Here is a 72,089-nt window from a genome sequence, read left to right as displayed (position 1 = left end):
CTAATCTATAAAAATTTCAAATTACGAAAGAAATACAAACCAAACAACAGGAATTCTGCAGGTGCTGGAAATTCAAGCAACACACATCAAAGTTGCTGGTGAACGCAGCAGGCCAGGCAGCATCTGTAGGAAGAGGTGCAGTCGACGTTTCAGGCCGAGACCCTTCGTCAGGACTAACTGAAGGAAGATAAATACAAACCACAAAGCATTTCCAACACAGGTACAATTCTTATGAAGTGGTAAAAGGACCAACGTGCTGCAAAAGCTGAAGACTGAGGAATGAATTCTAGTTTTTCTTTCTGTAACCCCAATTTTCTGTCATCCTCTTTGACATTCCTAACAATCCCCTATACTTCTGATATTTATGCTATTTTCTATAGAAGACACCATCCACATGTGACGTTTTCCAGTCCTTTGCTGGGACAAATTAACTCACACAGATGGCCTTAAAAGCTTTGGCAACAGAAATCGCAAATATCCACAATTAGTGCTGTGAGGGCTGACCCTATGAGTACATGGATATCCCAATTTGTAACCATGTTTGAGGACCTGTGTGACATATCCCCATTGTCTTGCATTTTGCTAATGGACACAAGTCTCCTGATCACTTTGCAAAGCTGTGCCTCTAACTTCAAACTGATTGCTGCTTACAATTTACATTAAGAACTGGAGACTGGTTCTCATTTACAACTAAAGACAGAGCAAAGAATATTTGTTAAAAATTTAGCCTTATCACCAATAACCCTTTGGAAAGGTCATGCCACCAAGCTATAAAGCTGAGTTCAGCAATAAACCTTTCGGGCCCTGAAAATCCATCACATGAAATTTCCTAGATTCTGGGAAGGTTCCAGTTTAAAAACAGCCACCATATTGACCCTACTCGAGAAAGGAGTGAAACAGCAAGCAGGAAAACATACACCAATTAACTTGTCATATCTGATTTGAAAACTACTAGAATCCACTATTAAGTAGATAGCAGTAGCACATTTAAAATTTTGCAATGTAATCATAAAGAATCAATATGGTTTTCCAAAAGGGAAATTTTGTTTGACAAATTTATAATGAAGAAGTAATGAGGAGGAAGGATAAAGAGGAACTTCCAGACCTCGGGCTTATGGATTTCCGGAAGGCATTTAATACGTTGAAAGGTTACTACACCTTGAGAGTTCATGTTACAGTGGTTAATATGTACCATGAAAGAAGTCTCAAATGCTTACAATCTATATTAATGGCTCAGATGAAGGGACTAAGTATATGGAAGCCAAATTTTCTGATGATACAAAGACTAAGTGAGGAAGATGAATAGTCTGCAAGGACAAGTTGTGTGAATGGCAAATATTTGTCATTAGGGTTATGATGGGGTGAAACAAGCGGGTGTTCAGTGCCGTCTAGCAGCCTCTCACTAACTGCTACTGGAAGAAGGTGCCTGCGTGTGACAGTCTTTCTGTCGCTCTTCCACTTGCTGATCCTGGAGGAAGGTCCCTGCGTTCACATGGTCTCTCTGTTCTGCAATGCTCTCAGAAGATAGTGCCGGAGACCTGGCTCTTGAGCAAGGTTTAATTGACGCGGTTTGTGGATGGGACTCTAGTTCACACTATGATGTGTTTCTGGTTTCTGGTCGCTCCTTTCCTTTAATTTTGTTGCTATTTTGGGCGATTTTGATTGGGATGGCCTGCAGATAATGAACAACTCAGCATGAGATTGAACAAGAACTGAGCAGAACTGAATATACCTGGACTCTTTCAATGTTGTGTTTTATATTCTGTTGTGGTTTTCTGCTGTTTGCATAATTCGTTTTATTTTGCTTGTTGGGTGTGGGGGAGTTGATGTTGTTTCTTTGAACGGTTTCCATGGTTTTCTTTGATTCATGGCTATCTGTGAGAAGACAAATCTCAGGGTTGTATACCGCAAACATACTTTGATAATAAATGCACTTTGACTTTGAGATATGAAGTTATCCATTTTGGTGGGAAAAGTAGAATAGTAAAATATTGTTTAAACGGAGAGAGACAACCGAGGGATTTGTATATCCGTATTTAGAACATAGAAATCTACAGCATGTTACAGGCCCTTCAGCCCACAACATTGTGCCGACCATGTAACCTACTTTAGAAACTGCCTAGAATTTCCCTAGTGCATGGCCCTCTATTTTTCTAAGCTTCATGTATTTATCTAAGAGGCTCTTAAAAGACCCTATTGTATCCGCTCCAACACCACCACCGGCAGTGCATTCCATGCACCCACCACTCTCTGTGTGAAAAACTTAACCCTGACATCCCCTTGGACTATTTCCAAGCACCTTAAAACTATGTCCCCTCACGTTAGCCATCTCAGCCCTGGGAAAAAGCCTCCGGCTATCCACACGATCAATGCCACTCGACGTCTTATACACCTCTATCAGGTCACCTCTCATCCTCCGTCACTCCAAGGAGAAAATGCCAAGTTCACTCAACCTATTCTCATAAGGTACGCCCTCCAATCCAGGCAAGATCCATGTAAATCTCCTCTGCACTCTCTCTGCAGTATCCACATCCTTCCTGTAGTGAGGTGACCAGAACTGAACACAGTACTCCAAGTGAGGTCTGACCAAAGCCTTATATAGCTTTAACATTACCTCACAGCTCTTGAACTCAGTCCCATGGTTGATGAATACCAACACACCATATGCCTTCTTAACAGCACTCTCAACCTGTGCAGCAGCTTTGAATGTCCTATGGACGTGGGCCCCAAGATCTCTCAGATCCTCCACACTACTAAGAGTCTTACCATTAATGCCATATTCTGTCTTCAAATTTGACTGACCAAAATGAACCATTTCACACTTATCTGGGTTGAAGTCCATCTGCCACTTCTCAGCCCAGTTCTGCATCCTATCGATGTTCCACTATAACCTCTGACAACCCTCCAGACTATCTACAACACCCCCAACCTTTGTATCATCAGCAAACTTACTAACCCACCCTTCTACTTCTCCACCCAGGTCATTTATAGAACTCACAAAGAGAGGGGTCCCAGAACAGATTCCTGCAGAACACCACTGGTCACCAACCTCCACGCTGAATACGAACCATTTACAACCACTCTTTGCCTTCTGTGGGCAAGCCAATTCTGGATCCACAAAGCAAGGTCTCCTTGGATTCCATGCCTCATTACTTTCTGAAGGAGCCTTGCATCGGGAGGCTTATCAAATGTCTTACTGAAATCCATATACACTACATCCACTGCTCTACTGTCATCAATATGTTTTAAGTTCTCAAAGAATTCAATCAGGCTCGTAAGGCACAACCTGCCCTTGACAAAGCCATGCTGACTATCCCTAACCAGATTATGTTTCTCCAAATGCTCATAAATTCTGCCTCTCAGGATCTTCAACAACTTGCCCATCACTGAAGTCAGACTCACTGGTCTGTAATTTCCCAGGTTATCTCTACTCCCTTTCTTGAACAACCTTTAACATGTGCAACCCTCCAATACTTCTCCCGTCCCTATTGATGACGCAAAGATCATCGCAAGAGGCTCAGCAATCTCCTTCCTCGCTTCCCACAGTAGCCTGGGGTATATCTCATCTGGTCCCGGTGACTTATCTGACAATGGATTTCAAAAGCTGCAGCACTTCCTCTTTCTTAATGTCTATATGCTCAAGCATTTCAGTCCGCTGTAAGTCATCCCCACAACTACCAAAGTCTTTTTCCCTGGTGAATACTGAAGCAAAATATTCATTAAGTACCTCCACTACCTCCTCCAACTTCATGGATACATTTCCACTATCACACCTGTTTGGTCCTATATATGTGAAACTCTATGCGTTGAGAGGGTTTGATGAGGTGGACACTGAGAAGGTGTTTCCTTTCAGGGGTGAACCAGAATTAGTTTCATTACATAAGGAGCCCCAATTATGAAAGAGATTTTTTTTCCTTTAGAGTGCTTTGAATATTTGGGATCCCCTTTCCCTATGAACTTGCTGAGGAGAGTGAATTGTCAAGCACACTGAAGGCTGAAATAGATTTTTATTAGTGGTATACAAGGATGCGAGGAATTGCACGAAACAGGCAGGATAGTGAAGATGAAGATCAGATAAGCAGGCTTCCTCCTACTCCCACCTTTTAATGTTAGTGTGCTTTAACAGTTATTTCCTCATTGAGTGAATTGTAAAGTTCAGAATTTAGCAATTTACCCTAACTAGTGAGTCCAGGTGTGTATGCGACTCCACATGTTCCCTCGGCTCCTCTTCTCCTCCTATTCAACACAAATTTCTAAATGTGAAAATATCTTCTAGATTCTTACCCCATCAAAACTCTTCATCAATTTAAAGATCATGACACCCTTTAATCTGTGAAGCATATCCGCCTACCCAATTCACTTGCTGCTCTACCACAGATGCATTTTGTGTTAAAATGAACAGATTTTCTGTTTTTAAATAGGCTGGCAAACTGCTCTGCTCTTTTCAGTGAAATCTCAGCCTTCATTTCAAAAAGACGGTAAATGACGGCTTGGCTGGATGTTTGTGCTTTACGTCCTCATGCTTCATTATTAGGTTTGACGCCCAGTCACTCGCATGGTTGTTGCGCAGCCCCTACCAAGTCTGTCTGTGCTGCTCTGAATGAGCTGTTGGTGGCGCCGGTGTCCACAGAGTTGCGACTGAAGGTGAGGCAGTGCAGCGTAGCTCCTCTCTCCCGGCTGTCAGTCTTCCTCTCCCCGCTGTTTGTGGAGTTCTGTCACCCTCACCCCGGCCCCGCGACCGGCCAGGTTAGTGCTGCGCGTCCACTTTACCTGATGTAACCAGTAACCCTTCCCCGGGCCCTGTATGTGCAGACCGGCTCTCCCAGGGACGCAAGTCACTTTTGTTACGTTGTTCCATTACAAATCTACCTTTTCCCACCCAGGATCAGACGCCAGGGCTGAATGATAGCACTGTGACCGTGTTAGTATTTTCGCTTCCTATTCTGCCACGCCACAAATGTAATATGTCGCGAAACGCAAATACTTCCCGGTTGTGACCCAATGACTGTATCCTGTGCATTTATCAACTAGCTTACCCTTATCGGGCAAAGTGTATCTCACAAACTGCTTTATTGGTACGCCCTTCCCCTAACAATGTCGCATGATCATTCCGATAGCGAGTTGGAGGTACAGAATATATCGGAGGCCTTTAAGAAACAAACACTGATATTTAACCAAAACATACTGCTATTTGCATGTTTGCTTGGTTTTGTTCTGTTTCATTGTGCTTCCTATCCTTAGGAAGGTGAAAATCCGTACCAATGAATAGTTTTCATTTCTATGGAAATGCTTGACCGGAATGAGGAAGTCTCATTAAATGTGTTGTCTAAACAGTAGATTCCACGGGGGAGGGGAACAGCAAAATGCGGACGGCGGGCTTCCGAGAACCAAAGGAACAGAAGATTTTGTAGAAACTAGAGGGCGTGAACGTAGACAAAATGGTCAGGAGAGTGGTGGTGGGTCACTCCATGCTCGCAAACGATTGAAAGGTAATAGGGTGCCTGTGGAGGCAAGATCACTAAGGTGTGGCAGATCTCTGGAAAAATGTCAAGTCAGTTTGAGGTCAGGGAGCCATTGGTAACGAGGAGGAATCTTGAAAACTATGAAAGCAAAGAACGGACAATCGCAGATAATGATGCAAAAGACTCGGTATCTTTGAAGAAAGAAAATAAAGTTGATGAACTTCCAATTCTATTACAGCTAGAGAATGTGGTTTTCTCGTTGTTACTGTAATTATTTCATTTAATCAGCCCATTTTGTAACAAAACTGACTGAGTTGGAAAGTTGGCCCTTGTAATTTTTCCACATGTGATTCTCCTATTGTATTCCAGTGAACTTGTTTTAAGATTTGCAGCATCTATGGTGACTTATTTTCCCCTAAAGTCTTGTATCTCAGTTCCAACACCTTATCACCTTTGCTTTCATCCACCCCTAAAGATTAGCTTTATTTGTCACATGTACATCAAAACATCAGGCGACATGCGTCATTTTTGTCAAATCAAGTCAGCAAGGTTTGTGCTGGGGGCAGCCTGCAAGGGTCGCCACTCCTCTGGTGCCAGCATAGCATGTCTACAATTTACCCATCCTCACCCGAACCGTGTGTCTTTGGAATGTGGGAGGAACCCACACCATCACAGGGAGAATATACGAAACCCTAACAGACAAATGGCAGAAATCAAAGGACAATCTGTGATCACTGTGCTACTGTGTCTTCTCTCTCCTCCAGACTGAACTTCTGCAATTAACCAGCCTTCATCACCTACTATTGGGCAGCGCCATCTTGATTCACTGTGTCAGTCAGTCTCTCTTGTCTTCATCCTCTCATAGGTGTTCCTTTGTTATCTCCATTCCTACCCCTTCACTGCTATTTAAATCATGTTTGATTTATTTGGAGACACAGGAGAGTGGAGATACTGGAATCTGGAGGAAAAGGAAAATAAACTGCTGGGTGAACTCACTGGGCCAGATCATTGGAGGGAAACTGAGAGTTGACATTTTGGGTTGAGACCTTTCAACTGACTGATTAATGATCCAGTGCTGATGCAGGGTTCAACCTGAAACATCGTCAGTTCCTTTTGCCTCACTGATGCTGCTCGACCCCCTGAGTTCAAGTTCCACATTCCAACAACTGCAGTCTCCTGATTTATTTGATTAATGATTTTTCTCAGTTCTAATGGAAGATGCTTGACCTGAAATGTTAATGAAAGTTGCAAAATGCTTTGCATAAGCTATACATCACTGAAAAACCAGTCATTGGGCCTGAATAGCCAATGCTAGCATTTATGCTCCATTCGGGTCTTCACTTAATGCCATCAAACAGCATGGAAGCAACCCTTCCAGTACTTTATCCATTTTCTGGCCATTATAATTATCTATACTGATACCATTTTCCAGCATTTGGCCTGGTACTTTCTTTGCTAATTCTTTCTAAGTATTTAACTTTGTGAGAGTACTTGCCTCCACCACCACCGATAGGCAATGTCTTCCAAATTTCAGCTGCACAAGATGAAAAATTCTTCCTTAAAATGCTTCTACAACTTCTGCTCCTTACTTTAAACTCATGCTCTCCAGTTATAGACTGCTAAAAGGGGAAAAAAAATCACAACCTCATTAATGTGTGCACCTCCATCAAATTTCCCCTCTTTTTAACCACTTAATGGAAAATAATCCAATCTGTTGATCTCTCCTCATAACTGAAAATATTCCAGACATGATCTTGCATGTAGTCTTCTCAGTTCTGCATACAGAGCTCCATTTGTGGTCTAAGAAATGCTTTATTTAGTACTACACTGATCTTGCTATTCTTAATTTTATTTTTGTCCTGGCTAATGAAGGTAAGTATCCCATAATCCTTCTTAATCATTCGATCTACCCCTGAGCATGATCATGGCATTTGATTTCATAGATGATCAGGTGAGTTTAGAAGGAAGTAACCCTGGTATGGAGCTGTTGTGAGGGAGCATAAACCTGGGGGTCTGCCAGTAATCAGAGCCTCACAAGGTAACATGAGGTAAATGAAACGCTGAACACGAGTGAAATTTAAGCTGGTCACAAAAAATTCAAAGAGGAAATGAAAAGTGAAACAAGAGGGTGAGAGGAGAGCATAATAAATGACTGCTAGCAAACACAGATAATCCAAATATCTTCATGCTTTTAGATGGAAATAATTTTGTCATCATGAACTGGTGAGAACTAAACTTTTATTTCTACTATTACCATTTTAAAACCACTTCAAAAAGTTTTGCGTTGTTGATTGGAATGCAAGTGACATACCAGATCATAATTACTATGCAAAACCACAAAACTCCTTTTATTAATGACGTACCAAATCAATATGACTTTGTAAAAACCGCCAAACCCCTTTTTGCCTCAGAAACTCTTTTATATTTGGAAATTCTTGATTTTATGATAGAAATTTCATATTGTTTCTTTTATTAAGTTAGTTTGGATTTATTTTTTTAAACACATTTTTTTGCACTCAGGACTTTATCTAACTTTCTGTTAGAAAACTGTTGCTCATTTCTTGGTATGCTGGCTGCCAGAATTCCTTGGTGTTTGGTTGTTTAGCCTGCTTGGTGACATCATACTGGATTTACATCAAGGTCAGACTTTAAACAACATGGAGATTACTGGCTATAGCTGAGGCCAATGGAGATTAAAAGAGATTCCTTCTGGGGTAGGGGACTAACCTAACTAAGCCTACTTATACCCTTAGAAAACTATCATACCTTATGAATCATAGAAGGTGATAATTATCTGAAACAGAATAACTATATTGCTCACGCAGTGTCTAGACAGTTGTTGCAATGTTTGGAACTATTGTTTTTAAAAACTGGCCATGTGAATAGCAATTTGAAAATCCAGACAGATTTACTTATTTGCTTTAGCAAAGCAATACTAAAACACCCACGGTGTTAGTAGATTGGAACTAACCTTCCATTTTCAGAACATTGCAATGTATATTAGAACAGCTTTTTATCAGACCATTTTGTAAGCTTATCTGTTAATACTAATAAAAAGGAGAAGCAAAGACCTTAGACAAAGTATTGGAGTATCTGAGCCCTCTGCAGGTATTTAGGAAGCATAGGAAAACATAATGCAAGGTTTGAATATGTACCCGTGAACATCAGTTCTAGAGTTCCTATAAATAATTTGATAGTGTAATTTTTCCACAAGATATTAGCAGGTGAAGGAGACCACCATTATCACTAATTGCAATGTGTTCACATACAGTATACTAAGTAATGTGAAAACAACTCTTTTGACTTGTTTCTCTTTCCTTTTAGCATTTTATAATGGAGGCAGACTCTAGTAAGTTAGCAAAAGCAGAAGAGAATGCCTCCTGCAACGGGGATGCCACTACATTGCCAACAGACCTTGAATTACAAGCCTCCCCCAAACCACAGGCATATGTGTGCACATTGAGTCCACAGTTGATTGCTAAAGCACAAGAAGAGCTTCAAGAGAAACCTGAATGGAGACTTCGTGATGCACAAGCCCTGAGAGATATGATTTTGAAGGAAGCTCCAAACCTAAATACCCGTTTGGATGATGCCTTCTTGCTACGATTTCTCAGAGCACGCAAGTTTGATTATGACAGGGCATTGAAGCTTTTATTGAATTATCATGCAAACCAAAGGACATGGCCTGAAGTGTTTGCCAACTTGAGGCCATCTGCAATAAAGCATGTGTTGGATTCTGGATTTCTTACTGTTCTGCCTTATCCTGATCCACTTGGACGGCGTATTTTGGTAATTCGACCAGGTAAATGAGCAAAACTCAGAACTTTTGAAAAATGTGAGGGAGGTTTCAATGTTAAATTGCCAACATCTTCATCATAATTTTAAATTTGAGTAGAAATCTAAGATGTACACTGGCAAAATTGTATAAATCTTTCCGAACTGGAAAGGGTAGCAGGATTCTAGTCATAGATATAAAGGGAGAATCTTTGTGATGAATCAGAGGAGCACCTTAGTGACATTACTGCAAACTGAAGAAACCTTTTCATAATTAAAAACATAAGATTGTTAATTGCAGATCAGAGTATATCTTAGCCAACATTGATTGATGAAAATGTTTAGCAGCAGACTGGTAAATTGCAGAATCCTACAAGGCTGAAGGAGGCCAGCTGGCCTAGCAAAATTCTTCTGGTTCTGTCTACGTATGTATCAGTTCCATTTCAAATGCTACGGTTGAATTGGCTTTCAATACAAATCCAGGCCGTGGATCCAGACCCTAACCACTCCCTCATTCCATAAAATATTTCCTTTTCCTCATATTACTTTTGATTCTTCTTTCAAACACATTCATGTTATATTCTGTGGTTCATGAAGGTTCCATGAACGGAACCTGGTGTTCTCTATCTGTTTATCCTTCATGATTTGAACTACTTTAGCTATATTCTTTTACAACTTAATTTTTTTCAAGCAGAACAATAGCTAAAGATCCTTGAAATCTCTTCTGGACTCTCTCCAACATTGTTATATCTAAAGTGTGACACCCAGAACTAGTCATAATAAACTTTGTTACTATACCATTGTGTTATAAAGGTTCATGGTGATTTTTTGCCCTTATACTTAAACCTTTTGCATAAAGCGGATAATTCTGTATGGGTTTCTTAAACTACTTTTTCTATTTGCCTCCTAGTTGTCAACAAATTCTGCAAATATCCTCCAAGATATTTCCATTCTTGTACCCTTTTATGATCTCTGCACTCTAGTCCATATCATCTCTTGTTCTTTCTAACAAAACGTGATCTCCACATTTCTCTGTATTAAAATTAATCTTCCATTCTATATGTCCAGCTTATCTATATGTCCTCAGTCTATTATTATCCTCCTTTCAGTTCACTGTATCTCCATATTTTGTATCATTAACACACTTATAAATTGCACTGTGTGTGCCCAAATTTAAGGGATTAACATATGTTAAGCAAAGTAGTGATCTTAGAATCACTGAAGTGCATTTTCCTCCAGCCTAAAAAATATACACTCAATGCTCCATGCTAGTGGCCTTAAAGAGAAAAAGAGTGTCTTTGCCCTGGATATTGTACCCTTTACCCCAGATGGTTTTCTTAGGAATTCTCTAATACACTTTAAGAGTTGATTGCTTTCTTCAGTATTTCCTCAAATTTTTTCAGAATTTCAAAGGACTTGGTCAATGCATAATGCTGTTAATTTCAGAAAGTACTTGCAAATCAAAATATATTAAATATGTGAACTTACAAAATGGTTGTAAGTGAAATTAGAACTCTACTTGTCTGATTTGTAGGAATTTTTTTATGCCTGGAGAAATGTCCACTGTTTATGTCATGTATCCAATTTTTTACCACATTACCAAACCACGCCTCAAAACCCACCTTTTATTTATGTGGTTTTCAATTGTCGTGACAAGCTAAATATATGGCACTCTATCTAAAACCTTTTGAGAGTCTATATATATTAGATCAAGCACATTTCCCTCAGCAATCTTCTCTACTACATTGTCAAAACCTGTACCAAATTAAGACAGAATTAGTTTTTAAAAGATTCATGCAGATTCTCTCTAATTAAATCATAATGTAAATAACTTCTAATTTGGACTCTGATCATTCTTTTCAGTTTTTCCCCCACTGATGAGTTTAAATTGCCAGATCTACATTGATCTTAATTATCCTTATATCTTTGTTCAAAACAGCACTTAAGTATTTGCAATTTTAGAGTCCCAATTTAGAGACAACTCACTGAAATTAACTTTTCTGTTTACTTTTCACTTAGAAACAGAAGTTTATCCAGAGGAGAACTTTACCATGATTACTGCCAGTACGCTATGTACTGTTTAGTTTGCAGGTTGACTTGACTTATAGTGTGGTATTTATCAACACATGTTGAGATGCACAAGAGTATGACAATGATAGATAAGGTGCAGTGGGAGATGTTTCTCTAGTATAGATATATATAGCCAGAGGGCAGAGGCTTAATGTATGAAATACGAGGTCACTAAAGTGATTTTCTGGGGAATATTTTCCAACCCCAAGGGTTGTTCAGATCTGAAAAACAGTGCCTGAGAGCTTGATGAAGGTAATTATTCTGATAACATTTAAAAATTTTTCAGATGAGCACTTAAAACACCATGGCACAGAAGGCCACGGATGGCACTGGACAACCGGATTCTGGTACTTGATGGTAGATATGGACATGGTTGAAGTGTCTTCTTCCATGGCACACTACTTTAGAACTCTATAATGTCATCTATAACTCATATCAATTACTTTAAACCTCGGTCCTCAAATTATAGACATCTGTGCTGAGGAGAAAGATTTCTCATTATTAATCCCACAGTCACTTGTGGAATAATTAAGAGAGTTCTCCCATAAACACGCCAGATTAAAATAACTAATTGAAGCCATCACCTGAATGAAGATTTTTTCCCTAAAACTAAAACAAATAGAAACTAGCAACACACATCAAAGTTGCTGGTGCATGCAGCAGGCCAGGCAGCATCTGTAGGAAGAGGCTGCACCTCTTCCTACAGATGCTGCCTGGCCTGCTGCGTTCACCAGCAACTTTGATGTGTGTTGCTTGAATTTCCAGCATCTGCAGAATTCCTGTTGTTTACAAATAGAAACTATTTGTTTTTTGCTGTAGAAATGTTTATTTCTCTGTTATTTGCTGAAAATTATACCATTCCATTTCTATCCTTTCTTCAGCATAGTATTTTTTCAATCTCTGTTTATCATTTTTAATGATACACTGTTGCTAAATTATAATAAAAGAATATATTGAATAGGCAGACCACAAGACATAGGAGAAGAATTAGGCTATTTGGCTCATCGAGTCTCCTCCACCATTCAATCATGACTGATGCTTTTTTCCCCTCCTTCGTCCCAGCCTTCTCCCCATAACGTTTGATGCCGTGTCCAATCAAGAACCTATTAATCTGTCCCTTAAATACACCTAACAGCCTGGCCTTCACAGCTGCCTGCAGTAACAAATTTTACAAATTCACCATCTTCTGTCTAAAGAAATTACTCTGCATTTCTGTTTTAAATGGACGCCCTTCAGCAGCCTACCCATTTCCTCAACACCAGCTGCCCCTCCACCAATCTTCATATTATTTGCAAATGTGGCAACAAAGCCATATATTCCATCATCTGAATCATTGATATACAGCATAAAAAGAAATGGTCCCAACACTGACCTTTGCAGAACACCATTAGTCACTGGCAGCCAACCAGAAAGGGATCGTTTTATTCCCACTTGCTGCTTCCTACCAATTGGTCAATGCTGTAACCATGCCAGTAACTTTCCTGTAATATCATGAGCTCTTAAATTGGTAAGCAGCCTCATGTGTGGCACGTTGTCAAAGGCCTTCTGAAAGTCCAATTATAAAACCTCCACTGCATCCCCTTTATCAATCCTACTTGTAATCTCCTCAAAGAATTCTACCAGGTTCATCAGGCAAAGATTTTTCCTTAACCAAACTATGCTGACTTTGTCCTATCTTGGCCTGTGTCGCCAAGTACTCCATCGCCTCGTCCTTAACAATTGATTCTAACATCTTCCCAACCACTGAGATCAGGCTAACTGGTCAATAATTTCCTTTCTGCTGCCTTCCTCTTTTCTTAAAGAGTGGAATGGCATTTGTAATTTTCCAGTCCTCTGGCACCATATCAGAGTCCCATGATTTTTGAAAGATCATTACTAATGTCTACATCATCTCTACCGCTACCTCTTTTAGAACCATCGGGTACAGTTCATCTGGTTCGGGTGACTTATGTACTCTTAGGTCTTTCAGATTTTTGAGTACCTCTTCCTTGTAATAGTAACTGCACTCACTTCTCTTCCTTCCCATATTACAACATCTGGCACACTGCTAGTGCTCCACAGTGAAGACTGATACAAAATACTCATTTAGTTCATCTGCCATCTCCTCGTCCTCCATTATTATTTCTCTAGCTCTCATTTTCTAGCGGTCCTATATCCACTCTCATCTCTATTTTTACATACTTGAAAAAGATTTTACTATCCACTTTGATAATGTTTGCTAGCTTGCTTTCATATTTCATCTTTTCCCTTCTAATGATTCTTTTAGTTGTTCTTTGTAGGTTTTCAATAGCTTCCCAATCCTCTATCCTCCCACTAATTTTTGCTTTGTTGTATGCCCTCTCTTTTGCTTTTACAATTAACTTTGACTTCCCTTGTCAACCAAGGTTGTACTATCTAGCCATTTGAGCATCTCTTCATTTTTGGAATACGTCTATCCTGTACCTTCCTCGTTTGTCCTAGAAACTCACAGCATTGCTGCTCTGCTGTTATCCTTGCCAGTATTTCCTTTCAATTTACTTTGGTGAACTCCTCCCTCATATCACCATAACTTCCTTTAGTCCACTGAAATACTGCTACATCAGACTTTACTTTCTTCTATCAAATTTCAAGTTGAACTCAATCATATTGTGATCACTGTCTCTTCAGGGTTTTTTTTTACTTTAAGCTCCCTGATCACCTCTGGTTCATTACATAACACCAATCCAGTACAGCTGATCCCCTAGTAGACTCAACAACAAACTGTTCTAAAAATCCATCTGGTAGGCATTCAACAAACTCACTCACTTGAGATCCATTACCAACCTTTTCCCAATGGACCTGCATGTTAAAATCTCCCATGATAATTATAACATTGCTCTTTTGACACACCTTTTCTATTTCCCATTGTAATCTGTGGTCCACATCCCAGCTACTGGTGAGAGGTCTGTATATAATTGCCATCAGGGTGCTTTTACCCTTGCAGTTTCTTAACTCAACCCACGAGGATTCAACACCTTCCGATCCTATGTCACATCTTTCTACCAATTTGATGCTATTCTTTACCAGCAGAGCCATGCCACCTCCTCTGCCTGCCTTCCTATCCCTCCAGTAAAACGTGCAACCTTGGTTATTCAGCACCCAACTACAGCCATGACTCATTGATGGCCACAATGTCATACCTGGCAATTTGTAATAGTGCAACAAGATCATCCACCTTATTTCTTACACTCCGTATATTGGGACATAACACTTTGAGTACTGTATTTGCTACTGTTTTTGATTCTGTGTCCCTAATACACTGAGACTTACCCTGCTGGCTGCAATTTTGTCCTATCATCAACTTTCCCCTCCTGACAATCAGACTGCACGCTATCTTTGCTCTTTTTACCATCCGTCAGGCTATTTGGTCCACCGGGCTTTTGGGTATTTATGCACAAATCAACTTAGTGTGAAAAAATAAAGTTTTTTTTGTCTGTACTGTAGATTGGCTACACATATTCCACACTATATATCTTAAGATCTTCTCAGAAATTCTATAACACATTTTAACAGCTGATAATTTGGCCAAATTTTCTGCTTTTAGGTGTCCAGTGAACAGCGAAAGATTTGGTCTCAAAAAAAAACATCTGTATACCTATTTTTTTTCAATTACCTGAAATATTAATACAAATATGAATATACTAAATAATTGCAATTCATCTCATATAGCTAATAATTCCAGATTTGGAAAGTTTTTTTTCCCATTTTATGTTTTCAGATGAACAATGGAAAAATTGTTTATGAACTTGTGTTTCTGAAATTATGTGCTTATAAACCATGGGTTGTCAGTTCCATCAAGTTTGCCTCCAACTTCCACTCTGCCTTCAAATTTACTTGACCCATCTTTGACACCTTTCTCCCCTTTTGCGATCTTTCTGTCTCCCTCTTCGGAGACAGGCAATCTACTTATATTTTAAAAACCTACTGACTCTTGAATTTATCTTGATCTGTCCACCCTATCACTTATAAAAATCAGGACTAGAACTGCCAGACTGGGTAACAGCTTCTTCCCTTGGGCTGTGAGACTAATGAATACCCTGTCATCACCAAGGTCTTGTCACCGGGACAGCGAGCTGTTTTCTCTACTGTTTACTGTTTACTTGTGTTGCTCTTTACTATGTGCCTTTTGAATTATATTTCATTAACTTATTGATAGTATAACATTTTGGTTTATGTGCTGTGTGTGACACATGTTGTATGGGTCCAGAGGAACATTGTTCTTTTTGGTTGTCTGTACAGCATGTACAACCAGATGACAATAAACTTGAACTTAAAAATGCAATTCCCTTTTCTAAGTTCCCGTAACTCCGTGGCATCTGTTCTCACATGAGCTTTCCGTTCTTGAGTATCTGAGAAGTCCTCCTTTTTCAACGAACATGGTTTCCCTTCCACCACCATCAATGCTGTTCTGACTTGCACTTCCTCCATTTAAGTGTGTTAATGAGATGAAAATTATCACCTGCCCTCATCCCATCTCCTGTCACCATAACAGGGATAGGGTTCACCTTGTCCTTGTCACCACCCCACAAACCTCTATATCCATCACGTCATTCTCAATAACTTTTGCCATCTACAACGGGTTCTTACCACTAAGCAAATTTTTCTCTTCCCCCACCTCCCATAGGGATTTCCATAGAGATTACTCTCTCTGTAACCTTCTTATCCACTCAGCCCTCCCTGCTGATCTCCCTCCTGGCACTTAACCCTGAAAGCATGGCAAGTGCTAAGCCTGCTCCTGCATCATCTCCCTCGCCTTTATTCAGGGCTCTAAGCAGTCCTTCCAGCAGAGGCGACACTTCACCTGCAAGTCTGTCAGGGCCGTTTATTGTATCCTGTACTTCTGGTGCAGCCTCTTCTGCATCGGTGAGACCCATTGTAGATTGGGGAACTGTTTCATCAAGCACTTTTGTTCCAAACACCTCAAAAAGTGGGCTTGCCTGATGGCCACCCATTTCAGTTCAGCTTCCCATTCCTTTTCTGACATGCCTGTCCATAGTCTCCTCTACTGCCGCAATGAGGCCATACTCAGGTTGGAGGAGCAATACCTCATATTCTGCCTAAGTAACCTCCAATCCAATAGTGTAAGCATCAACTTCTGGTCATTTCTACCCCCTCCCCTTCTTTTGTTTTGCATTTTTCATTCTGGTTCCTCTTTCAGCCCTTCTCGTCACCTGCCCATCACCTCCCTCTGGTGCTCCTCCTTCCCTTTCTCCCATGGTCCACTATCCTCTCCTATTAGATTTCTTCTTCAGCCTCCTACCTCTTCCACCGAACACTTCCCAGCTTCTTACTTCATCCCCCCCCCCTCACTCATCCACCTTTCCCCTCAAGTAGTTTCATCTATCACCAGCCATCCTGTACTCCTTCTGCTTCACCCACCTTCTTATTCTGGATTCTTTCCCCTTCTTTTCGGGCAGGAGACGATGATGCATAAAAACGAGAATGAGAAACATTTTCTTCCCCCAGGCCATTAGGCTTCTGAACTCCTGGCCGCATCGTATTCGAAGTGTCACTGGTTAATCTGTTCCATATCTTACAAAGTTTAATATTAATACTCGTTTGTTATATATGTGTGATGCATCTGTAGAGTTTATCCTTGCTTTCATAAGTTATCATGTGTTATGTGTGCTACTGTGCTTTACACCCTGGTTCAGAGAAATGTCTTGTTTCTATATACATTATATGGTTATATACCTTATATACATGTATGTAGTTACATGACAATAAACTTCACTTGACTAGGCTTGATTTTTCCAGCTCTGGTGAAGAGTCTCTGCCAGAAACATTGACTGTTAACTCTCCTCCATAGATGCTACCTAACTTGCTGAATTCCTCCAGCATTTTGTGCATGTTGCTCAAGGGTTCCAGCAACAGCAGAATATCTTGTGTATATGGGAAACTGCATTAATGTGATCTAAATTATCACTAAATCTTGTGTTCTGATGTTCTAGGAAGGTGGAAAATTTCTGATTATCCCATCACAGAAAACATTCGTGCCATTTATATAACGTTGGAGAAGCTTGTTCAGGCAGAAGAGAATCAAGTGAATGGAATTGTCATTCTTGCTGACTACAGTGGAGTTACATTGTCTCAGGCTGCTCAACTTGGTCCATTCATGGCCAAAAAGGTCATTGGAATTCTTCAGGTAAACATAGATCTTTTCAGGGGTATGATGTTTTTCCAGCATTAGGCAAATCTACCAAAGTTCCTAATGCACTGCATCTATTAAATTTCTCTTTCCATATAATTGTGACATATAAAAATGTAGTCCTTGAGATATTCATGGTGATGTATTAACCATCATTCTGTTTGGAGGTAATTAAGGTCTCGAACTTATTTTGTAATAAAAGTTCCATACCTATTTCTTTAAAATCAGAGACCAAGTCTTTCAAATTAATACAAAGTTTAATAAGGTTCCCAAGGACTATTTCCATGCTATAAGACTTTGTGATTCTGTGACTAGAATATGTAATTGCAGTCAAATTGCTTTTGATAATTCATTAAGAATCAGTTTTATCATACTACTTTGAATAAGAATTCTGTGTTACCGTTGTGCTAATACGAACTTTCTGTATATTCTTAATCTAAACTTAATTCTTATGTTAGTCCTTTCTGAAATTTTCTACAGTTCCAGAAAACAATTCCCTTTTCTTCCATCCCTGGATGTTAAACCACTTGGTGTTAGTACATGTAGGAAAATGAGGTGGAGAGGGCCTTCACAAATCAACCTGTCACAATTTCCAACTTAAAGAGATAGAAAGCTGGGCAGTATTCTCTGTGGCACATGATCATATGTGTTTGATTTTAATCTATTTATTTCATATCAAACAATGCAATTTGTTTGGGCGTAAGAACTGAAGATTTGTTAGAAGATGTCTTTACTGTTGTATACTGATTGGAACTATTAACAGTACTTTAAATCAGATCAACACGAGGTATATAGAGCTGCTACAAAGAAGAGAAAATCTGCAAATGCTGGAAATCCAAGCAACACAAAATGCTGGAGGAACTCAGAAGGCCAGGCAGCATCTATGGAAAAACGTACAGTCCATGTTTCGGCCCAAAACGTTGACTGCTTTTTTCCACAGATGCTGCCTCGCCTGCTGAGTTCCTCCAGCATTTTGTGTGTATAGTTGATGCAGCTTATTTTCACCCCTTATCAAATAGAGTATTGAACATGAGTCTTGTCATATGATTTGATGTTTTTTTTTAAATTTGTCCACTGGGTCCAGGCATTACTGGCAAGACCAAAATTTAAAGCCATCTTAGATTATGCGAACCATTTTCTTGAATCTCCAGAGTCCATGTAATGAAGGTATTCCCTCAGTTCAGTTGGGTAGAGACTGTCAGTGTTTACACCAGAGATGATGAAGGAATGTATTTTCAAATCAAAAAACTGTGAGACTTGCAGTGGAACGTGCACATGGTGGCATTCCTATGCAGCTGTTGGCCTTGTCCTCTGGATGGTAAAGGGTTATGAGCTGCTGTTAAAAATTAGTAGTTGAGTTGCTGCTAAAATGCATTTTGTAGATGTGTTACTCTTTAGCTTTGGTTTATCAGTAGAGGAGGGAGTCGATGCTCAAGATGGAATACCAACTAACTTGGGTTGTTACACCAATTTTTCTAAGTAAGTTTTTTTTTAATCACACTCCTGCATTGTACTTTTAGATTCAGGAACAGTTTCTTCCCCTCCACCATCAGATTTCTGAATGGACAATGAATCCATGAACACTTCAGTAATTTTTTTCCCTCTCTTTTTGCACTACTTGTTTTTTTTTATCTTTACTTCTTACTGCACTTTATAGTTTTCATTACTATGTATTGTATTGTACTGCTGCTGTAAAGCAACAAATTTCACAACATCTGCCGGTTAATATTAAACCTGATTCTGAAAATGAGTCAGGAGGTAGCCACTTGTCACAGATAATCCAGGCTCTAAATTCTCGCATTCACCGTTTTTTACCCATTTAAGATTGGGGTTGACCCCAGGCCATCAGTAATTTGGAATCCACAACAGTTGTGCCATTGAATGTTAATGGAGATGCTGATAGGCTCTCACATGCTGCCGGTAGAGCAGTAGTGATTTATTGGCCCTTATACACTGTGAATATTAATTGCCACTTCATTATCTCAGGAGTTCCAAGTGAAACTGAACTTTGACAAGCCATAAGGGAACATTCCCCTCAGATCTAATCACACAATATAGGTCATTGGTGGCACAGCTAAAAAAATAGTGGGTAAAGGTTACAGTCCTGAAGAGATTCTGTGGTGATGGCCTGTGGCTGAAATAATAGGTTTCAAGTAAACTTACTCTGAGCTGGGTATAACCAGCCATTGGAGAGTGTTGCTCTGATTCCCTGTGATCTGATGTTGAAGTCATTTGGTGCCTTGCCGTTCCAATGCAGCAATCTCTCATCTCCCCTTCGGGAATAGCTTTGTCCATATTTGGACCATAGCTAGCTGTCATAAGATTCTGGGAGAGTCCAATTAGATTGCAGATGAATACATGATGATCTGTAATTATAATTTGGTGGCATTGTTGATTTCAACATTGCCATTTTGGCACATCCTGAAGGAGAGACCAATGGGAGGTATTTGGTTGAATTAGTCCTGCTTTTTGAACATGATATACCAAGGCACGTTTTTAGGGTTATTATTTTCAGTTATCTTATTTAGAGATTCAGCATGGTAACATGTCTCTTCTGGTCCAGCGAGCCTATGCCACCTAATTACACCCATTTGACCAATTAACCTGCTAACCCATGTGTCTTTGGAATGTGGGAGGAAGCCCATGTGGTCATGTGGAGAACGTACAGACTCCTTACAGACAGCAGTGGGACTGAACCCAGGTCATTGATGCTGAAATAGCATTATACAATCCACTACACTACCATGCTGCCCAAATTGTTATTGTTATACTTAAACAATTCAAATCTCATATGACAGAAAATAAAATCAATAATCTGGAATTTTAAAAAATCTAGATATTGGTAGTGATAGCAACACAGCTGCTGGATTGTTACATAAGGTTATCTGGCTCACGAATGTCAAGGAAGGAAATCTCCCATCCTTATGTGGTCAGGCCCATTTATGATTCCAGACCAACTTATGTGGTTGATTCATAAACAGCATCTGAAATAGCTCAGCTAGATACCTATTTTAAGGGCAGTTAATGATGAGCAATAACATTTGCCTTGCCAGTTGTCCCGGAACTCAAAAACAAACAAATTTAAAAAATTAAGCTGAGATACTGTGAGGTGCCACAGCCTTAACTACATGCAGAGCAGCCAAATGTTTCTTAATATCCACTGGATCTAGGTCTGACTAACAGGACTCTTCAACAATAAAAATAAAAGCAGACTATAAAGAGGAAGAAATTTAATAGGTTTGAATTTATGGATTTTTTAAAGTTCTTAGTAGTTACTCAGCAACCGTTCCCAAGGAAACCACATTTCATTAGCTTTGAATGCTGCATTTGATCCATGTTGAATGAAATGTTGCTGTTGACCCAAAGTATCTGCTGCTCAATGAAACCTAATAATTACAAAGCTAGCCAGTGTATAACATAATCATCACAAATTACCATTAATTCAACCAATTTTCCTCTTGCTACAAAATACTTCAATTATGTCTGTGTTATTAAGTATAGAATGTAAATTAGTGCCTAAAGTGGTATTGTATTCATTATAAATGAAGAGGTATGTGACACGGCAGGTGAGAAAAGAATGAAAAAAATCTGGAAATGTGGATAACAAGCCATATATTGTCATAATGTATACTGAATGTGTCTGTAATCTCCTTCAAATGTCCATTGGTAGAACATGTAATATTATTGAAATTATAAATATCACAGCTTTTATCTAGCACTCACATCAAACAGCCAGCTCTGAATGTGATGTATGGATCAGTATAAGAAAATGTTTGCTTAGAGTTGCTGCTTCTATTGTCCATTACTAGGGTGTAATGTTTTCTTAAATAAGTACAGTGTTAGCTTATTCCATGAATTAATTCCTTTTACAGGATGGATTTCCAATGAGAATAAAAACTGTCAATATCATCAATGAGCCCATTATCTTTAAGGGTATTTTTGCCATCATAAAGCCTTTTCTGAAGGAGAAAATGACTGAAAGGGTATGTAGCTTGGATTAATTTCATGTTTCACTAGAACATAGAACATTGATCAGTACAGCACAGGAATAATCGACAACGTTGTGCCAATTTAATTAAGCTAATGACTCCTAATGTTAAGTTAATAACACTGTAATCGAATGTAAAATGTGCCATCAATATGTTGGTATAGAGCATTTTGAAGCACATAGTCATGTAGAGAATGGACACATTTCTCACAGCACCAGAGATCAGGATTGAACCCAGATTACTGGAGCTGGTGAGGTACTGGTTTTAGCAATTGCACCACTATGCTGAAAAGGCTGTCATTGTACAATGTTATTGTGCATGTTATATGTGCAATGATTACATACGTTTAACATCGAGGGCTTGTGTGAGAATACCATTCTAGCTAGCACTGAATTTCATTCAATCAAATGCAAGGTTACAATATAGGACCAACATTGAGTTACACACTGAGAGACAGAATGCAGCCCATTAAAACTTTCTATCAACTAGTGCTTTACAGAGGGTGCATTTGTCATCCGGTAAGTTTGGATGTGAGAGCGTCCATCTCATTTTTTTTTTGCTTGAGGACATTTCGGTCATTTCTACTTCCCCCACTCACACACCTCCTCATCCACTATTCTGCTCTTTATCTCTCTTACATGCAATCTCTCTCTCACTCCCAGGCACATGCACAATCCCTCTCGTTTCACAAGCTATTATCCTCCCTAGCTTTGGCTATTCATATAATCTATGCATTGGACTGGTGAATCCTTGGTCATTTAATTTGAGTTGTCCAATTACAGGGGAACATAAAGCACCAAGACATCTGCCTTCCAAAAGCATTTTTTCTCCTACCTCATCATATATGTTCTGTTAGCTTCTCAGACGTTTGACTACAGAGTTTGGAAGTTCGAATTGTTTATCAGAATTAGCTAGTTAGTTTCTGTGTGAACTCAGCAATGTCCTTGGCAGTTATCAGTCTGTGTGAAAAGACTTTGTTCTGGCAACATTGCTGTTATGTTTTCAAATTTCAAAAAATTAAACTTGTCTGATTTAATGTTTAGTGCAAGCAAAATATGGGAGCATATATTGTCTTAATTAAATCCCACTTTTTCATTACACAGTGTCTGTCTCACCCTTATCTCAGTGTGTTTTATATACATGCCCTGTGTGACTCCACAATTGAGAAGATGAAGATAATTAAATAAGAGGATTCACAAGCCCCAAAATTATGTTTTATCTTTTAAATTATGAAGGGCTTACCAACTTTTCCATGATTAAAAGACTCCATAATCAGAAATACTGATATAATGTTAATAAAAGGAGTTAAAGCATTCTGCAGAAAATATGATTAACTGCCACAATACATAACTTTTGTAAGAGCTGGGATAACTACTTGAGCAGAATAGAATTTTGGGGGGAACTGAGGAAAGCTAGGAGAGAGCCACGTCCTTTGGAAGACCTGGGTCCGATATAATTCTCAAAATGCATACACTGATCTGCTCTTTGATTCTTTCACATGCACTTGTTAGTTGGTAAGCATGAGCCAAATACTCTTATTTCATTGGTAAATATCTCTCTCACTGGCTTGATCTTGGTTTGCTGGAAATAGGAAGCATAAAATGCTCAGAATAAACACATGTATGCAATTTCTCAGTGGGAGTTCTATTTGTGAGGTAAGTTTGGTTCTCACAACAATAAGCCATTTCTTGGTTGGCAAGATCATATTGGAATGTCTCCAAAAGTTCTTGAATAAGACAAACAGACTGTGAATAGGGGGCTGATGTACTAATGAAAATCATTCATGTATTTGGGCAATTCCATCATGAAATGAATCTTACCAAATTTAAAAATTGTTTAGCATGCAGTTTTTATTCCTTATAAAGATTTGTGTGTATTCCTTCCATTTTAGTTTGTTCTTCATGGTTCAGATCTGAGCTCTCTTCACAAGGATATTCCACTGAACATCCTTCCTCAAGAGTATGGAGGTACAATGGGAAAACTCAACACAACTGCCTGGACTGAGTCATTGCTGGCATTTGAGGAAGAATTTGTTGCAGAATTTGGTCAGGCACAGTCACCAACGGATAATTCACATGCTCAGTTTGCAGATGGGCCAAATGAGCAGTCAGGTCAACAGTGTGATGATTCCTTTAGAGGAGTGAGGTCACAGTTGTATTACTGTTATTAATAAGACACATTGTTTGACACCTTCCCTAAAAGATTGTCTTTATATTTGGTGGTGGAGTGTTTATACAAGATTAATTGTGTGATCACTTAAAATATGTAAATATTTTGGGCTTTGGAGAGACTATCATTTAGGTTTCTCACCTACATTACTGTTACAGAAACTCAGCACGTTAAATTGGTGCTGATAGACAATAATAAGATAATTATAAAGAACCCAATCCTTCGCAGTTTCTAAAATGTTTTTGACAATTTTTATTAATAACTATAGAAAGCCTTAGCTGCTATAATGTCAGAATTTCATAAATTTCAGCAGTCCTTGTCCATCTTTTACCTTTGATAATGAAAAACCAAAATTCACTACCTGGGAGGCAGTTCTTTGACCAGGGTGCCTTCCCAGATCTGATTCTGTATCATCATCAGACACCGAACACCAAGTACATGCTCTCCATAGGGATTTTTTGAGGGTTAGTAGCTAGATAACTCAGCTGTAGAAAGTCTAAGGACTGATTTTTTTAAATCAAATCATAAGTTAAACAATTCTACAAATTAATACAATGCTCAGATGGTTCCATCATTGAGTTTCATCAACAACCAGGAACAGGTAAGTGTTGCAAGAAAGTGAATAGAGTCAGAGAAATTATTAATATCCATAGCATTCATTCAGTAACTATAAATGATTCTAAAGTTTTGCTCTGGACAGTGCTATTATAGAAAGTACTGTATTTATTAATAGGCGTTCACTTGAAGAATACATTGAATATATAAAGTTTAACAGAAGAAAAGTTGCTATATTCAATCTGTAATAAAGCAAGAAATTATTTCCAAAGGCACTATTTTCTATTAGCAAAATGCAATGAATGAATGAAATCCATTTCCTTGTCTTACCACACTTACACCCCATTTCAAGAAAAGGAAAAAAACCTCAGTAGTATTCAATCTTCTTTTATTTGCATTACTGTCAGTTGCACACCAGATAGATGAATAAAATATACTAGCTTGTGGATTTCTCAAAAATTGATTAAGTATTACTAAATATAAAACGTAAAATTTGCAATATTTCTTCCATTTTGACCTGGCTGCGCTGTATAGATGGTTCAGGCAGGCCTGGAGTGTGACATTGTCAACGATAATAATGTATATAGTATCAGCAGTATAATTACAAAAACTTCAGATTGATTTGGCATTATTTTTAAGTTCTATATTTTATAATTTATCATATAGTAATTTACCAAAAGAATTAATTTATCCCAGAGTATTCAGAAGTATAATTAACTTTATTTTACCCTAAAAACTTACCTAATGTTACAGATTATGTAAGAAGCAACAATGCAGTGCTCTTGTCATTGCATTTGTACTGTAGGCACTAAAGTACAAAGTATAAACCGGATCAAACTGTTACATTTATGAACCTAAATAGCCTACATAGCAAAACCTGCTGAAGGAAAACGAATAGAATCAAAGATCGACATCTGTAATCCCTTTGCTGCTCATCGAATGCATACAAGTTATAGAAAGGTGCAAAATTATCATCATTTCTACTAATATTGTCAAATTCACAGACGTATTGAAAAAGAGCAGAAGTATTCAATACTGACTGGGACTCAGCTAATCCTGGTTCATTTATTTTTTTTATATTTTATGTGTTAAATTGTAAAACCCAATGATTGGAGAGTTTCAACTCTCAATATTTTATGTTTCTTAATTGCTGAAAGTCATTACTCAATGTGTTGTACTCAAAGAGCTGTTGTATTTATCAATGTAGAAATGATTTATGTGTACAAAATTGAAAATTATTTTAACAATTATTTTTACAATGTAATTAGACTTAATAGTAACTACTGACATTTTTGGTGTACTTCTTATGGCTCAGCATTAGATGGTACAGTATGCGGAGGATCAGCACTGAATTTATCCATTTTGAAATATGATTATAGGGATGGGTGGAACAAGAATCTTCAGTAAGGCAGTACACCAGTGCTAATCAGCCTGAAAGTCATAGCCTACTTCATTCTACAGGTTCACGATGTTAGTCCCTTCCTCTAGTGTGAAGAGCTAACTTCTATTACTGATTGTCAGTTTAAGAAAATATCTGGGCCAACGTCATCGGCACTTGTCAGCAGGTTAGCACCATATTAATATGAACATTTGTAGATGGGAATACGGAAAGGTTCAGTAAGTGTAAAACTGACTTAATGATTTTGTTTATTGCTTGAAATAGGCAGATGTCTTTTTTTAGTAGTGTAACTTCTGTGCTGGTACTCTAACTAGTAAACCTCCTCAAAAGTCAAACTTCCTTTTCTCAAGAGAGAGTACAATCTGATGGATTTACCAGGTGTTTTTGAGGATCTTGATTTCCACTCAAGGTTTTATCCATGTCATTTGGAAGAGGAACAACTTGAAAGTTAAATTAATATTCTCAAATCTGAATCACTTTTTTGTCTGCTGCTGGCAAGATTCCTGACTACACTGCCCTGCATGTTAGTGTTTGCATTAACTCAGCTGGAGTTTGCCCTGGAGTTTGCAGTGGCTAACGGGAAATTTGCTGTTTTTTTTTTAATGTTCCAATAACAATATTTGGTTCACAATTCCTTTATCAGTTTACCAGTTAATTTTACCATAGTCTAATTTTGATCGAAGTGAAATATGGGACGTTCCTTTGAAAAGGGAAGGCAGCCATGTAAGCAGCTTGTAGCTTAATTTGGCTTTGGAGAATTTCATGTTTAGCCTGTGGTATCTATTGAATAATTAAATATTTTTTTAATATTTTACAAATAAATTCAGAGCTAAGCAGAGTTTAACAAAGATAGAAACTGACATAATGTTCAAATTGTCAGTAAAATTTGTTTTGTTCAATGCTCATGTAATCAAATTATTTTTAATGACTTTTAGACAGCAGAACATGCATTAAAGAAGGCTGCCAAGAAGGCTGCCAGAAACTAGGTAAACCATAGAAGTATGGAGCGTGGGAGATCATGAACTTCCTATAAGGCTCAAAGGAGCACTTTTTTTATCCTCTGTAATAATTAGCAAACCACTCTTAACTGGCAGAAACACCATGACAGTATCCCTATCAAATTTGGTTAGAAATATACAATAATTGAGATCCCTTGGAGTATTAGGGCAAAGTCTCCTTACTTGACGACTTAAAGCAAAGAAGCATCTCATAAATTTAAGAGGACAAACCATTTGTTTATCCATCTGTGAAGAACTTTGCACAATAACATTGGAAATCGAGAAGTGCCTAGTTGCAATATGGTAGGAACCTGTTTTGGGGGTTTTCTGGTGAGCACAAGGATTAAAATGGATTCTTGAGGAACAGTGAAAGACTTTCAAAGAGATTTTTCACAATGCTTAACAAAAGTATATTCCAGTTAAAAGCATGGATGGTAAGGATGGAGAGAGAAAGCCTTGGATACCCAAGGAAATAAAGAAAGTCTTCAAACTAAAGGGCCATGCATCCAAAATCACCAATGGCACTGGGAAACTTGAAGACTGGGAAAACAAAAAGCTGCAAAGAACTGCTAAACAAGCAATAAAGAAGGAGAAGATAAAATATAAAGATAAATGAGCACAAAATGTAAAAACAGATAGTAAAACTTCCTATAACTACACAAAGCAAAATAAAGGGTGGCTAAAGTGAATGTAGGTCCCGTGGAAGACAAAAAGAGGGAATTATTGGGTTATGCTGAAGTGGCCGAAACTTTTAAATTCTATTTTGTATTGGTTTTCCCAATGGAGGACATGTCTAGCATGTCAAAGGGAGATGTTATAGATGCAAAGGGAGGTGAAATCATTATCATTAAAGAGGTAGTGCTGAGTAAACTAGTGGGTTGATAAGTTCCCTGGTCCTGATGGAGTGTATCCCAAGATACTGAAAGAACTGACGGAAGATACAGGTACATGTATGATCATTTCCCAAAATTCTCTGAATTCTGGATATGTCCCAGCAGATTGGAAGACGGTGAATATCATACCATTATTTAAAAAAGAATGTAGGCGAAAGGCAGGTAACTGTAGGCTAGTTAGCTTAACATCTGTAGTCAGAAAAATGCTTGGAGTTATCATTAATAAGAAATTGCTCTATAGATAGAACTGGTTTCAGCAGGTGAACACAGCAAGCATTCAAGAAGCACAGGTCCTGTTTGACAATCTTGCTGGAGTTCTTCGAAGATATAATGAGCACAGTGAGTAAAGGTGAACAGGTGGCTGTTCTATACTTAGGTTTCCAGAAGACATTTGATAAGGTGCCACATAAAAGACTTGTCCATAAGGATGCATGGAGCTTAGCAAGGACAAGAGGATTGGTTAACCAATAGTAGGCAGAGTTGGGATAAATAATTGTTTCTCTAGTGGGCATTCAGTGCGAAGATGAATGATGGCGGTGCTACAACTGATCACAATATACGTTAACAGTTTGGAAGAGGGGACTACAGTGCCTATAAAAAGAACTCATCCCCCTTGTAAGTTTTCATGTTTTATTGTTTTACAACATTGAATCACAGTGGATTTAATTTGGCTTTTTTTGACACTGATCAACAGAAAAAGACTTTCGTGTCAAAGTAAAAACAGATCTTACAAAGTGATCTAAATAATTGCAAATATAAAACACAAAATAACTGATTGTGTAAGTATTCACCCTCTTTAATATGACATTCCAAATCATCACTGCTGCAGCCAATTGGTTTTAGAAGTCATGTAATTAGTTAAATGGAGATCGTCTGTGTGCAGTCAAGGTGTTTCAATTGATTGTAGTTAAAATACACCTGTATCTGGAAGGTCCAACTGCTGGTGAGTCAGTATCCTGGCAAAAAAACTACACCGTAAAGACAAAAGAACACACCAAGCAGCTCTGCAAAAAGGTTATTGATAAACTCAAGTCAGGAGATGGATACAAGAATATTTCCAAGTTACTGACTATCCCTTGTAGTACAATTAAGTCAATCATCAAGAAGTGGAAAGAATATGGCACAGCTGTAAATATGCCTAGAGCAAGCTGTCCTCAAAAACTGAGTGACCTTGCAAGAAGGGGACTAATGAGGGAGGCTACCAAGAGACCTATGACAAATCTGAAGGAGTTACAAGCTTCGGTGGCTGAGATGAGAGAGACTATGCTTACAACAACTGTTGTATGGGTGCTTCACTAGTGGCAGATTTGTGGGAGAGTAGCAAAAGGAAAGTCACAGTGGGGGGAAAAAACTGACATGTAATCTTGGCTAGAATTTGCCAGAAGGGATATGGAGACTCTGAAGTCAGCTGGAAGAAGGTTCTATGGTCTCATGAAACCAAAATTGAGCATCTCAGCCATCAGACTAAACACTATGTTTGGCATAAGCCAAACACCACACATCATCAAAAACACACCATCCCCACTGTGAAGCATAGTGGTGGGTGGCTACATCATGCTGTGGGGATGCTTCACTGCAGCAGGCTCTGGAAGGCTTGTGAAGGTAGAGGGTAAAATAAATGAAGCAAAATACAGGGAAATCCTGGAGGAAAACCTGATGCAGTCTGCAAGAACACTGCAACTTGGGAGAAGATTTGTTTTCCAGCAAAACAATGACCCCAAGTATAAAGCCAAAGCTACACAGGAATAGCTTAAAAACAACAAAGTGAATGTGGCAGGACTTGAAAAGGGCTGTTCACTCATTATCTCCATACAGTCTGACAGCTTGAGCAGTTTTGTAAAGAAGAATAGGTAAAAACCGCAGTATCCAGATGTGCAAAGCTGATAAAGACCTATCCACACAGAATCAAGGCTATAATTGCTGCCAAAAGTGCATCTACTAAATACTGACTTGAGGGTGTGAATACTTGTGCAAGCAATTATTGTGTGTTTTATATTTGTAATAAATTTAGATCATTTTGTAGAGATCTGATTTCACTTTGACACAAAAGAGGCTTTTCCTGTTGATCAGTGTCAAAAAATTCCAAATTAAATCCACTGTGATTTCGTGTTGTAAAACAATAAAACATGAAACTTTCAAGGGTGTGAATACCTTTTATACGCACTGTAAGTGTAGGGTATCTAAGTTTGCTGGTGACAGTACATTTAGTGGAAATGCAAAATGCAGAGGATGTGGAGAATCTACTGATAAATATAGATAGGTTAGCTGAGTGGGTAAGGGCCTGGCAGATGGAGTACAACGTTGGTAGTTGTGAAGTTATCCTTTTAGAAGGTAAAACATCCGATTTTTTTTTTTTTTAATAATGAAAGATTCAGTATGCTGTTGTGCAGAGGGACTTGGGAGTGTTAGTGCATGAATCATACAGGTGCAGTGGGTTATGAAGAAGGCAAATGGAATCATTGGTAGAGGGATTGAATTTAAGAGCAGAGAAGTTATGCTGCAACTGTGTACGGTACTCATAAGGCTGCACCTGAAGTGCTGTGTGCTGTTCTGGTCACCTTACTTGAGGAAAGATAGACTGGGTTTGGAAGCAGTGCTGAAGAGGTTCACCACATTGATTCTGGAGATGAATGGGTTAGCCTCTAAGGAGAAATTGAGTCATTGGAATGCAGAAGGATGAAAGGATATCTGACAGAAACTTACAAAATAAAGATAGGAAAGTTGTTTCACTGGTGGGTGAGACTAAATGTAGGGAACATAGCCTCAAGATTTGGGGAGTAGATTTAGGTCAGAGATGAACAGGAACTGTTTTTCCATAGAGTGGTGAATCTGTAGAATTCAGTGCCCAAGGAGGCAGTAGACTACTTATGAAATACATATTAGACACAGTTATAGAATTTTGTATAGTAGGGGATTTAAGGTTTATGGAGTAAAGGAAGGATTGTGAAGCTCAGTCTTCAGCCAGATTACCCATAATCTTACAGAACGGCAGAGCGGGCTGGACAGGCCAGTTGGCCACCTCTGCTCCTATTTATGTTTGTTTATTCTTAAGTCTTTGAAGCCATAAATATTTATTGGACCATCCTATGTAAAAGTGCCAAAATATTATTATTAATAACAATTATTATTATTGTGGCTCACAAATCAGGGACAAAAGTGAAACAGTTACATTTTATGTCTGTATAAAATAGCTTCATTTTACCAATACCAGCATAGCATATTACCTTATGCTATATAACTAATTCAATCTAGAAAATATAAACATTGTTAGTTTTTTTTAATATGGAATAATGTTAAAAAAAATGTATGTAGTACAGTTCCAAAATGTGACTGTTGATTCCATTTGTAGTAACTGTAACTGTTCTAGGTTATTTAGGGTGGAAAATGAATATATCCATACTCTGGGAAATTTTCAACAATGCCTCCAAGGAAAGAAGGTGAAGAAATACTTATTTTAATAAATGAATGTTTTATATTGTCTTTTTTACTAGAGTTACTTTGAATTACCCAAGATATTCTTGAGTTATGCAATTAATTTTGTTTAGGTCATGTTCAACCAAAATAACTTTAAACAGTTCTAACTTGTTCATCAATGCTCTTGGAATATTTATAAACAGAGTTCTACAAGAACATGCCATTAGTATGTCACCTGTTAAAACTGTTGGTAAAATGCATCTTCAAAATCTCAGTTTTCATTTGAGAAGAAGTCCACGTGCAATGTTTATGTACAGGTTATTTGTTTGAAACTTCCTGTAATAAAAAGAAATGCTGCAGATGGTTGTAAATTCAGTCAGCTCCATCATGGGCACTAGTTTCTCCACCATTGAGGACGCCTTAAATAGGCAGTGGCTCAGAAAGGTGGAATCATCCATCATTAAGAACGCTTTTTTATCCAAGACAAACCCTCTTCTCATTGCTATCATCAGGAAAGGAGTACAGGAGCCTAAAGACACACACTCAACTTCTTAATGAGTCAACTTCTTAATGAATAGCTTCTTCTTCTTTGCCATCAGATTTCTGAACGGACCATGCACCCATGAACACTATGTCACTTTTTGCACTCATTTTTTTTATATATTTCTTACTATAACTTGCAGTTTGATTTTTTATTTATTGCATGGTACTGCTGCTGCAAAACAAGAAGTTTCATGACATATGCCAGTGATAGTAAACCTGATTGATATCCTGATACTGGACTACTGATAAATATTGATCCAGCCACTGACATTCACATTCTGTACAAGAATTACAAGGAGTAAAAATGCAGGAAACTGGAAGAACAATATAAAGTAATGATCCTACATGAAGAAAGACAAAAATGTGAAAATAGGGACAAAAACTTTCATTGGCTATCATACCCTTGGTAAAAGTTAATTAAAGAGTGTGATCCTTTGGCAGTTTCATGTACAAGAATGGGATGAATTGTCACATCTGTTAACAATACCTGGTTCTACCTATTCACTTCCCAATTCAACTGCATCAATGTCACAAACTTTTCTGCTTCAACGTTGGGAAATTAGATCTGTCAGCTCCATCCCTCACCTAAGGTAATGTGACATTGCCAATTACCCATTATCACACACAATCAGTTTGCAAGCTTTGGATTTTAACTCCATCATCAAAACTACAAATTTTAATTTCAACTTTTTCTACATACACCCATATCATTCTTGGTGGTACCATTGATATCAATCTCAGAAATTCAAAAAAATCTTCCTCTCTAATTTTGAATCTTTCGTACCTCCAATTTATCCAACCTTTTGCAGTGAAATTCACAAAATTCCACTTACCATCTACCCTGTTCTTATTTACTTATACTGGAATCTTGCCAGAATGGTCGACTTTTTGCAAGTTGATGTATGCATTTGTTGATTTATATTTGATTTGTATTGGATTTGTAGTTTCTCCCAAGTCACAGAACACATACTTAAACTGTCTTTTGCCCCCCTCCACTTTAAAAACACCTAGGATAATGATAAATGACATAAAATGGGTTTACATTATGAAGCACTGTTCTTACCTAAAGATAATATAAAAACCCAAGCAATTGTATAACATGCATTAATTCTAGAGTTTGAAATTTTCCTTCCAGTTCCTGTGTGGAGACAAAAATCCAGTGGACCCTGAATCAGTAGTATCTTTGTATGCTTCACATCTGGACATAAAGCCCTGCAAGTCTGCCCCAGTGTTTTTATGGGGAATATTGGACTCTTCCCACCATAGTTAACACTCACATCCACTAGGCCTTTCACCATTTGATAGGTTTCAATGAGGTCACCCCTCATTCTTCTGGACTCCAAGAGCCATCAAATGCTTTTCATATGACAAGCCATTCAATCCTGGAATCATTTGTGTGAACCTCCTTTGAACCCTCTCCAGATTCAGCACATTCTTCTGAAGATAAGGGGCCCAAAACTGCTTTATGAAGTCTCAACGTTACATCCTTGTTTTTATATCCTGGACCTCTTGAAATGAATGCAAACATTGCATCTGCCTTCCTCACTTCAGACTCAACCTGCAAATTAGCCTTTAGGGAATCCTGCACAAGGACTCGCAAGTTCCTATGTGCTTCGTTTTCTTGTATTTTCTCTCCAATTAGAAATTAGTGAACACTTTCATTTCTTCTACCAATGTACATGATCATACACTGTATTCCATCTGCCATTTCTTTGCCCATTCTCCTAATCTAAGTCCTTCTATTTCCTCAAAACTATCTGCCCCTTTATCTTCATATCATCTGCAAACTTTGCAACAAAGCCATCAATTCCATTATCCAAATCATTGACGTATAATGTAAAAAGAATCGATCCCAACACAGACCCCTGTGGAACACCACTAGTCACCAGTAGCCAGCCAGCCAGAAAAGGCTCCTTTTATTCCCATTCCTTGCCTCCTGCCAATCAGCCACAGATCTATACATGCTAGAATCTTTCCTGTAATACCATCAGCTCATAGATTGTTAATCAGCCTCATGTGTGACACCTTGTCAAAGGTCTTCTGACAATCCAAGTGCACAACATCAACCGATTCTCCTTTGTCTATCCTGCTTGTTATTTCTTCAAAGAATTCAAACAGATTTGTCGGGCAAGATTTTCCTTTATGAAAGCTATGCTGACTATGGCCTAGTTTATAACATGCCTCCAAATACCTTGAGACCTCATCCTTAATAATTGACTCCAATATCTTCCCAACCACTGAGGTCAAACAACTGGCCTAATAGTTTCCTTTCTTCTGCCTCTCTCCCTTCTTGAAGAGTAGAGTGATATTTGTAATTTTCCTGTCTTCTGGAACTATCCAGAATCTAGTGATTCTTGAAAGATCACTACTAATGCCTCCACAATCTCTTCACCCACCTCTTTCTGAACCCTGGGGTATACACCATCTGGTCCAGGTGACTTATCTACCTTCAGACATTTCCGTTTCCCAAAAATCTTCTGTCTAGTTATGGTAACTTCACACACTTCATGACCCCTGGAACTTTTGCCATACTGCTACTGTCTTCCACAGTGAAGGCTGATGCAAAATACTTAATCAGTTCATCCGCCTTTTCTTTGTCTCTCATTACTCTCTCCAGTATCGTTTTCCAGCAGTGTGATGTCCACTTTCACCTCCCTTTGACACTTTATGTACCTGATTAAACATTTGGTTTCCTCTTTAATATTATTGGCTAGCTTACTTTCATATTCCAACTTTGCCTTCCTAATGACCTTTTAGTAGACTTCTGTTGGTTTTTAAAAGCTTCCCAATCCTCTAACTTCCCACTAATTTTTGCTCTATTGTACACCCTCTTTGGCTTTGACTTCTCTAGTTATCCAGTTGTCATCTTTCCTTTAGACTACTTCTTCCTCTTTGGGACACATATATCCTGTGCCTTCCAAATTGCTTCCAGAAATTCCAGCCATTACTGCTCTGCCATCATCCCTGCCAGTGTTCTCTTCCAATCAATTCTGGCCAACTCTGCTCTCAAACCTCTAATTCCCTTCACTCTACTATAATACTAATACATCTGACTTTAGCTTCTCAAATTTCAGGATGAAGTTGATCATATTATGGTCACTTTCCCCTCAGGGTTCCTTCACCTTAAGCTCTCTAAACAATTCAGGTTCATTGCACAACACCCAATCCAGAACATCTGATTTTAGGGGCTCAACCACGAGCTGCTCTAAAAAGCCATCTTATAGGCACTCTAGAAATCCCCCTCCTGCACTTTATTTCCTTCCTCAGCTCAGACATAAAAGTACGATCAAAGCAAACAAGATTCTTTACAATGTGGCTTATTTAATACAGGTCAACCTTCACTAATCCGACACCATTGGAACCTGAGGAGTGCCAGATTAGTGAAAATGCCAAATTAAAAAAGGATCACATTAGGCATAATCAGTGCCGGATTATCGAAGGAACCGGATTACAGGTAGTCGGATTAGTGAAGGTTGACCTGTAGTACTTAACACATTAGACTTCCATACTACCCAAAATTGCAGTAGCATTAGGCCAATGTGCACTGAAAGTTTAAATTATTTTTAAAAGTTGCCAATTTAAAGGCAGGGTAATTTTTTAATGTTAACTTTTAACTAAATGTGAGATGGAATTGCTAGCTGAGTTCAGATTCTTGCCTCTGGTGCTATGGGGAATTAGAAATTCTAAAGTCAAAGTCAAGAATATACACAAATGTAGTAAAAAGATTACTCGTAACTCCTTATGACTATATGCGTACCTTCCCACAACCGAAAGATGTGCTGGCTGGTAGGTTAATTTGGCACTGATAATTGTCCTAGGTGGCAGAATTTGGGGCAAGCATATCAGAAAGTGGGCAGAACAAACAATAAAGGTAGCATTAGAGTGATTGGGTGCTTGATGATCAGCACAAACTCATTAAATTGAAAAACCAATTGTTTCACTAAATCCTTGTAACCTTAGAAAATTACTGAGAGTTCTTTTTATCAAAAGACAATCTACTCCAAGTATTTTTTTGTCTCCTTTATTGTTTAACAAGTTTAACAATAAATTCTGGAAGAAAAAGCACAGCCACATACATCATTTATTTTTTGTACATTAGAACAATTTTATTATAATTTTAATAGTACAAATTTGAACAGGATGTTTTAGCATTCCTGCTTTCCAGATAATTAATACAAACTCTTTAAAGACAACATAATTTGGGCATGGCTTCATTTACAGCCCAGACCATAAATCTCAATCTTTCAGTGGCCCATGGCCAACCATCAGCCATACAAGACATTAAAAGTTGTCAAAGACACTATTTTTGTAAAGCTCATATAGGCTAGAGGAATAACATTATTACTAATAATCTATTTAACTTCCATAATGCTCAAAATTCAAGACAAAACAATCCTGTATTATTAAAAGCTTCAATTTGCTATCAAATGTTAATAGAGCTTGATATCATCCAAAGTAATACAGAGCTTTTAAATGAAACACAGTGTTAAGCACCTATAAAGGGAAATAAATGAGCTTCTGAACAATACCGTACTATTTATGATATATACAAGCTAAATCAAACATTTTAAAATCCTTTCCTCACATACAATTCCACTTAGCTCTTTTTAAAAGGATACCTCAAAGTGCATATTAACCATATGGAAACAATAACATTAAGGCTAAAAGCATATTTCTTATTTAGCAATAATTCAGTGCATTGGCCCCTTGAATGTTCTTGTGAGCTTTTTTTTTTAAAAAAACAAAAGCTATATCATTTGGTTTCTAGTTTGGTGGACTTGTTTAATTCAACAGCTATGTTTACACTGTGCTATTCAAAATCACGGTTAGTAAGAATAAGAGGTGCCAGCATAGTCCACAGATACAAAAGTAGGCAGATCCAACTTGAACTGATTTTCACCCACACAGAGGGCCATTTGCTCGTAATTGTCTTGTAGTCAGCATCAGGACTACAGAGGAAGAGAGATAAAAATAAATGATAAAAAATTGCAAGAACTTTTCAATCACTCCATAAAAGTTGTCACTACCAAAGGAGGAAAGCTTTTCCACTCTGTACATCAAAACATTATCACAAGATTTCAAAACACATTCAATTGCATGGATATATTTCCTCGTAGTCTATTCAATTAGCCATAATTATAAACTCAGTATAATCATAACCCACTTACATATTCTTTCCCATTATTTGCCAAGCTTTACATAAAATATGAACATCTTGGAAAATTTCAGGTTAATAAGTACTTGGCCAAGTACAACCTACTTTCTGTTAATCCTGTTTGCAACATACAGATTTCTTTGTCCTCACATCAAGGTTTTCAAAGTAAATTGCATGAGAAACTTTGTTGGTTGTGAGATCTTTAAAAGATCCAATAAATTTCCAGCTATAGCTAATCAAATTATACATTTTTTAATGGAAAGGTTACGAGGGGGAGGTGGGGCATTAGCGGAAGTTAGAGAAGTATTTTCATACACACATTCTTTCTCCCCATCTGTTACTTATTTTTATACACACATTCTTTCTCTCACTCTCCTTTTTCTCCCTCTGTTCCTCTGAATATACCCCTTGCCCATCCTCTGGGTCCCCCCCCCCCCATTGTCTTTCTTCCCGGACCTCCTGTCCCATGATCCTCTTGTATCCCTTTTGCCTATCACCTGTCCAGCTCTTGGCTCCATCCCTCCTCCTCCTGTCTTCTCCTATCATTTTGGATCTCCCAATCCCCCTCCAACTTTCAAATCCCTTACTCACTCTTCCTTCAGTTAGTCCTGACGAAGGGTCTCGGCCTGAAACGTCGACTGCACCTCTTCCTAGAGATGCTACCTGGCCTGCTGCGTTCACCAGCAACTTTTATGTGTGTTGCTATGCATTTTTTAAAGTTTTTTTTATTATTTAGTGGTTTTTGGAATACATCTCCAGTTCAAAAAATAAACCAACTATTCAATATTTATTTTTGTGTTTAAAGCCAGAAATTCACTGAAATTTTTAAGATTCTAATAAAGATTCTGGGGACTAGGTTAAAGGAAATTAGTATGATGAAGTTACTCTCTTATTTTGTAATGGAAAGAAACAATATCTAGCCTCATAACTTCAATTTATTTGGGAAGCTGAGCCAAGTATTTTGTGAAGCCATCTTATTTTACTTCCATGAGCCCTGATGAAGGGTCTTAGCCCGAAATGTCAACTGTTTACATTTTTCCATACAATACTGCTTGGCCTTCTGAGTTCCACCAGCATTTTGTGTGTGTATTTTGGGCAGACATCTAATTTACTTCCATGAAATTCTTGGGAATATAGAGTCTAACTAAATACTGGAATTGCATTTTCATTTGATATTTTAAGAGTGGGCATTTTTTTCCTTGAATTCAATTTCATTTTGGAGTTCTAGCCAAATCATATATGATCTCTCAGTGGTCTTTTGAGCAGTTGAGCAGAAATGAGCAATATACAATCAAGGCCTACCATTTCTGGTTTATCGCCATAGCATTATAGAGAAAAACTGTGACACAGTTAAGTCCAATTATTCAGGAAATATCCATGATTGGTTGAATGGCAAAGAGAGGAACTAGGGAAGGTAAGAAATAGAGGAGAGGTGTCCTGGGGAAGGATGGAAAGAGAAGGCAGAATAAGAGACCAATCTGAGGCCTACAGATTTGAAAGACGGCATCAGAGAACCGCATTTGACATTCTGCGAGCCATGTACAATACTTCCAAATATACCCCTTTTAAATTACTCTCACTGCAATCTGCAGCATGTAATTTCCTTTTAAGCAACGTATTTTTCAATCAACATAATGAACTACAGATTTTATAATCTTCTCAAGGACTCGCTGGACATCTCTCAAGCAAACAGGGTACAGTGCCTTTAAGCAGACAAAGGTTAATTGCCATGGCCAGAAGCAAGGCGGGTGGGGGGGAACTCCAAGCCAGGCTGAAATGCTGAGGTATGAAACCTCCTCTAGCCAGCAACATCAGCAAATGTGCAGTTGCAAGAGAAGACAAGAGGACCAGATTGATGTATCGAAGACAAATGAAAAATTGTGTTGTATTTTACTGAGACATGGCTTATTCAAAGTATGCCAGATACAACCATCAGACCTGAAGGCTTCTTGATACACAGGATGGACTGAGCTGCTGATTTAGAAAAGGCAAAAGGTGGAGATGTGAGTTTCATGATAAACTCTCTGCGGTGATCCGATGTGGCGGTTTCCTCGTACTCCTGTTCCCCCAACCTCGAACACTTATCAAATGCCGACTGTCCTAGTTACCAACTGAAATTACCTCCATAATCTTGACTGCAGGTTTACAGACAACCTTTGGCCAACTGTAATCAGGTTCTTGAGATATTGCATGATGCTGTCACGAAATAAGAAACAGTCCTCACTGATGCCTTTCAAATCGTAGTCAGGGATTTCAATCAGGCTTGTTTGACCAAATCCTTGCCCAATTATCATCAGCATATAACCTCTAGCACCAAAGGTCCCAACTCATATCTGCTATACCAAGATAAAGAATGTCTACCGTTCCGTGCCCAGACCGTACTTTGAAATCTAATCACTTCCCAGTCTTTCCCAGACCTGCATAGAGGCAGAGACTAGAAGGCAAGGCTCCGGAGATTAGGACAACAAAGAGGCGGGCGTAGGAGGCAGAGGAGTGGCTACGTGATTGCTCTGAGTCAGTGGACTGGGCAGTGTTCAAGGACTCAGCTGTGGATCTGAATGAACAACACCATGGTTGACAGACTTTCTAAAAACTGTCATAAACTAGTGTGTCCACAGAAAATCATTCAGTCTTTCCTAACCAGAAGTTCTCATGATTGTAAGTCATGAGATCTACAATCTGCTTAGGGCCAGATCAGAGGCTTTCAAGTTTGGCAACAAAGGAAGTTACAAGTAGTCCAGGTAGAATCTCCAGAAAGCCACCTCAAAGGTTAAGTATCAATTCTGGACTAAACTTGAATCAATGAAGGGCACTCGACAGCTGTGGCAGGGCTTGAATGCTATCACCTCCTACAAAGTGAAATCAAGTGACACAGGTAAACAGGGCTTCGCTTCAATACCATCTTGCATCCATCATCAGGGACACCCATGACCCAGGCCATACTTTTTTCTCACTGCTGCCATCAAGAACGTGGTACAAGTGCCTCAGGACTCACACCATCAGGTTCAAGAACAGTTATTACCCCTCAACCATCAGGCTCTCGAACCAGAGGGGATCATTTCACTCAAATTCACTTGTCCAATCACTGAACTGTTCCCACAACCTATGGACTCTCAATCTCATGTTCTCAATATTTATTGCTTATTTATTCATTATTCTTTAAAATTTTTTTTTAGTATTTGGACAGTTTGTCATCTTTTGCACACTGACTGTCCACCCTATCAATGCGGTATTTCATTAATTCTATTATGGCTACTGAATTTATTGAGTATGCCCGCAAGAAAATGAATCCCAAGGATGTATATAGTGACATACCTACTATGAAAATAAATTTACTTTGAACTTAAAGGCTAACAATGTTTTCACAAGTCTTTCCAGTAACTATAATGAATAATCTTCGATGGACATCTGCCAGTGGGATACATAGTCCCATATTATGCTAAATTGGACAATCATAAAAATCATCTGTAAATCCCTTCTCGCAGCAATACTTAAAATAGACCAGATCAAAGGTACTTGGTTAGAAATAATTCACCTGTTGAAAAAATGGAAGTCCTTTGCTGCCTTGCAATTACGTACCTGTACCAGTTTGTTAATGTCATCATTATATAGAGTGAAGCCAGGAAAAGCATGAAGTGAAAGAAGGAATAACTATACTGGACTCCATCCTGCTCATTATCCTGGACTCTTCTTGTGCCATTTCCCTGTTCATCAACAGCACTTCCAGACAATGAATCATCCAACATCACAGTTTCACTGGCCGTGAATGCAAGTTTATTCACCTGACTGTTGCTTGAAGTACGAATGCTATGAAGATAAAATTACTATAATTAACAGTGGACCTTTTCATGATTGTATTCAATAATATTCTCTTCATTAAACTAAATCAATTTCAAAGAACCAAGAAAACACACAGCCCTTGGCTAAACCATGTCTGTACTTCTCAAAGGATTTCCCCAGTCTAATCTCATCTTCCATTAAAAATCTGACAAACTAGATATGCCTTTTATTGTCCTTTTCTTCCTTTCAGCCACAAATGGTTTCTGTCATCTTTTTTTTTCATTTGTGGCTGAAAGGAAGAAAAGTTGGATGTTCCAACTTTGATTACTGCTTTCTATTTCCACAATTAAGGACCCTGCAAATGGACAGAGGTCACAAATAAACCAATAATTTAAAATGATGTTCTAACTTAAACTTTACCTTGAATATAAAAGACATAGAATGAAGAGGAGAAGTCCAACAACATTCTGTGCATCCCACCACTGTACTGCGTTTGGAGGTCCAGTTAGAGATGAAGGATCTACAGCTAATGATTCCGTTCTGTTGACCGGAATAGATGAGGGCAAGACCAAATTTTTAATGAGGCCCATAAAGTTGGGGTTGCATTCTCCATCTGAAAAATAAACACAAGATCTCAATCTTAAACAACTTAAAATATGATGTTGCTGTCTACATGTACTGTATAATGAGCCATGAGGCATCTTAGCAGAGGCGCAACAGATGCCTCCATCGAACTGTTAACCAGTCCATCTCCTCAGCCAACATACCTGCCAGTTACAATATTGATCTCCCCAGACCCTCCCATTTTAGCTTAAGTGCTACGTCCCAAGTTCCTTCCCTGCCCAATTGAAACAGTGGCAGCTACTTGTATAAAAATTTAAAAGGCCATTCACATAATTGAGAAGCAGCAAAATTAAAACATTGAGACAAAGACAATTCAAACCTATCTATCCTTCTACGTTGCTGCCACACCTTTCAAATGAAACTACAGTAAAATAATACTTGGTCCACAACACCAGGAAATCTCGTCTTTACACCTGCTGACCATCAAGCTGTAATGACAGTTGAGAGCATTTTTTCTTTATTTAATATAGCTAAAAAGACCCAAATAATGTGGATTAAATAACTATATTTAGCAAATTTGAAAGAAAAAGTCTCTGCTATCAGTAGTTCCATGAACTCCAGCACAAAGTCATTGGCAAATACAATACAGGTATAGTGTTAAAGGTAAATCAGATCTTTATGCCTAGGATATATCACATCTAGAGAATAATATCAAAGAGGATACCAAAAGTTTTTTTCAGATATATAACAAGTAAAAGAGAGAAAACAGTAGACATCAGACTGTTAGAAAATGACACTAGAGAGGTAGTAATGGAGGACAAGGAAATGGCAGTCAAATTAATTAAGTATTTTGCATCTGTCTTCTCTGTGGAAGACACTAGCAGTATACTGGAAGTCAAGGGTGTCAGGAGCAGGGAATCCTTGTGCAGGATTCCCTAAAGGTTAATTTGCAGCTTGAGTCTGTGGTGAGGAAGGCAAATGCAATGTTAGCATACATTTCAAGAGGACTAGAATATAAAAGCAAGGATACATTGTTGAGGCTTTATAAAGGCAATTGTGAGGCCTCACTTGGAATATTGAGAGCAGTTTTGGGCCCCTTACCTAAAAAAAAGTGCTGACATTGGAGAGGGTTCTGAAGAAGTTTACGGCAATGATTCTGAGAATGAAAGGGTTATCATATGAGGAGTGTTTGATGGTTCTAGGTCTGTATGCGATGGAATTTAGAAGAACGAGTGGGAATCTCACTGAAACTAATCGCTGAAAGGCCTCGAGAGCCAGAGGGCACAGCTTCAGGATAGAGGGACATCCATTTGTAACAGAGAAGCAGGAACTCCTTTTGCCAGAGGATGGTGAACATATGGAATTCTTTGCCAAAGGTGGCTGTGGAGGCCAGGTCATTGGGTGTATTTAAGGCGGAGGTTGATAGGTTCTTGATAAGTCGGGGCGTGAAAGGTTACAGGGAGAAGGCAGGAGAATAGGGTTCAGAGGGAAAATGTATCGGCCACAATGAAATGGCAAAGCAGACACGATGACCCAAAATGGTAAATCATATTTGACAAATTTCCTCAAATCCTTTGAAAATTTTACAAGGAAAGTTAATAGATATCAAAATTTACAAAAAAAAGCTTCATTTGACATACAAGAGGCCAGTGCATAAATAACCAGTCCAAGTTATTGGAGGAAGTATGTTAACATTGAAGGATGTAAGAGTGAAAAGGCAATTCAGTGTTAAGTTAGAGACACAAATGAATGCACAACAGCTGTGACAGAGTTTGCATGCCATTACTTCTTGGAAGCAGAAGCCTAACAACATAAAGAACAATACTTCATTTTCCAATGATTTCAATACCTTTTATGCACACTTTCAAAGGAAAAATCACACACTTGTGCAAATCCCTGCAACATCTGGTGACCCTGTGATCGGTCTTAGAGGCCAACAGCAGAACATCCTTGAAGAGAGTGAACCCTTACAAGTCACAGGCCCTGAATGTGTACTTGGCAGAGTACTGAAAATCTATGCCGACCAACTGGAGTGTTTAAGGACATTTTCAACCAGCCAGAGGTTCCCACCTTCTTCAAAAGGGCATAAATTATACTAGTACCCAAGAAGAGTAGGGGGTGAGCTGCCACAACAACTACCATTCAGTAACACTCACATCTAGTGTCATGGCTGGAATTAATTCCTGCCTAAGCAAGGACCTGGACCCGCTGCAATTTGCCTACCATCACAATGGGTCTACAGCATACACAATCTCACTGGCTCCCCACTTGGCTCTGAAAGACCAGGCCAACAGCAAAACATACTTCAGGCTATTGTTTATTATCACAACTCGGCATTTCAACACTATCATCCCCTCAGTAATAAAACACATGCTTCAAAATCTGGGCCTCTGCAATTAGATCCTCAACTTTCTTATCAGGAGACCCACGTTGGTGCGGATCAGTATCAACATTTCCTCACTGACAAACAACACAGGCATACCTCAAGTATGCATGTTTAAAGCACTGCTCTACTTTGTCTACTCTCATGACTACATGGATAGGCACAGCTCAAATACCATCTACAGTGCCTTGAAAAAGTATTCAGCCCCCACAACTATTTTCACATTTTACCATCTCATTTTCTAATTTAAAAGATATTGAAGTACGATTTTTGAAGTAATCTACAGAACATTGTACATCATGTCAAATCAAAAGAAAAATTCCAAAACCTGTCAACAATTTACTAAAAACTAAAAACCAAAATTTTGAGTCTGAAAAAGTATTTATCCCCTTTGTAATCACTGCACTAACTTTGCTCATGTGCTATACTGTATATTACCTTACCAACTCATCCTATTTGTTGAGGTAGAAAATTGGAAGACCACTTTAATAAATACACCATCACCCCCATAGAGTGCAACAGCGTGGTAGATTTTCAACAGACCAAGCCAAAACCAAAAAGAGCATTCAAGGCAAGTCAGGGAAATAATAAGAGAAGCACAAATCTGGGGAAGGGTACAAGACCATTTCAAAGGCATTGAACATGCCTCAGAGCTCACAGCAGCAAATCGTGGAAAAAGTGTGAAAAAAAATAATGAAGCCACGGCCATACTGCTTAGTTCAAGCTGCATCTCTAAACTTAGTTGCCAGAGAAGAATAACACTTGTAAGGGTGTCTACTATAGCACCAACAGTCACTGAGTGAGCTGCAGAAGTCAGTGGCTGCAACTGGAGATGAAGTTTATGGCTCCACAATCTCCAAGGCCTATCACAAAAAGGAAATTTTTGGAAGAGTGGCAAAGCAGCAGCCCTGGATGAAAACAAAAGCATATCCTTGTCTGTAAAGACTTTGCAAAGCATCACTTAGTAGATATTGTAAAGATGTGGCAGTATGTCTTGTGGTTGGATGAGACTAAAGATGAACTTTTTGGCCATAATAAGCAGTATGTGTAGTATAAGTCTAATATTAAGCATTAGCCAGATAATACCATCCCTGCTGTAAAATATAGTAGATGTAGCATCATGCTACGGGGGTGCTTTTCAGCAGCAGGGACTGGAAATCTGGTCAGGAGTGATGGAAGATGAATGCTGCTAAACACAGAGAGGTCCTGGATAAAAACTTGTTAGCCTCTGCCAGAAAACATAAACTGGGGAGGAAGTTTGTCTTTCAGCAGCACAAGGATTCAAAGCACAATGCCAGCACAACCATTGAGTGGCTTCAAATGAAGAAAATTGATGTTCTTGAGTGACCGAGTCAGTCATGACCTTAACTTGATCGAACATCTCTGAAAGGACCTCATGATTGCTGTCTACTGCCATTCCCAAACTAATCTGGTACAGCTTGAGCAATTTTGCAAGGAGGAATGGCCAAATCTTGCTCCAGCACGTTGTGCAAAACTAACAGAGATCTATGCAGAAAGCCTACCAGCTATAATAACTGCAAGAGGTGGATTAACTAAGCAGTGAACAAAGGAGAACGAATACTTTTGGACTGCTGACATTTCACTTTTTGAATTTTTACTTTTTACTGCTTCACAATTTTCTGTTTTTTGGGCTCTGCTGTGAAAAAAGCATATAATTCAAATAAACAATCTCAAATTAAATTTATCAAAATCCCGAGTTGTAATACTCATTTATGCGAACAAAGGGTTGAGGGCTGAATACTTTCACAAGGTACTGCTGATGACATCACTGTTGCTGGTAAAATCTCAGATGGTCAAAAGGAAGTATACAGTAGTGAGACAGATCAGCTAGTTGAGTGGTGTCACAACAATAACCTTGCAGAACATCAGCAAGACTATGAAATCCAAGGTGGACTTCAGGATGGGGAAGTCAGGGGAACATCAGCCCTGAGGGGTCAGTGACAGAAAAAGAGTACCTACATGTCCCCTGACAACTTTACCTCTGTTAACATTTTTCTAGGTGGAGCAAGAAGTGTTTACCATTCTGACATCACAAGCATAGGAAGATCAAGCATACGCTTTCCAATGTGCAGTGAGGGATACATTAATGAGGAAAATACTGAAGTCCATCATGTTGAAACCTCCAGAGATTAACACAGAAAAAAATCTTCAGAAAAACTGATATTTGATACTTACTCAGACAGAAAAAACTATTATACCTAAAATCAGGTTTGAATTTTAATAAAGATTATTTACTTGAATCTTTTTTCTATTTTAAATAATGCAATTTTGCACATTTGAATTTGTAATGCCAACACAAAGAAAAAAATCTTCATTCATAAATTTCAGATTCAATGTTACAATTTAAAAACATATGAATCATTATCTGGCAAAACACACAAGCACTTACCAGGCTCATTTGACATTGCAGACCATGTGAGATACATTGTATACAGAGTAATGACTGAAGACTGAAGAAGACCAGACCGAGGTTGTGCTTCCTACAAATGAAAAAACAAAAGCAATAATAATAAAGACATTTAAAATATGACTTAAATATTTTAAGCCCTAACAGAATAAATTCAATTTCTTAAAAAAAGTCCTTGGAAGATATATTATTCCAAGGAACTGGAAAATTGCAACAGGTCATAAAAACTTTAAAGAGGAGAAGTCAAAGATTATTTGACCTTTGTATTTGCTCTACCATTCATTAAGAATATAGATTACCTTTTACCTCTCAGGCCATTTTTCTGCATTAATCTTCAATTCAATCGATGTATAAAAATCTATCAACTTCCATTTGGAATACACTCAGCAAATGAACCTTGGTGGTACACATGCCTTGTGGGCAAAGACATTTTATTGATTTTATGAATGGCTGATCCATATTTGTTAGTGACCTGTGGTTTTAGACACAATATAATACTTGTTCTTTTAAAATCAAACCTATTGAGTCCAGGGATGAGAAGACAAGAAACATCCACCCTGTAAAGCCCAGTATGTTTCAATGAGATTATCACATTCCTCTCATCTCTGGATAGAATAGATCTAATTTTAAAAGAACAAGTACAAACCCAGAAAACAATCTTTGCTGGACATTCTTTATCACAAGAACACTCTCGATTTGGTAGGTTGACTAGATTTATATACAGTATTCCAGTTCTATACAGATGGAGCAAAAGGCTTTTACCTTTGCAATATTATGATAAATATTTTTACCTTCTGAATTACTTGCTGTATCTGCACATTTACTTTTAGCAATCAGTGTACGAATCCCATAGCCAGTTATCTTTCAATCTCTCAATTTTTAATAAGTTCTCTGCTTATTTTTTCATCCATCTTAAGATGCGATAAATCATGCCCATTTCTAATTAGTCACCAAGGCTACATCCCCTGAAGCTTCCATGCATATCCAGACACAAGCACAAGGCTAGCATCAGCTTTGAATTATCAGAAAACTTGGATACCTTACACCTAACCTTTTCATCCATTATTGTTAATAGCTAGTGTTCGATTACTGATCCTCTATGCACACAGCAGTAAGCTAATCAAAAACTGACAAGCTTACTCTTCCATTTCCTTAATTAATCAATCTTCAATTTATACCTATATATTACCTTGTACTCCTGTGCTCTAATTTTAATAACTTGTAAATCCAAATACATTATATCCACTGGTTCCCACTTATCAATAGACAATAGGTGCAGGAGTAGGCCATTCGGCCCTTCGAGCCAGCACTGCCATTCACTGTGATCATGGCTGATCATCCACAATCAGTATCCAGTTCCTGCCTTATCCCCATAACCTTTGGTTCCGCTATCTTTAAGAGCTCTATCCATCTCTTTCTTGAAAGCATCCAGAGACTTGGCCTCCACAGCCTTCTGGGGCAGAGCATTCCATATATCCATCACTCTCTGAGTGAAAAAGTTTTTCCTCAACTCTGTTCTAAATGGCCTACCCCTTATTCTTAAACTGTGGCCTCTGGTTCTGGACTCACCCATCAGCAGGAACATGCTTCCTGCCTCCAGCGTGTCCTTAATAATCTTGTATGTTTCAATAAGATCCTCTCTCAGCCTTCTAAATTCCAGAGTATACAAGCCCAGTCGCTCTAATCTTTCGACATATAACAGTCCCGCCATCCCGGGAATTAACTTTGTGAACCTACGCTGCACTCCCTCAATAGCAAGAATGTCCTTCCTCAAATTTGGAGACCAAAACTGCACACAGTACTCCAGGTGTGGTCTCACCAGGGCCCTGTACAGCTGCAGAAGGACCTCTTTGCTCTTATACTCAATTCCCCTTGTTATGAAGGCCAGCATGCCATTAGCTTTCTTCACAGCCTGCTGTACTTGCATGCTTGCTTTCAGTGACTGATGTACAAGAACACCTAGATCTCGTTGTATTTCCCCTTTTCCTAACTTGACTCCATTTAGATAGTAATCTGCCTTCCTGTTCTTACCACCAAAGTAGATAACCTCACATTTATCTACGTTAAACTGCATCTGCCATGCATCTGCCCACTCATCCAGCCTGTCCAAGTCACCCTGCATTCTCAAAATATCCCCCTCACATTTCACACTGCCACCTAGCTTTGTGTCATCGGCAAATTTGCTAATGTTACTTTTAATTCCCTCATCTAAATCATTAATATATATTGTAAACAGCTGTGGTCCCGGCACTGAACCCTGCAGTACCCCACTGTTCACCGCCTGCCATTCTGAAAGGGACTCGTTAATTGTTACTCTTTGTTTTCTGTCAGCCAGCCAATTTTCAGTCCGTGTCAGTACTCTGCCCCCAATACCATGTGCCCTAATTTTGCCCACTAATCTCCTATGTGGGACTTTATCAAAGGCTTTCTGAAAGTCCAGGTACACTACATCCACTGGCTCTCCCTTGTCCATTTTCACAGTTACATCCTCAAAAAATTCCAGAAGATTAGTCAAGCACGATTTCCCCTTCGTAAATCCATGCTGACTCGGACCGATCCTGTTACTGCTATCCAGATGTGCCGTAATTTCATCTTTTATAATTGATTCCAGCATCCTTCCCACCACCGACGTCAGGCTAACCGGTCTATAATTCCCTGTTTTCTCTCTTCCTCCCTTCTTGAAGAGAGGGACAACATTAGCCACCCTCCAATCCACAGGAACTGATCCTGAATCTATAGAACATTGGAAAATGATTACCAATGCATCCACGATTTCTAAAGCTACCTCCTGGGATGCAGACCATCAGGTTCCAGGAACTTATCAGCCTTCAGACCCAACAGTCTATCCAACATCATTTCCTGCCAAATATAAATTTCCTTCAGTTCATCCATTACCCTAGGTCCTTTGGCCACTATTATATCTGGGAGATTGTTTGTGTCTTCCCTAGTGAAGACAGATCCAAAGTACCTGTTCAACTCGTCTGCCATTTCCTTGATCCCCATAATAAATTCACCCGTTTCTGTCTTCAAGGGCCCAATTTTGGTCTTAACTATTTTTTAACGACCCTGATAGCTTACTTAGCTGCTTGCTCTACTCTCTGTACACACAACCGTGTATGTGGCTAAGCACAGCTCCAAAGCCATCTTCAAATTCGTCAATGACACTATTGTTGGACCAATCACAGGTGACAATGAGACAGCTAAGATGGTTGCGTGATGACACAAAGACAACCTCTAACTTAACATCTGCAAAACTAGAGTTAATTGTTGACTTCAGGAAGGGGAGAGATGACCAACATACGTCAGTTTACACAGGGGAATCCAGTAATAAAACTTAATCAAGCAAAATTCTATGTTATACAAACTACTGGGAATATTTTTTGACTAATTGTGAGGTTATGTGTGATAATTCCACTTTGCTTGGGACCTCTAAGAATTCACTTAATGTTAAAATTCGCTCCAAGAATATTTCACTTTGTGGATATGTCCTATTATGTTCCAAATGGTTCTCAATTCAAGAACTTTTCTCAAAAAAAATCTCAGTCCAACGTTGAATTTGAGATAAACATACAGAAAATTTAAGCAAAGGTATTCACTCAGATGAGTTTTAAAGCAATTAGCTTCAGGATAAAAAAAAAAGATAGGGCACTTGACTGTCACATTAGTATGCAGCAGGTTACCAATATGTTACACAAGCAAACAGAGCATGCTTATTCTTACCTGTATTTTTGGAAGAATAGAAACAACAGAAAGGACAATGCAAAATATCATGTTGAAGCTAATGAAGAATTTGTTCTCAACACATCCTCCAGGTGTGGTATAATATACATAGAAAAGCACAATTGCAATGAAAGACAAAATGTAATTCAGGCTGGTAATGGAGACCAAAGCTGCAAAAATAAAACCAAGAAGCAAATTGTATTATAACAAAATAAAATTAAAATTCAGTTCAACCAAAGGATGCATGTAAATTTCAATCCAAGAGGGAAACACCATCATTATTTTTCCTTAATGATTAAACAAGATTGAAATAGTACTGTACATTACAATGTTAATTGTATAAACCAAAAAAAGTAAATAAGCTTTTTTAATATAGTAATCCTCAGATTGAGAGAAAAAAACAGGCTAGATTGAGCTGTTATTAAAGAAAGCTGCAACGTTTGTAAAGTAAAATGAAAAATTCTTAATTTTCTAACTCATTATGGTTTTAAACTGAATTTCATTCTTACAATTTAAAAACTTAACAATAGTTTCTTTTCTGTAAGACTAGCACAACTTCTACAGTAAATTAGGTCCAATTTAGTTTGAAATTAATAACATGAAATGGATGACAAAATAAACCAATTGCTCATACTAGCATTATTACCTGTGAATGTGTTCATTGAAATTTTTATCATATAGTTTTTGGAACTTTTGAGTTTTTCTTTTAATGCCTTTTCCATCTGCCTGCAGTCATATTTATTTTATCTATATTAATAAACATTATTTTATATGAACTATTGATAATCCCCACTCATCAAATGCCAATGCCAAAAAAAAGCTTTAAATAATTACTCATAACTATTCACTGCAAATAGATTTATATTCACATACCTGCATACCAGCATTTGGAATTCCCATCCTCCATCTTTCCCACCCATGACTCATTCCAAGAATGAGCAAAATCTATCAGCAAAACCAACTGGATCAGTATGAAGCAGAATGCACCACATGTACCAATGACAAATAAAGCTAATGGAGAGAGAAAAATAAATTTAGCAAACTGAAAGCTCAATATCGAAGTCTTTTTTTTTCACCTTTTCCCTCATGCCTCTCTCCTTATAATATTTCACTTTCACTCTTACTAAGTTACACTTGTCTTTCTTTGCTGTTACATCTTATCTTTAATCCTTGTGCTTCTGAAGAATATTTAAAATTCAGATCCACAAAAGTAGTCTTGCAAGTGAAGCAAGACAGCAAGTTTGGTTTAACTGGGGTCCAGAGGACAGAACACAATAGGCATCAAATGGGCAGAGGAGTACAGGTAAATTAGTTTATTATTATCACATGTACCAAGGTACAATGAAAAGTTTGTCTTGCACATCACCCATACAAATCAATTCATTACAACAGTGCAATGAGGTGGCACAAGGTAAAACAATATCACGGTGCCAAATAAAGGATTACGATACAGAGAAAACACAGTACAGGTAGCTAGCAAGTTGCAAGATCACTACAAGGTAGATTATGATGAGGTCAAGAGTTCATTTTATCATACTAGGGAAACATTCAATAGTCTTAATACAACAGTGTGATAGAAGTTGTCCACGAATCTGGTGGCATGCGCCTTCAGTCTTTTGTATATTTTCCCTGATGGCTGATGGGGGGGGGAGGGGAGGGGGAAGGAGGAGGAGAAGAGAAGACAGAATGTTTGGGGCGGGTGAAATCATTGATAATGCTGACAGCCTTATTAAGACAGCAAGAAACCTAGACAAAGTCCATGGAGGGGAGGCTAAGTTTCCGTGATGTGCTGAGCTGTGTCCATAATTTTCTACACTTTATTGCAGTCATGTGTAGATTAGCTGCCACACCATGCAGTAATGCATTCGAAGAGGATGCTTTCTATGATGAATCAGTAAAAATTGGGGGAGGGTCAAACGGGACACAAAATTTCTTAAGCCTCCTGAGAAAAGATAGGTGCTGGTAAGGTTTTTTTGGCCAAGGCATCATGGTTTAACCAGAACAGGGTACTGTGATGTTCACTTCTAGGAACTTAAAACTATCGACCCCAACACTGTTGAAATAAACAAGTGCATGTGCACCCTCACCGTTCCTGGAGTCAATGACCAGCTCTTTTGTTTTGACATTGAGGGAAAGGTTATTGCTGTTATAGCTCCATGTCACTCGGCTCTTTGTCTACTTCCTGTACTCTGACTCGTGATTTGAAATACAACCAACAATGTGGCATCATCTGCATATTTAGAGTAGATTTTGCTCACAGTCATAACTGTGCAGGGAATAATGCAGGGGGATGCGGATGCAAATTTGTGGGGTGCCAGTGTTGAGAATAATCATGACAGAGTTGTTGCTGCAAGTCCTTTCTGATTGTGGTCTGATGCTCAGGAAGTCATGAAAATTCAGAGATCAGAACCAAGACTGGATAAAAGAAAAAGTATCTGCAAGTTTAACAGATAGGTATTGAGAAGTAATAGATGTTACAATCAGTTAAGAGTCAAAAAGCGAAAGGACAGAGATAAAGCGGGGGAGATTAAACAGATAGATCAAAGGAATTAAGGTGACACATCACAGAGGGAGGAGTGAAAAAGAGCAGTTAACAAGAAAGATCAAAATTCAAGGACAAGTTAATATCCTGAGTTACAAATTTTAGTTTTGTAAAGCTTGGCATACACCTGCTTATCAGATTGGGGAGGATATCAGATGAGCTGATGTACATGAGCTCTAAATAGCTAGCTACAAACATTCAAAATTTATCAAATTATAGGGGTGGAACACCACAACTGAATTTAAATATTCCAGTTCTTTCTACTGAGTGTAAGGAGAGGAAGGAGAAAAAGGCTGCAAATGTGTAAAGAAAACTACTGATAGATTGGAAAATGTGCAATTATTTTGCACTCAGAATTCTAATGGAACTCATCGATTCCACTAATTTTACACAAATAAGAATGCTCCTTCCAATACAGGAATCATTACAAATAAGTCAAATTATGTGAAACATAGAAAGGGTAAGTACTCAGTGTCTGCAGCCTTTGGTAGAAGCCTCTGAAACTAAAGGGCATTGGTTTAAAGTGAGAGGCGGATGATTTATAGGGAATCTGAGAGATAATCTTTTTCACACAAAGTATTTGGCACCTGGATTGACCTGCCAGAGGCGATGGTGGCAGGTACAGTTACAAATTTTAAAGGCAACTTAATAGGTGCATGAATGAGCTATTCATGGAGGGATATAGAATTAGTGCAGGTAAGTGGATTAATATAGACAGGCATGAAGGTCACCATAGTCACAGTTTCACTGCTGCACAACTCTATGATTCTATTGTTTAGTAGTTCTAAATAATGATTAAACACATCTTTGAACTCATCAGAAATGATACCTTAACTCATTATAATTGTAATATAAAGCCTCTTTTTAAAATCAAAACTTCACTCTTAATGTAAGACACCATTATTTTGTTCATCTTAATAACTGACTTAATAAGGTATAAATAACCAGTATATTTTTCACCAAGAGTGCTCCTTACCTTTTGTAAAAGGTCCTTCAGGGATATAAAAGGCTCCTACTATTATAGCTATGACGCCAGCTACTTTGAAGAACCAGAATCTGTCAAAAGCAAAATCAAGTAAAATTGGCCAGTAGAATAACTTCAAATTTTCTAGATACACCATGAGAATAAACACAAATACAACTTTGAAAAACAGGGGTTTGGAGACAGATGAGATTGTAGGTGTTTAATAGCATTAAACACAACACGATCACTTTCAAATCCAATGGAGAAAGGATAACCAAGAAGCACTAAGACTTACCAACCTTGTGAAAATTGACAGCCCAAGACAGAGATGATCTATAGGCAGATAAGTGAATTTCTCACCTCTACCACCCCATTGAATCATGTCATGAATCTGTCACATTTTGCTAAAAGTAATGCAGCACACCTTGCCCAACTTTCACCATCCAGACAGCCTGTCTCTGTCAAGTCTGGTTAACACTAACAGCACTCCCGAATGCTCTTCAAAACATTCAAGAACACTTCACACACTTAACCAGGAATGATTTTTTAAAAAAATAATCAATAAATACATGAACCTTCCTGTCAACCTGCGTCAGAACAATGTTGTTATACTAATACCGATGAGGCAACAGCAGACTAGAAATAGAAACAGTGGAAACAATATCAAAAATAGTGATTGAAGATTTTTAAAAACTTCAACCACTTTATTTTACTTATAAATTGTAAATCAATAATATAACTTTCAGCACTTACCCGTTATGTACTGCAGCTCTGGGATCTCTGCTCGTTTTCACATTGATCAAAAGCACAGAGAAGAGAAAGAAGAAGACAGCAAATCCAAAGCAGATACGATAAACTGACTTGTAACTAGCTAGTACATCACAGTTCACAACCCCGTGAACACTTGGAAGCTGAGTACCAAAGCCATCTTCACAAAACCCTGGAATCTATTGGGAAAAATCATCAAATAATTCATGAATTATTCACTCACTCACTCATAGTTTTGTTCTGGCCCACTACCATCAGATTTCTGAATGGACAATGAATTCACACTATTTTTTCTTTGTTTTTGCTCTTAATTTGCACTAATTTTTAGTCAGAGGGTGGTGAATCTATGGAATTTGTTGCCACGGGCAGCAATGGAGGCCAAGTCATTAGGTGTACTTAAGGCAGAGATTGATAGGTATCTGAGTAGCCAGGGCATCAAAGGTTATGGTGAGAAGGCGGGGGAGTGGGACTATATGGGAGAATGGATCAGCTCATAATAAAATGGCAGAGCAGACTCGATGGGCCGAATGGCCGACTTCTGCTTCTTTGTCTTATGGACTGATTTAATTTATGCATTGCAATGTATTGTTATTCCAAAACAACATATGCCAGTGATATTAAACCTGAGTCTGATTCTGATGTCCTAAATTGTGTCATGGAATAATTATCAATCCTTTGTCAATGAAACCCCCATGTAACAGATTCTTTTCGTTTCTTTCTTTGTTTTTGTCATTTAATTTTATACTGATTTTTTTTGTCTCTTGTTTTTTTGAGTAAGCAGAAGGCAGGTTTGCACAAAATGATGACAACCAGGAAAGAAATAACCAGCAAGTGGTAGCTCTGAGGGCATAAACACCTTATTAATGAGAGGTAGGAGAATGGCCAAAATGGCTGAATCTGACAGGAAGGCAACAGTAACTCAAGTAACTATGCATTATATCAGTGGTGTGCAGAAGAGCATCTCTGAATGCATAACACCTCACACCTTGAAAAAGATCTGTTACAGCAGCCAAAAACCATGAGCAAGCACTCAGTTGCCAATTATTAGGAATGGAGGGCGGAGCAAAGTCAAGATGGCGCTAAACAGTGACTCTTTTGCTTGCATTTTGGAAGCAGCTCTATTTCTATCTTTGATATCTCTTTTGTCCCTTTCAAAGTTCTTTTGAAGACCCTGACTTGGAGTTACACTCTGACTTTGGTTCTTTGCGGGAATGGGACCCTCTCTCATGGCCTTATGACTGGCCGCTTTTTGATATCCCAAGGACACGGCCTGGAAGAGTAGCATGCCTTCAGGGTGCCGGATTTTTATGGCTTTGGAGACGGGCTGATTCAAGGCCGGTACCCTTGCGGCATCATGGGAGAACATCGAACATCGGAAGCAGCAGGTTAGCCGCCGGCTCTGTGTCCAGAGACCTGAGCTGTTCCTGGGCCGATTCTCTGGACGCAGAGCTCGGAAAAAGCAATGCAAGACTTTTTAACATCATAAATCAGCAAGTTGTTTGTTATGTCTCCCCTCTCGCTGTGAAACAGGGACACCTCTTTTTCCCTTATTGGGGGAGGAGAATTACAGGGTGAACGAGTAGCCTTTGAGGTACTGCAAGTCTGTGTCTTTGCTGCATACTTGAGTGCTCGGTGGAGGGTGCTGGTGCTTTTTTGCTGGTGGGGGGGGTCATTGTCTTGCTGCTGCTTGTGTGTGAGGAAGGGAAGCTGGGGGGACTTTGAAGTTCTAACATTTAACTGTCATTCATTCTTGGGTATTCCTCTGTTTAAGTGGATGTTTGTGAAGAAAAAGAATTTCAGGATATATATTGTATAAATTTCTCTGACATTAAATGTACCTTTTGAACTTATCGTACATTCCTATACCAAATAAAGTGGCCACTGAATGTATATTATAGGAAGTTTGAAGGCTGCAGATATTCTTAAATCTACCAATATCAGCGTACCCTAAAAGAGTACCTTTAACTTCACAAATCTTCAAATTCCCTTGATTCCCTGTATCCTTAACTACACTATTACCTATCAAATCACATCCAGCTTTCCTGCTACGTCTGAAACTCTCCAGTAATATTCATGCTTTACATGAAGCAGCACCAACTAAAAACTAGATCCTCTATGCACTACTCTTCTTAAAATGCCGCAACCTTTATAGTGATTAATCCCAGGATGTGTAAGTGGGGTTACAAGTTTAACCAAAGAGTAAGAAATGAGGAGACGCAAGAGATTGCACACTGGAATCTGGAGCAAAAAACAATCTGCTAGTAGAACTCAGCAGGTGAAGCAGCTTCTGTGACAGGAAAGGAATTGCTGACACACAGCATATTGTTTGTTGGGATAAGAAATGAGGACATGGGTTAAAATACAGAATTTCTTTATACAAATTATAATCATCAGTTGGATAGATTTCAAAAGTAAACAGAAAACCTTAATAATGCAGAACTTGAATACAGGGATGCATTTTTACCTAAATTAATATATACTCATGTGGTAATTTTGTAAAACAAATAGTCAAGGAAACATTGTGCTTGATGGCAACATTCCTTGTCACTCAATATCAGTTTCCAGAGGTGTGGGAAACGTGCTTTTCCAGACAACATTAAGTATGTTGCTGAAATTAGATGAATTCTAAACCACAGTCAGATATATTCATTGATTTTTCCAAGCTTGAAGAAAATGGGACACATTCCACTTCCTTTTAACTTTAACAATTATCGTCGTTGGTGGTCTTCCCACAGAGTTAGTACCCCACTGAAAATCTGTTATGAAATTGCTAAATCACTAAATTATGAACTAAATTTATGGATTTGCATAAACAAATTTATGGATTTACATAAATGAATTATATTAGTTCACAGAATTATCTGTTTTCCTACAAATATATTTCAACTGCTCTGGAGGACTGAAAAATTCCAAATGTCACTCCACTCTTCAAAAAGGAAGACACAGAAGGAAGGAGATTATAGGCCAGTTAGTCTGACCTCAGTGGTTAGGAAAACATTAGATTCAGTCGTTAAGAATGTGGTTTCAGTGTACTTGGAGGCACATGATAAAATAGGCTGAAGTCAGCATGGTTTCCTCAAGGGAAAATCCTCCCTGACAAATCTGTTGGAATTTTTTAAAGAAATAACAAGCAGGATAGACAAAGGAGAATCGGATGACAAGGTGCTGTGCATGAAGCTACTTAAGAGCCCATGGTACTGCAGGAGAGGATCTAGCATGGATAGAGTATTGGCTAATTGGCAAGAGGCAAAGAGAGGGAATAAAGGGAGCCTTTTCTAGTCAGCTGATGGTGATTAGTGGTATTCCACAGGGGTCTGTGCCAAGACCACTTCTTCTTGTGTTAAATGTCAATGATTTGGATGATGAAATTGACAGCTTTCTGGCCAAGTCTGTAAATGATACGAAGATAGGTGGCGGGGCAGGTAGTGTTGAGGAAGCAGAGAAACTACAGAAGGACATAGCCAGATTAGGAAAATGGGCAAAGTAGCAACAGATGGAATACAGTGACGGGAAGTGTATGGTCATGCACTTTGGTAGAAGAAATAAAAGCAAGGACCATTTACTAAATGGAGAGAAAATTTAAAATTATGAGCTGTAAAGGGATTTGGGAGTCCTCATGCAGGATTCCATAAATGTCAATTTGCAGGTTGAGTCAGTAGTGAGGAAGGCAAATGCAATATTAGCATTCATTTTGGGAGGACTAAAATATAAAACGAAGGATGTAATGTTCAGGCTTTATAAGGCCACACTTGGAGTATTGTGAGCAGTTTTCGGCGCCTTATCTAATAAAAAAAATGTGCTGATATGCTGATATTAGAGAGGGTTCAAAAGAGGTTCATGAAAATGATTCTGGGATTGAAAGGCTTGTATGAGGAGCGTTTAGTGGCTCTGGACCTGTACTCACTGGAGTTCAGAAGAATGAGAGGGGATCTCATTGCAACCTATTGAATATTGAAAGTCCTCAATTGAGTGGATATGGAGGGGATGCATCCTGTGGTGGCTTGTATAAGACCAGAGGATACAGCCTCAGAATGGAGGGCTGTCCATGTAAAATGGAGATGAGGAGGAATTTCTTTAGCCAGAGAGTGATACATCTGTGAAATCTGTTGCCGCAGACAGAGGCGGAGGAAAAGTCATTGGGTATATTTCAGTCAGAGGTTGATAGATTCTTATTTAGTCCAGGGAATGAGGAGATACGGGGAGAAGACAGGAGAATGGGGCTTAGAGGGAAATGGATAAGCCATGATGAAATGGCAGAGCAAACTCAATGGGCCGAATGGCCTAATTCTGCTGCCAAATCTTATGGTCTATACTGTATCTAACTTATCTGAAATGAAATAACTGAAGAACCACAATACAAGCCAATGTAGGAAAGGTACATTGCATCTGGAGTTTCTCCGGTTAGCGATTTCCCTCCGCGTAGTGGGGAACCGCGTACAAGGCAAGTTACAGCAGTGGTTTGCGCCATTGCCTTCTGCCGGGTGAATTTCCAAAGAGATCACCAGCTCATAACCCAGCACTGATGGAAAGCGTGCACGGGAGCCGGTTGGATTCAAATTCAGGACCTTTAGTCCCGAAGTCCTGCAATGATGCCATTACGCCACCAGCATGCTGTAAATCAAAGAATTCTAAGAACTTTCAAAGCTGATTGTGAAGATAGGAAGAAAATGATCCATATGATTCTCATATCTTATCTACTTAAAGGAAATGTAATTACTTCTTTGGAGAAACTTAAAAAAAAATAAAAGTAACCATTTGCATTGAGGGAAGTAGAAGTTCTATTCCCCTCAAGTTAAACGCACTAAGGATTAATTAAATAAAACATACCTTTTTTAGTTGTATTGCTATTCCTGGAGCCAGCATAATACAAGCCACAAGAGTTCCCAGAAGCAAAATGATTGCATAGATCAATCTAGTTACCGTGGAATTTTTGGAACTGGGGCAACAACTGCATAACAAACAAGGAGCACTGCTGCACAGACATGATACCTACAGGGAATATTGCAAAAAGACATTAATTTGTCTAGAGAGAATAATTTCTCACTATTTATATAAATTGCACAAAATTTATATAAAATCATTACAGTGAATGAAATGGATACTTACGCTGTCAGCACTAATTAATTAGACTTTGACAACTTACACTATTTCCTCAATCACACTTTATTTACTTTTGTAAAGGATAAACAGCATCGTCATTGTCACTACACTGCTCTGAAGTTTGGACAAAGAAATGCTATCTTTATACAGAAATTGTCTAGCTGCATACAAATATTGATCCAATATAAACATAATACACTTCTGAATCCCATAATTAGCAGTTAAGTACAAATTTCAGGTGTTAACAACCAATTAAATTCGCATTATAAAGACCAATAATACTTGAGAACTAGTAAAATAACTGTCCAATTACAGGTGTTGCCACAGAATCCTTCGGTTGTTTCATTATCTTGTCTTGGTATGCTTATTGACCTTGGTTCCCCCACAGAGGCTGCCTAACAGGCTTTATAGGGTCATGTCAGCCTGGGTAAGTAACTACACTATGTCTACACACTGTCTGCCAGCTTATCATCTTGACTTGTTGCGTTAGTGAGCTTTCACAGAGTAAGTATGCACTCTTCAGTTAGCAAACATTTTAACTCGATTGCTTCAATTTCCACAATGCAACACCAAAAGATTTTTTTGTGATTCAAAGCTTACCGAACAGTGAGATTTTATTTTGCATCTCTCTATCAACCCTTATGAATTCAGAGTCAGTCCAAATGGCCATATTAGCTAGGCAACTTGAGAATGAAACCAGCTTCCAACTATGTCATTTTAAGACATCTTTTTACTGAATTTACTTAGTTAGTACAAAACTGGAATTGAGAAAATTTAGAGAACTATATAAAGCTCCATTCCAACTCCCAGTCTGATATTTGTATGTCATGACAGAATAAATGCTCATTCAGGCATTTTGCATTATAAAGAGGGCTTCAGTTTCAATTACTTTGAAAAGCATGCGATACCTCACAACATTTTGGAAAAATACATTAAATCCTGTCAAATCTTCTTCTTATTATTTTAAAATTAAGTCCCCAGTGACCAACTTCTCCACAAAAAATAGGTCTTTCCTATTCAATTTATATGGCTGACAATTTACCCAACTATCTTTTGCCTTAAGTACTGCCCACAATATATCAAGGTAATACATTCTCTCAATTCCAAAGAAAAAAAAGTTACAACAAAAGTAATACATACATTTTTCTGCAAAATTAATGCCAATAAAATTAAAGTGTAAAGAGTTAATTACTATTACAAAGTTGCAATTTACAGAGGAAATCGTAATGTTACCGCTCTACAACGTTAACTCACAAGACTCAAAATCCAATTACATGGAACATTGCTGTTATGTACAGACTTATAATCACCAGATATTTTCTTTCTACAACTTTATCTGCTATTTTAATCAATTCTAGTCTCAAGCTATTAAATGTACACCTTCAAGAAGATTGAAAAGGCATGTTAAAATGTGAGTGCATTCTGAAGGCTAGGAACATATCAAATGAATTTATCAGTGTTGTGTGATAAAATAAAAAAATTAAGATGAAACTACGGTGTCAATTATTAAGATCTGCAAATCTGAAATTCTGACTGAGTTACATCACTGATGTACTCTGTACTTGTAAATACATGAGCAATGACTACTATTGTTTATACAGTAGTTTAGTTTCTTCAACACAACTAGAAACATTTATGAACACAAAATGCACAAAGCTAACAAGTCTTCCCTAATTAACAGTCACTTAAAGAATTTTCACTGCAAAGGGTTTTAATTTAATATATCACTTCACAAAGACAGTGAGCTTTGTAAAAGTGGTCAGGAAATTATTGGAGAAAGCCCTAGCAATAGGATTTATTTACATTTGGAAAGGCATGAGTGGATCATGGAGCACCAGCATGGCTCTGTAAGAGGCAAATGGTGCCTCAGTAAATTTGATTGTGTAATGGAGGAGGTAACTAAGAAAGCTAATGAAGACATGATGACCGATGTTGTCTACATGGACTTTTGTAAGGCTTTAGACAGGGCTTCACATGGCAGGCTAGTGCAGAAGATGAAGGCACAAAGAGATCTAATACAGGATGACCATGTAGATCCAAAATTGGCTTGGTGATGAGAGGCTGAGAGTGCTGATAGAAGATTACTTCTCTGATTGGAGGTTTGAGACCAGGTATGTACAACAGAGATCAATGCTGGGATAATGTTGTTTGTGATGTATTTCAATGATGTGGATCTGACTGTAAAAGGAATGGTCCATAAGAATTACTGGTGTACTGGGGCAGCAAGGAACATCTTCCAAAAACAAACAAAAGAAAATCTATAGACCCTGGAAATCAAAGTATTACACACAAAATGCTGGATGAACTTAGCAGGCCTGGCACATTCTAAAGAAAAACATAAACAGTTGACATTTCAGGCTGAGACCCTTCTTCAGGACTGGTGGAGGAAAAAAAGAGAGATTAGAAGTCAGAGTAAGAAGGTGGTGGGAGGAGAGGAAGAGGTACAGGGGAATAGATGACAGGTGAAACTGGGAGAGGGGAGGGGTGAAGTAAAGAGCTGGGAAGTCAATTAATGAAAGACAAAAGGGGGGATCTGACAGGAGATGACAGAAGGCCATGGGAGAAAGAAGGGGGAAGGAGCACTCGAGGGAGGTGATGGGCAGGTAAGAAAAGATGAGGGGGGAATGGGGAATAGTGAAGGGGGAAGGGGCAATTAACTGAAGTTTGAGAAATCAACACTCATGCCATCAGGTTGGAGGCTACCCAGACAGAATATAAGGTGTTGCTCCTCCAACCTGAGTGTGGCCTCATCGCAGCAGTAGAGGAGGCCATGAACTGACATGTCAAAATGGGAATGAAAAGTAGAACTGCAATGGGTCGCTACCAGGAGAGCCCGCTTTTTCTGGCAGAGCGTAGGCGCTTGGGAAAACAGTCTCCCCTTCTACGTTGGGTCTCACCAATATACAATGACCCCAACAGATTCACAGGTGAAGTGTTGCCTCACCTTGAATTGTCTTCCAAACATACAGCAGGATCTAAATTGGATAGAAAGTTGAATGAAGTGTTGGCAGATGAAATTTAATCTCAGTAAGTACAAGGTGTTGCAATTTGGGAAGTCAAAGAGAGGAATGTCATGTATATATAAATAGCAAGGCACTAAGGAATGTTGATAGAGAGAGTCCTCATGTTCAAATCTGTGGTTCCCTAAAAGTGGTATTACAGGTAGATGGGTGGTGAAGAAGACATGGCATGCTTGCCTTCATGCATCAGGCCATGGAATACTAAAGTTAAGCCATTATATGGCAACTGTACTAAGTGCTCCTCCCCCTTCTTTCTCCCTTGGCCTTCTGTCCTCTCCTGTGAGATCCCCCCACCCCCCCAGCCCTTTGTCTTTCATCAACTGGCACTGCACAATGAATAATGTATACAGTTCTGGTCGCCATATTCTAGGAATGATGTAGTGGTATAGGAGAGAGGGGATATCTGCCAGAATGTTTCCTGGATTGGAGGTCTTTAGTTATGATGAAAGATTTTCCCTGAGGACTTGTTTTCCTCGGAGCAAAGGTGACAAAGGTCACCTTATACGGAATAGGTAGATGCTCACAAAAGTAAACGGCTATAGGTTTACAGTGAGAGGGAGGGGTTTAAAGAGAATAGAGGTGGCGATGGAAATGAACACAATCACAACTCTTAAGAGACATTTAGACAGCCACTTGAACGGACAAGATGCAAAAGGATATGGACCTAATGTGAGCAAATGGGATTAGCGTAGACGGAACAAAAGGTCTGCATGTACGTGGAAAGTTGAGGGCCGTTTCTGTATTAAACAACTCTACGTAACTCTGAAGGCTCCGTTCATTACACATTTAGATAGTCATTCAAACAGTAAGTCTTTGAAACGAGATAACATTTAACTTTTTTTTACTTTTGATTTTTTAAACTATGCACGTGAAAGATAACGATAAACTACACACCCTTAACAGGGTCTTTTTAAACACAATAAAACACTCTTTGGGAAGGTAGCCCCTATTCAGAAGTTTTCAGATGACACCCTCCACATTCTGGACTTAGACTGCAAGCGAAGCTACCTCGCAGCTTCAAATTCTGAGCAAAATAAACATTCCAAAAGGGAGATGTTGAATTAATGACGACGGCTTAAACTTTTGAACGCCTTCAAACACAACAGCGTGAGCGAGGCGAACATCAGGCCGTGGCCCACAGTAAATACAGCGGACCGTGAGAGATGTGCGTCAGCTTGACCAGGCCTAACCAGCCCTGAAGGTACAGCCCGTCGCATTTCCGCCTTACCAAGCTGCCCAGGGAGCACACAGCCAAAACGGCGCCCATCTTCTAGCAGTAGCGAGGGTCCAAACCGAAGCCCCCCGCCGCCGTCAAGTCCACCACAAGCGGTTGTTCCCTCCCCTTCCCGACCCGAATTACAGCCGCGTTACCAGGCAGCCAGCGGCAGCGAACAAAGAGTCGTCTGTCCTGGCGTCATCGCGCCGCAGACCGCCTTCCACGATTTGATTGACAGAGGACAAAAATAGTAAATCGGGACTCCGGAGTAGTGAGCTGGCCGAGCAGCGTCTGCGGAGGCAAAGCGTGATTTTGCGGTGCTTTGGTTGGAGGAGCTTGCATCAGGGACTGACCTTGATACGTCGACACAGATACTGCTCGACCAGCTGAGATCTTCCAGATTGTGTTATTTTGCTCCAGATGCCGGTTACTGCAATCGCTTGACAGGGGAATGGTTAAAAAAAAGGACACTGGCGTGTTTTGGTGTGCAGTGTTGTGAGTGATGCAGGGTTGGGGGTCCGTGCTTCAACGTGTTTCGCTTGGAGGAAAACAATATTCAAAAGCAAGAGAAAATCTGTAGATGTTGGAAATCAAGCAATACACACACACACACACACAATACTGGAGGAACTCAGCAGGCAAGGGCTGTTGCGGGCCGAGACCCTTCATCAGACTCAAAAGATGAAGGGTCTGATCGGCCTGAAACGTCGACTATTTACTTTTTTCCAGAGGTGCTACCTGGCCTGCTGAGTTCCTACAATTTGTGTGTGTTGCTAGGAAAACAATACTTGTACTTGTGATTTTCAGATGTTTATTAGTTATTACGTGCTGCTCCCAGGACATAAACTCTGAAATGATAACGTCAAGGGATTTCAGGACCCTTTCCACCTGATTCTTTAATGAGCACCGGCTGATGGACCTCCTGTTTCCTCCGTGTGTAGTCAATAATCAGCTCTTTGGCCAAAACATTGACTGCACTCTTTTCCTGGATGCTGCCTGGCCTACTGAGTTCCTCCAGCATTTTGTGTGCGTAGCTCTTTGGTTTTGCTGACTTTCAGTGAGAGATTGTTGTTGTGGCACTATTCAACCAGATTTGGTCAATTAGTGAAGGAATTTTCCACAATCACATCCAAATGTGGTTCAAGGTAGCCCAATTCGACAGAAACTCAAAAACTTATGGTTCAGACCTTTGATAAAATATCTGTTGAAGATGCATTGCTGACCAGATTTTGCTCCATTGGTTCTCGACATTTTGAATAAAATTGGACTTCCTGTAACCACAAAGAAAATTCTTAAACCTAAGCCTCCTTCTTACTAGTGGGCTCGTATTTTCAAATAGTGGTAGTTCAGAGTCAAAAATTATACTTACATAGTCTTAAAATATAAGTCATTTCTCTCCAGGAAAGGAGCAATGTTTGATAACAATGCATACCCAGTGATATACAAAGTGGTAGCTAAGGGTATGTCACGATGTAGAAAAGCTATTACTATTTATATGGTATTTCTCTGTATTGGCATCTCAAGAATAAGGCAATGATTGATGACACTAGAGTGCAATCCAGGGCATGAATTAATCCATGGAGAGTAAGAATAATATATTTCTCAGGGATCTTCCAAAAAATCTTTTCAAAAATGTTAATCCTTCGTCTTTTGACAAGAATTATATTTTAACTGTAAATTTCTTTTTGACGACAATAACTGAAATTTCAATCTAGAGCAATAAAGGGTAAGACTAATTTCTTTGTGCACTTTTATTGTTCCACAGATATTTTACTGATTTGAAAATTACTGTGGTAGAATTAGGAACTTGCTGTTTTGGATTCATTAGATTTCAAGAGCCTTAGATTTCTGTCCAGATGAAGGGTCTTGACTCAAAACATTGTCCAGTTCCCTCCGTAGACACTGTCTGACCCACTGCGTTTATCCAGCATTCTGTGTGTTGCTGTAGATTTCAGCATTTCTAGTTCCTTGTGTCTCCAGGCACCTAGTATTCTTCTAGAATGTACAGATCATTTTGAAAACTCATTGCCTTAATGCACTATCACCCAATGTAAATAAATTCATGAGATGATGCCAGCCAGATATTACTGACATACAGGATAAAAAGAATGGGAGAAAGAACATTTCCTTGAGGAAACCATCCTTACTTGCTACTAATTGAGTTGTCCTCAATCTGTTGTTTACTAGAAATGCATTTTTCATGAGAGAGTTGTCTGTGTTAAATCACAATCACCAGCTTTAGCTAAGTCGTATTCTCCATACACTGTCAAATACTCGAGGAAGGTATATTAATGTTGCACCTGTTTTCTCAGTAAGATTGGAAAAGAAGGCAAAATTTATGATGTCCAGAACTTTGTTGTTGCAGAATACATGAGTGCATAAGAGAAGGAAGTCCAACTTTACAAAGGGTTTCCTCTAATTCTTCTTGATGTGAATCAGTGCTGCACAGACCAGTAAATGGAGTATTCTCACTTCATTTGCAGTCACATTAGTTTTTGGCTAGATCCACTAACGTACTGTGTCATTCATTTTGCTGTGTCTTTTGTTCGATACAGCTGTTTTCTCATTGTATTAATTCTGACCCCACAATCAATGTCAACAGACTGCTTTAAGATTAACCCCTTCTCGGATAAAAAAAAATCTGCTCAGGTAGATAGGTGTGTTCAGGTATACAAAGGTTCATTGCCTGAAGCATACTGGCCTAGAAATGCAATTATCTAACATTGTTTCATATGTTTGAAAATTAATCACCCTGCCATACCAACCAACCCTGGAGGAAAAGGAGAAAATGACTACTTACAGGTTGTATCATTTCACTCTGGAAATTTGACCAGGTACTTAACAGCCTCAATCACAACTGATGGTGGACTGTGTGGTCCCCTGCTTAACTTTGATCCTTTTGTCCCCTCTAATGTGTGGTGCAATGAACTTTTCTCCATCTTTTCTCACCTCTACCCACTAATCTCAAAACCCAGTCACCACTCTCTGAGATGCAGACCCAACTCCCTCCTCCAACCTCCAATCCCAGATGTTCTCTCCTACATCTATCAACCTTACTGGCTTGTGAATCTCCGAGATCCCAGACATGACCTCTGCCACTTACCTTCCTTTAGTTCTTTGGTTGTGCTTTCTCCCTCATTAATCTATAAACAGAATAACATCATCTGCAGCTTGTCCCCATGTCAGTGCTGCCATTAGTGATATTCCAATCACGCTGTCCATTCCTCTGCCATCCTCTCAATAACTTAAAATGAACTTGTTTTCCCTCATTCCCATTCTGACAAGGGATAGTCAGCCTGAAAATTTTTGTTTGTTCTTTTTCCACAGGAGCTGCCTGACCTGTTGATTTACTGCAGTATCTTCTGTATTGTTCCTTCAGCATCTGCAATTTTTAAAAAATTTTCATTGTAATTCAATATATTGTATAGTGGGGGTAATCCAATTGAATTATAAATATGTTTCTCACTGGTGCCTGGAACTATTAGTTTGCTGTATTAAAATGGAGGTTCCCGGGTTTGAATCCAGTTGGGCCACTCCCGAGTATGCTTTCCATCCGTGCTGGGTTGAGTGTTGAGCTCGCAACTCGACCTTGTAAAATAAAGAAAAATACTGTACTGCGAAATGTCTGTGCGAGCAGTGGCGTGCCACATAGTCTCTCATTCCGCACCTTGTAAGGCATGAAAACGCCCGACGCTGGCCTCTCAGGCCTGAGTCGACGTCGTCGTCATCATCATCATCATCATGTATTAAAATTAAAATATAAAGGAATTGTTAGCATGACATCACATTCTTCAGTAACACATCTGATAGATTTTCTTTAAGCCTTATGCTGTTAGAAGAAAAATAATATTCAGTTCTGAAAGCGATCTCTGAACTTTTGAACTGAACCTGACCATATAGCACTGACAGCCATTAATATCTAGTCAATGTGTGAATTACACAGATCACATACTGATTTCTGTGTTCCTCTGAGCCCTAATCAACAACAAGAATGCAAGAATGAAAGTTGGACCTGCAAAATGAAAACAACCAGTGAAGTAAGTTTCCTGTAAAAAAGAGAATCAACTAAAATTGCTTAGATATTAATCAAAGGTATTAAAGGTTTCACTTGGCAGAATAGCAATTAAATATAATTTTTAAAATAATATAACTATCAACAGATGGCATCGTCTTTTCAAGTAATAAGAATTTGAAGAAATAGACCTTTTTTAAAAGTTTTCTTCTTGGGATGTCTCTACTATTGTGACTTGGTCACAGGATTATTCATTTATTCCATGCATTCTGTAGTCACAAATTGGGCAGGTTTTGGTTTTCCATCGGGGCTCTAGTATCCTAATCTGCTTTGATTTATGAGGATATACTTTGCCTGTCAGCCTTGTGTAAGGCTCTTGCAATCTGGCTTTATGTGAAGTACACTGAATCAACTTTAAATTGGATTGTCAACATTTAAACATGTGGATCAAAAGGGTATAAGTCAGCACTGTGTAGTTAAGGCTGAAAGATATGCTTTTGGAATATGCCTGGATCCCATGTATCAATGTAGAGTATCACTGTTAAGTCTCTTGTGGCCTAGTTGTAGATGAGATTTGGGGATTTCATCTCCAGTGGATGTTTATTTACTATTGCTCTTTCATTTGGTTGATACAGAGAACAGCTGGCAGTGTAGAGGTATTAAAAACTAGTTGGCAATGGATCTATTTTGATATTTTTGTTAAACTGTCCTTCCATGCTTCTATTGCTGTATGGAAGTTTGAGGTGAGCTGGATGACTGAGATAAAATATTTTATGAAATTAGTTCAAAGTAAATTTTATTATCAAAGTACATATATGTCATCATATATAACCCTGAGATTCATTTCCTTGTAGACGTACTCAATAAATCTATAGAAAATTAACCACAACATAATCAATGAAAGACCACCCAACTAGGGTGTTCAACCAGAGTAGAGAAGGCAACAAACTTTGCAAATACAAAAAGAAGAAATAATGTTAAATAAGCAATAAATATTGAGAACATGAGATGAAGAGTTATAGAAAGTGAGTCCATTGGTTATTGGAACATTTCAGTGATGGGGCAAATGAAAATGAGTGAAGTTATCCTCTTGGAACCTGATGGATGAGGGGTGGTAACTGTTTCTGAACCTGGTGGTGAGTCTTGAGGCTCTTGTACCTTGTTTCTGATGGCAGCAGCGAGAAGGGGGCATGTCCTAGTTGGTGGGGGTCCCCAATGATGGATGCTACTTTCCTGCAATAGCATTTCATGTAGCTGTGCTCTATGATTGGGAGGGCTTTACCGGTGATGGACTGGGCTGTATCCGTTACGTTTGGTTGTATTTTCCATTCAAGGGCATTGGTGTTTCCATACCAGGTTGTGATGCAACCAGTCAACGTACTCTCCACCACACATCTATAGAAGTTTGTCAAAGTTTAGATGTCTTGCTGGATCTACACAAACTCCAAAGGAAGCAGAGGCGCTGCCATGCTTTCTTTGTCATTGCACTTATGTGCTAGCCCAGTTCCAGGGTGTTATATCTGAAAGAATAACACCTTGGAACTTAAAGTCGCTAACCTTCTACATCTGTGATCCTCTAATGAGGATTGGCTCATGGACCTCTGGTTCCCTTCTGAAGTCAATAATTGGCTATAATAAGCTGTTTCAAGATAACACAGTATGGCCCAGGTATGACATTTTGACTGTGTGATGTCTAGATCTTAAATGCATTTAACCTGACAATGGCATCTGTCTAAATCTAGAACTCTTGCAGCAACTTAGTACGTGTGATGGGAATCAAAAATAAAGCATGCAATGGACAATTCACTTAGTTTTCTCATTTATTTCCTTACATTTGATCTAATATGCCAATTGAATCTTGCAATCCATACATGAATTTACACCTTCAGTCCACATTACTCCTTTGATAAATTCACTGATTCAAAACTTCCAGCACAGAGTTATAGTTGAAGGTGCGTGGATGAGAGAGTTGGCACTACAGGATAATCTGATACTCCTGCTCCCTTTTAGGATGGCCTCCCACTCGGAATGTAGACTGCAAATTCAGCCTTCTGTTCATATTTTTGGTAGTTTTGTCTGTACTTGTTCATATTTTGTCTTTTTGTAATTATGTGGAACTTGTTTACTGTTGGAGTTCTAAGATTATTGAAATCTGATGGGTACACAAACCAGCACCTACTGACATTCTTTCTTCCACTACATATTGATAATTTTGGATAAACCTCATTGCTTGTGGTTCTAACGTGTATTATTTTGTTAATACCAGTCGCAGACTCAGCACTGCATAGCTCGGGTAGCTTACTTCCGGAATCCTGGCCTTACACTTCAATATTGGCAATCTATTTTCTTCCGGAATTCTTTCCTTCTGTTGTTACTACTATAGTAATTGTCAAGTCATATGCAATTAATATATTTATTTATCTGTTTATATGTCATTCTTTTAATTAATTAATTTTAATTATTCTGTTATTTAGAGATACTGCACGGTAACAGGCTCTTCTGGCCCAATGAGTCCACACCACCCAATTACACTCATGTTACCAGTGAACATACTAACCCATACATCTTTGGAATGTAGGAGGAAACTGAAGGACTGCAAGGGAACCCAAGCAGTCACAGGGTGAATGTACAAACTTCTTACAAACAGCGCTACTGGTTAATTCTTCAACCATATCTGTGACTTATAAATTTTTTTAACTCCTAAAATTTTACAAAACAATTAATTTCTTGACATATGTCAGTAATGTTAAAATTGCTTCTGATTCTGAAACAAGAAGAGACCAGGATCAATATTCAAAGTTTATTCCTCAGTACTAGAGTGCCAAGAGCATTTGCACTCAGGAGAAATTATACTGGAATAGAATCAAATAGTCATTAAAGCAAGTTATCACGAGGAATAAAAATAGAAGATATCAAAAGACTCAGTAAACTAGGCAGCATTAGTAGAGAGTGAACCAGTGCTTGTGGATCAGACTGACAGCCACCAAGTATAATAGCATCTTATAATTGTTGTACTGTTGGGTTTTTCCTAAATATTCATTGGGTTATTCCTAACTATTTTTGTGTTTTCAATTCTGCTTTAAGGAGGCAGGAAAGTCAGAAGAAAACCTATTCTCTGTTGGAACTTGTACTTTACACAAAGGAAGATGATTGTGTTTGTTAGAGGCTAATCATTTCAGCCCCAGAACATCAATGCAGGAGGTCTTCAGGATAGTGTTCTAGATGTAACTATCTTCAGCTGGAGCAACAAAGTGTCTTCTGGAGGAATACACTGGATAAAGAAACATTTGTCAGAAGAAGGGGATTATTGATTTGTCAGGTTGAAGCTCTGTAGCAGGCCATAAGATCAGAAGGAGAGAAGTCTACTGACAATTGCGCAATACTCATTTCTATTTGCAACACCTTTGCAAATGAAACACACATGCTTCAAGACTTTACAGGCATGATTGATAAGTAACAAGAAACATTCATGCCCCAAAAGTGCCAAGCAATGACCAATTTGAACAAGAGGCATGTTGATCACATCCCATTACCATTCATTAATACTGCCATCAATACCTTGTGAGAGCAACTGCTTGATCAAACTTCATCAGGACCTGAAACGGAATGTTTGACAAACTCAGCGGGTCAGGCAGTATTGTGCAAAGAGAAACAGTTAATGATTTGAATCTGTATATCTCGGCACGTTGTGATGAAGGGATTCAGACCCAAATCATTAACTGCTTCTCTTTCTATATACAGTACAGTGTTGGGAATGGCGAGGGTGGAGCTCTGTGGGAAGGGTTTGGGACAGGTGGCAGAGAAGGAGTGCCGGGGTGGGAGGAGGGTGGTGCAGGTGCAGATACACATACACCCAACCCTGAGACATCAGACAAAGTCATTTGATTCCAAACAATTGGTTTATTGATCATTACAGAATATCTCTCTGCTGCATCCCGCTCTTTCCCCCTTCCTTGTTCCCAACCACGTTTCCCCTCTCAGACCACAATAAAGACCCATATCAGAATCAGTTTTATCAGCACTCAAATATGTAACGACATTTTGTTTTTTGTGGCAGCAGTACAGTGCAATACATAGAATTACTACCGTACTGCACAAAAGTCTAAGGCACCCTAGCTATATATATACCCACGATTTTTGCACAGTTCTTTATTGTAACTGCTGTGCTTTTCCAGCAGTTTCTATTTTTCTTTCATCATTCTGAAATCCGTAGCTTTGTTTTTAATTAAATGGATTAGCCTACATAAATACTGCAGCTGGAGACATAAAGAGACTGCCGATGCTAGAATCTGAAGCAAAAAATAAACTGCTGGAGGAACTGGGTGGGTCATGCGTAACTAAGGATCATCATGTTGCTTTAAGTATTGTGGCTGCAGGAGCAGCTCAGAGGTCGGGTATTTTGTGGGGAGAAACTTTACTCCCGACATCTCAAAGCTTTCCCCCATTTCTAAGACACAAATGAGCATAATGGTGAAACCCTCTGTTCCTGCCTGGATAAGTACAGTGACAAATACTTTTAAGAAGCTCAAGACTATTAAGACAAAGCAGCGCACTTGATTGATACCCCATCAATCACATCAATTGTTCATTCCTGCACTACCATCACATGGTGGCTACAGTAGATACCATCTGCAAACCACTCCAACAGCAACTCTGAAACTGCAATCTCTATGAAGTATTTAGACAGACAAGGGCAATAGACAGAGTAGAATCTCACCACCTGTGTGTTCTTCCCCAAGTTACCAACCTGACTTGCAAATGTATCAGTCTTACTTCACCCCTTGGTCTAAATCTTTGAATGCATCGTCCATTAGCAATGTGATAGTGCCACAGTGGTCAAGAAAATTACTCCTCTTACAAGTAATTAGAGATTCATATTGACTATTAGCCTCTCCAGAGAAATTCAGAGCTCAAATATAAATACAGAAAAATATGTACGTGGATCAACAATTTTCTGCTTTCTGTCTAAACATCTTCTGCATTTTCTGCATCTGTCTTGTGATCA

The 72,089-nt window shown here is 38.7% G+C and overlaps 2 protein-coding genes across 4 annotated transcripts; one reads left to right on the top strand and one right to left on the bottom strand.

Annotated features, from left to right (window-relative positions):
- Positions 1-4,562: 4,562 nt before the first annotated feature.
- On the top strand, positions 4,563-28,124 carry ttpal (tocopherol (alpha) transfer protein-like). Of its 3 annotated transcripts, none has more exons than XM_072240524.1 (5): positions 4,563-4,644; positions 8,787-9,264; positions 17,276-17,469; positions 21,345-21,455; positions 23,353-28,124. In XM_072240524.1, exons 2-5 carry the CDS (start codon positions 8,796-8,798, stop codon positions 23,629-23,631), a joined length of 1,053 nt encoding a protein of 350 aa, XP_072096625.1. In that variant the 5' UTR covers positions 4,563-4,644; positions 8,787-8,795; the 3' UTR covers positions 23,632-28,124. The 3 variants fall into 3 exon arrangements, with proteins under 3 accessions (XP_072096625.1, XP_072096617.1, XP_072096633.1); XM_072240516.1 differs by having other exon boundaries at positions 4,610-4,746; XM_072240532.1 differs by lacking the exon at positions 4,563-4,644 and adding an exon at positions 4,815-4,919.
- Positions 28,125-35,512: 7,388 nt separating this feature from the next.
- On the bottom strand, positions 35,513-63,268 carry LOC140186349 (serine incorporator 1-like). The gene is made up of 10 exons (XM_072240514.1): positions 63,085-63,268; positions 58,564-58,725; positions 53,722-53,915; positions 52,981-53,060; positions 50,336-50,473; positions 49,463-49,632; positions 45,725-45,815; positions 40,788-40,980; positions 40,167-40,394; positions 35,513-36,381 (listed from the first exon to the last, which is right to left on the bottom strand). Exons 1-10 carry the CDS (start codon positions 63,121-63,123, stop codon positions 36,243-36,245), a joined length of 1,434 nt encoding a protein of 477 aa, XP_072096615.1. The 5' UTR covers positions 63,124-63,268; the 3' UTR covers positions 35,513-36,242.
- Positions 63,269-72,089: the final 8,821 nt, after the last annotated feature.

The sequence above is a fragment of the Mobula birostris genome, chromosome 2 (assembly GCF_030028105.1).
Source record: "Mobula birostris isolate sMobBir1 chromosome 2, sMobBir1.hap1, whole genome shotgun sequence".
NCBI lineage: Eukaryota > Metazoa > Chordata > Chondrichthyes > Myliobatiformes > Myliobatidae > Mobula > Mobula birostris.
Note: the sequence above shows the minus strand (reverse complement) of the source record. Positions and strands in the feature narration are given on the sequence as shown.

Coding starts and splice junctions, on each gene's coding strand:
- LOC140186349 (XM_072240514.1), bottom strand. CDS start 63,123: ATGGGCGCCGTTTTGGCTGTGTGCTCCCTGGGCAGCTTG. Junction 50,474..52,980: donor TGAAGGACCTTTTACAAAAG/GTAAGGAGCACT, acceptor TCTCTCCATTAG/CTTTATTTGTCATTGGTACA. Junction 40,981..45,724: donor TGCAATGTCAAATGAGCCTG/GTAAGTGCTTGT, acceptor TTTATTTTTCAG/ATGGAGAATGCAACCCCAAC.
- ttpal (XM_072240524.1), top strand. CDS start 8,796: ATGGAGGCAGACTCTAGTAAGTTAGCAAAAGCAGAAGAGAATGCCTCC. Junction 9,265..17,275: donor TATTTTGGTAATTCGACCAG/GTAAATGAGCAA, acceptor CTGATGTTCTAG/GAAGGTGGAAAATTTCTGAT. Junction 21,456..23,352: donor AGGAGAAAATGACTGAAAGG/GTATGTAGCTTG, acceptor CTTCCATTTTAG/TTTGTTCTTCATGGTTCAGA.